This window comes from Triticum aestivum, chromosome 2B, assembly GCF_018294505.1.
Source record: "Triticum aestivum cultivar Chinese Spring chromosome 2B, IWGSC CS RefSeq v2.1, whole genome shotgun sequence".
Lineage (NCBI taxonomy): Eukaryota > Viridiplantae > Streptophyta > Magnoliopsida > Poales > Poaceae > Triticum > Triticum aestivum.
Window position 1 is genome coordinate 639,858,252 of NC_057798.1, and position 72,089 is coordinate 639,930,340.

Sequence of the window (72,089 nt, forward strand, 5' to 3'; positions counted from 1 at the left end):
ATAATAAGACAGTAGCATGGTCATCATGATGAACTGAAACATACACAGAGCATAAGTAGCGAGTAAACAGGATAAGTAGGTTGAAGACAAGAGGACTGAAGAAATAGGATTGAGGAAATTGAGTAAGTCTTAAGTCAAAGTGTTCAAACAGTAACGATCAATTTCATCAACCCATGAGCAAGGAAATGAAAGAGTTGAGGAAATAGAACCAGTAGCTCGGTGAAGACAATGATTTGGTAGACCAGTTCTAACTGTTGTGACAGTTGTACGCCTGGTTGGAGTGGCTTGGTATTTAAACCAAAGGACACACAGTCCTTACTGTATTCTCTTTGAGCTAAGGTCACACAGACCTCACTCATTCACTCGTGGTAAGTCTTCAGGTGACTTCCAAACCGTCACAGACTTTGTCACTCGGGGATCCACAATTCCTCTTGGATGCTCTAGACCATGACGCCTAACTGTCTGGAATACGCATAGTCTTCAAAGGTAACAAGCGTCGTTTCCACACAGGAACAATCTCTTCAGTGAGGTCAATCACTTTGGGTTTTTGGTGTTGGGGTTTTGATTTTTTCCTCACTAATGATTTTCTCTCAAAGTCCTCATAGGATGGGATGCTCTAAATGACAAGTGTCAGTTTCTCTCGGAGCAGCCAACCAGCTAGTGGTTGAGGGGGCGGCTATTTAGCCAGGGAGCAGCCCGACATGATAAGACATAAATGCCCTTCAATGATATGACCGTTAGGTGGATAAGATATTTGGGACAACTGGCTCATAGCACAACAACGTTCGGAAATTTGAGCTCTCAAATTCCTCAGGGCTATCATGTTCCTCACTTGTAGACAATCCCACTGGTGACTTCCTAACTCCTCAGTCAGAACAAATTCCTCAAAGAACAGAAGATCTTTGTCTCTGTGGCCGAAGAAATTGATTGGACTGTATGAGATTTCCAAAGGCTTCACTCTAAGGATTGGGTATGTGTAGGCTTTGAGATGATCATCACTTGCAAACTTTTCCTTAGCTTTACCTCGGCCCCCTTTAACAGTACGGTGTTTCATATGACTCGAGGAAGAGAAAAAGAAACTACGAAAATAACGGTCTTCACGCTTCATAATCCTCGCATCAATATCAATGTCTTTAAGGTCACACCAATTTCCTCATTTTCAAAGTCTTCAAGAAAATCAAAGTCTTCAACTGAAGTCGTTCATTTTTAGGGGTCGACTTTCTTCGGAAATATCAAACTCCTCATAAACTTATAGAACATGTGTACACTTACAAATACATTAGTCCCTTAATCTATAAGTCTTCAATACACCAAAATCACTAAGGGGCACTAGATGCACTTATAGTGGCGCATCAATGTCAGCTTGTGGCCTTGGTGCTTTGTCGTTTTACCTTTGTATGGTACTCCCTTTGTTTCATAATATAGTGCCCATAGATTTAGGAAAAAAAATCAAATATTAATATTTGACCAAGTTTATAGAAAAAATTATAAATATCTACAATATCAAACACATCAGTATAAAAATATGTCTCACGATGTATATAATGATATGTATTTGTTATTCTATATGTTAATATTTTTCTCTAAAAACTTAGTCAAAGTTGCAAAGCTTGGTTTTTAGGAAAAAACTATATTTGTTACATTGTGGGACGAAGGGAGTATGATATGATATCACAAGCGCACCTATGAAATGCAAATTGGACCATATGATAATGTGTCTGCATATGATAATGTGTCTGCATATCATATGGCCTCCAAAAGGTATTGAAATAGGATCTAGTCCATATGATAATGTGTCTGCATACAGATGGACCCCCTTCTCCATGTGATCTTCCGGTCAGTAAATCTATGCGGGTTGGAGAGTGCAAGTTTACAACACATGAAAGGGATGTAATAAAATTGACTCAACGCAGAGCATCCAAATTATACAAAGGGTTGAATGTTGTTTTGAAGAGAAACAAAATAGTGTGACAAAAACATAAATTTCTAACATTTTATGGTGTTTAAATAAGGAAGTACCAACCTTAGGAATATTGAACTTGATATATACATTTGGTATGATCCTAAAAGTTTTGATCTCTCGATTCAAATTTCGCGGAGCTAATGTGTTACTTATGTCAAGTGATTAACCTCTATTGTCTTAGAAATAATCACAGACTAATCAAGATCTTATAACTCGTTTTGGACTTTGATGGATCTTATATTTAGACTGGGTGGTTTTACTGGCAAATAGAAAAAAACATTACTTGATAATGCAGGCTCCTGAACCTTTGCCATACCATGAGTGCTGGAAAACTCACCAATTAATCATGTTACTTTTGACCAAGCGGTGAACCTAGTAAGTTGTCAAAAATATCAAATGCTGCTTTCATATAAGTTTGTCGCGGTTGCTATTAATGTGGGCCAGATAGTGACATTTATGTTGATCCAGGAAAAAATGGACATGAACAAGTGGCCTAGGACATTTTGCATTATGGTGTGGATCTTTTACATTTTACTTAGCATATTTGGGTTGTCTGTCTAAAAAAAAGTCCTTATGTTCCATCTTCTAGTTCTGTCAAATATAAACAAAAGATGACACCATCAAACTATTCTCTAACGATTAGGTTAAATATGAAATGCTTCAATATCAGGTTCGTATGTGTGATCTAGTGCAAAATGGGTAACTAAAATCAAATGCAATATGCTATTTTAAGAGCTAGTGTTTGTTGGATGAAAAGCAAAGCAAGAAAAAGTCGACGTGGCTCACTATCTATAGCACTTTTGCATCTTTCATCTATCTCCATCCAAAAGTGGTCCCGGTCCAACATATCTTATGTGTATTTATTGTCAAATGTCAGCACAAACCAAGTTCAACCAACATTAGTTGTACCATTACGTAATTATGTAGATTGAAATGTTATGTACCGTATTGATGTAGAACATTCTAGTGACTTGTCCAGATTCCTGGGCAACTCGTTGTACCCTTAACATTTTTTCACCTATTTTAGTAAACAAAGATGTATAGTTCGCAACCAAATGATATGTTGGTGGAAAAAAAGATTAGCAAGTGGTTGAGGAGTAACGAGTTTCTTTTGGATAAGCTAGGTTGTTGCATTTTTATAGGTGTCCATGGATAAAAAGACTACTTGTTTTTATTGTCTCGGTTTTTTTGGTGGGTTAATTTTCATTTGATGAAAATTCCCAAGTTCCTTGTGGAAGGATATAGCAATATTTCCCCACTAAATTAAAAAGTGATAGCGACATCACAACAATTATGGACTTCAAGATGACTAGTCGTACAAAGAAGAAAATATCGTGCATAAATGTTGTTGCATGCTTGTCTTTAATGTTGATGGTATGGTGGAATGGTTGGTCATCAATCAAAAAGATAATGTAGGCAAAGAGGTAACCAGATTCTTTTGAAACAAACTGCAAACATTAGGACATTTCCAATAGGTAACAATAAAAACTTGTCATGCAATGTATAATATAATGCACAGTGGCGAGAACAACAATCTAGCAGAAGTAAAAGATCATCCATTATTCGTAGTATTCCTCTGAACTCAAGAAAAATCCTACTCTTGACATCATAGAGGGAAAACAACCAATGGCACACCATTATTGTAGATGCACTTAGTTTTTATAAGACATTAAGATGGGTGCAATTGGTGCATAATACACCAGCTGTAAACCATCAACATCCCATGAACCTAGGTTGCAACAAGGATATGCATGCAATTGGTGCATGGCACACTAACTATAAATCATCAACATCCCATGAACCCAGGGTTGCACCACTATTGTATCCATATCAAAGCGCCTCCCCCCTTCTCGCTTCACCCAAAAAGACCAAAAAGAGAACGGCATGTATGTTGCCGAGCTTTAGCTGCAGCCAACCATTCCCGACTTAAAACCACATGGTAGGCACAATACATCACCACACGATGACAACCTTCTCTGAATCAATCCAGACAGTCCAACCAAAACCAAACTCAGTCTGCTATTTTATGGGCTAATTAGCATAGTGATCTGCTCGGCTAGGTTTCATATTATTTTCTCTTCAACCAAACATTTCCCCATGATAACCTACATTATAGCAAAGATATACATCAAGTGAGAACATATTTCATAGTGACCCGCACATTTGTACGGCTAGATTTTATAAGTATTACTGTATTTCAAATAAAATAGTGTATTATTTTAAGGCATCTCGAAAAGTAGATGATGCATCCTCTTGTGATATTAATAGCATAAAAAGAAGTTATTTGTTTGTGTGAAAGAAAAGCATCTTGCACATAGAGAAATTGCCCAATCTTGGCTGTATTTTTAATTATTATTTAAATTGTGTAAGTCGGGTCTTAATGACTCAATTTCTTGGTTCATATACCACGTAGAAGTAAATGCACCGGTTATGTTAAGTCATCGAAGAGAGGTAGACAATGCATTCATACTTCAAGAATAAGAGATCATCAAATCATCATACTCTTTTTTTCGATGAAAAAGGAGTTGTATTCCAAATTGATAGAGTTACGGTCGAGAGGCAAAGGATCCTCGAAAGATGATGGTCCTAGATGCATCCACACAGTCGTGGTACACTCTATGCGACTATAATTTGTCAAGCGGTCAGCAACTCTATTTTGATCCCTATTTAATTCTGAAATAAACTCCCTATCCCTCATCAATGCCTTAATTTTCAGCTACGAGATGTCCAATGGCAGAACAAATCAATCCATCTCATGTCAAACTCGATAACGCCACACTAGAATCAGATTGAACAATCACAGGAAAATTGGAAGCTTCACCAGCTAGTAGTACAAAAGAAAAACACCTTGCACAATAGAGAAACGGAAATGTTAAAAATCCAACTACATATTTTAAGCGCAGAAGAAAATTGGCATGCTTGCGACAACATAATTTGCCATATCGAGCATCAGATTTGTCATATTTAAAAATCTGATGCCAGATTTATAGCGAAATCATAGAGAAATTCCCATCCTCAGAGTACCTACTAGAAATCCTAGCAACGTTCGCCGCAAACGCCGCACGAATCCCAACCATGTCGGTGCAAACGCCATGGATTGACGTATAGCACGACGACAGTAGGTACAAGCATCGGCATGCATGCCACATGCGCGCATCAACGAAGGGTGCGCCGGCCGGGCGAAACGGCGAAGAGAGGACGACATGTCTGCCGCCAGACTTGAAGCGCAAGCGGCCATTACCACCTGAAACCGCTGGGTACGGCCACGCAAAACGTTCGCAGCCTCTTTTAACCGGTCCAGTCGGGCCAGCCGGCCAGCGGCGCACACGTACGGTCCGGTTGTGCTGGGTATCGGCTCGGCCGCGGCCCTCATCATGGCCACCCGAGGCCCGAAGGCGATCGGGGACGTGCAGCTTCCCTGTAGCCAGACAGCGGCCGGACGCTGCCGCGGCATGGCACCCACATCTCCCCCTTCGTCGCCGACCGGCCGCGCACGGCGCCGGCACCTCCTCCACGGAAACGATGCAGGTAGACTTGTCGTGATGCTCTGCTTCGTACGTGCATGAGAGAGGAGAGATAGAGCCAAGGATTCTTGTGCTAGCTAGCTGCTCAGCGTGTGTGCGTTTGAAATTAAGGATGACTTGTTTTTCAAAAAAGGAATTAAGAGCGACTGAGCGGCCGGGCAGTGGAAGTAGGAGTATATGATACTCTACACGGGACCAGAGAGAGGGGGAGAGTAGTGAAGTTTTCTGTCCATGGCCGCCCGGAGGCACGTGTACGTAGGTACGGGCATGGGAGAGGAGACGAGGGCGGTGGAGGGCAAGCCGTACGCCACAGCAAGCCGTACGCCACAGTCAGGCCAACTTCACCGCGCGACCCATCCCATCCGGCTCCGTTCGTTTGAGGTAAAATGGATAAACCGGGCGGCCCAGCGCGCGACGGCCCGAACCCATCTTATCCGTTTTGTGTCCGGGCCGATCCATTTCGAGCGTAAACATGCGTTGGATTTGGGTCGCGGCGGACAACAAACAGACGCGCGCTCGTCCGCGTGGCAGGCGGCCACGTACCTCCCACCGCCCGACATAAATGCGTACGGGTGGTCGACCCCACCTGTCATCCGGACAGCTAATGGTCGCTTTCCCTCTTAAATGGGAAAGCCGTGGACCGGCCGTCGTCCACACTCCTCAGTCGGGCCCTTCCTGCCTCCTTGAGACCAACACCCCAAACCCTAGCCCTCTTCCCATCCTCGATCTCGCCGACCGACCACCTCGCAGCCGCCATGGGCTTCTGGAACCACGGCCGCAAGGGGAAGCACGACCGCGAGGCGGCGTCGTTGTCGTCGGGCCCCGCTGCAGCTCCGTGAAGGAGGAGCCCGCATCACCGCCACCGCATCAGACCCCCGCGCCTGCCCCGTTCACCATCGGCCCTACGGCCGGCGGCGTGCACGACCGGCAGCACATCGCGGTGGATGTATGCCGCCGTTATTGGGAGACGAGGACGCCGCTCCCGTGGAGCGACGTGCACCTCCCCAATAACTGGCACCTCTCCGCCGACCGGGTGCCGATCCCGTCGGTGCCGCAGAGCGGCCGTGCGCGCCGCGAGGAGATCCAGCGCCGCCGCCGCCTCCTCCTCCCCGATGACTTGTACAACGACGACGGGTACGCCCCCGACTCACCGCTCTGGGACACGTGGCTCCAGGACGAGCACGACGTGTGGCGCTCGTCGTTCTTCGCCGGCACGTCGACGGGGTTGCGGCGGCCACGTCCAGAGCGTGCAGCGCGTGCTCCCTAGGAGCGCGGGCGTACGCGGGTGCGCGGCCTCATGCCCACGCCGTCGCCTTCACCCTCTCCGTCGCCACCACCACCTCCTCGCATGTCAATGGAGGAGGAGGCCCGTCTCATGGCGCGTGTCATGGAGGACTCCATGCACACGCACGGCGAGCGCCAATGGGAGGGCCTCGAGGAGATGATGGCCCTCTCTGCGGGCGGCGACGTCGCCATCCCCGAGCTGGACATGGTGGCCACGGAAGAGGCGAGGGAGGAGGAGCCGGTGGCCGCGTTCCACCCCGGCCTGGTGGGCCAGCAGTGGAGCTAGTCGTACACCGCGCCGCAGATGGCCGACGCCGTGGGGGTGTGAACTGGTGCCCCACGCAGCCGCGGTCACCAGAGGGGGACGCGTCGCCACGGGAGGAGGTGGTGCAGGCCCCCGCCTTCCAGCCCGCCCCCGCGTACCACGGACCACCGGCCCACTTCTGGACGCCGCCGGAGTACGTGGACCTCGTCAGCGACGACGACGACATCGGCGGCCACTGAAGACGGCGACGGCGACGGCCGCGCCAGGAGCACGCGCGGCCTTTTTTTATTTTTTTTATGTTAATTATGACACTGGGCCGTTAAGTGAACCGTGAAACTGGGCCGTTTTGTGGCCGTGACCCATAACTAATGTTTTGTGTTTTTTAACTGCTTTTATTTACTTAATGTTTTATGTGTTTTAACTGCTTTTATTTACTTTTTTTAGTCATTTTATTTAAGTTTTTCTATTTTTTTAATCACGTCCAACACAGACATGATTTGGGTGCGGCCGTGCGATGGGCGCACGCACGACCCAACGAACAGAAACGGACATGAGCGAATCCATTACCGCTCCAAAGAAACAAAACCCGGCCAAACCGAACATCCATTTGAGGTTGTGCGGTGGAGTTGGCCTCAGCTGCACCTGCCTGCCTCCTCCGTGTTGGTTTGACGCCCCCAACCCCGTGAAAGGGCATCACGCAACAGTACTCCCATCCTCTTCGGGAGGCCGGCCGTCCGACGCCGGGGCCAGGACCCATCTCCTCCAATCGAGGCGTCCGATCGGGAGCGAGCGAACGGGATTGGCTGCCCGGAATCCGCGACCTATAGCTAGTAGTAGTAGTGAGTGTCCACCGAATCCTCTTTTCTTTTTTCCTCCTGAGGGAGTACGTGCACTGTACTTGGAAATATTGGTGGCTGCATGTATGGGCGTGCCGGAAGAAAGACAGCCTCGTGGGGGACCGGGTAATTCGACGTTTACACAACAGTAATAATGCCACGTGGGATTCCAAGCGTCTTTGGATACATGTTGCATTGCTTTTCTCGTCAACTTTTTTTTCATTCCAATCAAAATAATTTATATGTTCACTTTCTTGGTTGCCTCTCCAAGATCCGCTTCCGCGGCGGCGGCATTCCCGCTCTCCTACCTCCGTCTTCCCGAACCCCTTAACCTAATGCAAATTTCCTAACTTATCGCCTCTCTCAGGGAAAAAAAAGAGAGAGGAGGAGGTATCCTAGAGTCATTTTGGCAGTGTCATGTGGATAGTACTTTGGCTTCACCGCATGTGTAGGCTTTCAAATGGCATCTATTCCTTGCCTTTATCATCCATCTTTTTCTCACCTTTTATCCTTTCTCCTACAGAAAGTACACTTGGGCTTGGGGATCTTGTGGAATATAGCATCACGTGGGTCTAGATGCGCATAGTTTATTTACTCAACCAAAACTTACTTTTATTCGACTCTGTCTCTTGAGACAGCTAGGTTACTAGTGGAAGGTTTCAGCTAATCCCAGTCCTACTTCCCAAATTAATTAGACGGATGCCCATCAGCAAAAGAAAAATGGTGATTAGTACGTAGTGGTACAGCTCCTGAATCATGTCCTTCAGTACCATGCTAGAGCCATTCATCCATCTATTGATTGGCGCATTGAAAGGCAGGCCTAAGATTCGGAGAGGAGACTGTTCCAAAGCAGAGCAGGTTCAGTAGTGCTATAATAATTACTGTGCTGTCTCACCCGTACTGTCCTCACCTACTGTTCTCGCCCCTACATGATAGAAGCTAATGGGCTTTACTGAGACACTAATGGCCCAGCTGACCACTGTTTCTGAAGGCTTTTCAGCCAGTTAATTGTCACTGGCCAGCGTGTGGACGCCAATCCCTTAACAGCTCTCCGTACACCGGTGCTGGGGTCTCTGAAACCATCTCTTGAAACCATAGCACCAGCATTTCCAGCACCAACTGAAAAAGTGGATATTCAAATCGACTGGGCTCACATGAGCATGTGCTTTCCTGGGTGAAGCAAATACTGTTGAAAATCATTTTTTGTGAAAAAAAAGGCAATAGTTTGGGCTAGTGTCCAAGTAAAGAAAATTTAAAAGGGGTCGCCGCACATGTGGGGCCAGCGGCACTCGCGCCTTCGGCCTACCCAAGGCCGGCGTGAAGCGTGCGTGGGTTTGGGCGGCGTTTATCCAACCGTCGCCAGATGCACCCAAAAGAACTTGTCCAGTAGTATCAACTCGACATGTAAAGCATGCTGCTGTGACACCATCACTGTCGCTTGTGGCCCGGGCGCTTTCGCCCCTGTGAGGCTAAATTTCGTGTTTTGACCCTTTTTCCAAACAAATTCAGGATCTGACCCCACTTTGAAATATTTTCGGGATTTGACCCTTTCGCTACCGCCAGCGCTCCTGGCGGTAGGGTTACATAGCCTACCGCCAGAGTATCTGGCGGTAGGGTGTGACGGAGGGGGACGGCGGCCGTCACGGCGCGCTGACGTGGATAAGTACCTTACCGCCAGGAAACATGGCGGTGAAGGAAATATGCCCTAGAGGCAATAATAAAGTTATTATTTATTTCCTTATTTCATGATAAATGTTTATTATTCATGCTAGAATTGTATTAACCGGAAACATAATACATGTGTGAATACATAGACAAACATAGTGTCACTAATATGCCTCTACTTGACTAGCTCATTAATCAAAGATGGTTATGTTTCCTAACCATAGACATGTGTTGTCATTTGATTAATGGGATCACATCATTAGGAGAATGATGTGATTGACATGACCCATTTCGTTAGCCTAGCACTTGATCGTTTAGTATGTTGCTATTGCTTTCTTCATGACTTATACATGTTCCTGTAACTATGAGATTATGCAACTCCCGTTTACCGGAGGAACACTTTTGGTGCTACCAAACGTCACAACGTAACTGGGTGATTATAAAGGAGTACTACAGGTGTCTCCAAAGGTACATGTTGGGTTGGCGTATTTCGAGATTAGGTTTTGTCACTCCGATTGTCAGAGAGGTATCTCTGGGCCCTCTCGGTAATGCACATCACTATAAGCCTTGCAAGCAATGTGACTAATGAGTTAGTTACGGAATGATGCATTACGTAACGAGTAAAGAGACTTGCAGGTAATGAGATTGAACTAGGTATTGGATACCGACGATCGAATCTCGCGCAAGTAACATACCGATGACAAAGGGAACAACGTATGTTGTTATGCGGTTTGACTGATAAAGATCTTCGTAGAATATGTAGGAGCCAACATGAGCATCCAGGTTCCGCTATTGGTTATTGACCGGAGACGTGTCTCGGTCATGTCTACATAGTTCTCGAACCCGTAGGGTCCGCACGCTTAAGGTTTCGATGACAGTTTTATTATGAGTTTATGAGTTTTGGTGTACCGAAGGAGTTCGGAGTCCCGGATGAGATCGGGGACATGACGAGGAGTCTCGAAATGGTCGAGACGTAAAGATCGATATATTGGACGACTATATTCGGAGTTCGGAAAGGTTCCGAGTGATTCGGGTATTTTCGGGGGTACCGGGGAGTTACGGGAATACGAGGAAGAAGCAATGGGCCTCATGGGCCAAGTGGTGGAAGAGAGGAGGCAGGGCGCGCGGCCCCCCTAGCCCAAACCGAATTGGACTAGGGGTCCGGCCCCCCTTTCCTCCTTTTCCTCCCTCTCCTTCCTTCTCCTTCTCCTTCCCTTCCTTCCCCTCTCCTAGTTGGACTAGGAAGGGAGGGAGTCCTACTCCCGGTGGGAGTAGGACTCCTCCCTGGCGCGCCCTCCCTTGGCCGGCCGCCCCCTCCCCCTCGCTCCTTTATATACGGGGGCAGGGGGGCATCCCATGAGACACAAGTTGATTTACGGATCATTCCTTAGCCGTGTGCGGTGCCCCCCTCCACCATATTCCACCTCGGTCATATCGTCGCAGAGTTTAGGCGAAGCCCTGCGCCGGTAGAACATCATCATCGTCACCACGCCGTCGTGCTGACGGAACTCATCCCCGAAGCTTTGCTGGATCGGAGCCCGGGGATCGTCATCGAGCTGAACGTGTGCTGAACTCGGAGGTGCCATACGTTCGGTACTTGGATCGGTCGGATCGTGAAGACGTACAACTACATCAACCGCGTTGTTATAACGCTTCCGCTTACGGTCTACGAGGGTACGTGGACGACACTCTCCCCTCTCGTTGCTATTCCATCACCATGATCTTGCGTGTGCGTAGGAAATTTTTTGAAATTACTACGTTCCCCAACAGTGGCATCCGAGCCTAGGTTTTATGCGTTGATGTTATATGCACGAGTAGAACACAAGTGAGTTGTGGGCGATACAAGTCATACTGCTTACCAGCATGTCATACTTTGGTTCAGCGGTATTGTGAGATGAAGCGGCCCGGACCGACATTACGCGTACGCTTACGCAAGACTGGTTTCACCGTTACGAGCACTCGTGCTTAAAGGTGGCTGGCGGGTGTCTGTCTCTCTCACTTTAGCTGAATCGAGTGTGGCTACGCCCGGTCCTTGCGAAGGTTAAAACAGCACTAACTTGACGAACTATCATTGTGGTTTTTGATGCGTAGGTAAGAACGGTTCTTGCTAAAGCCCGTAGCAGCCACGTAAAATTTGCAACAACAAAGTAGAGGACGTCTAACTTGTTTTTGCAGGGCATGTTGTGATGTGATATGGTCAAGACGTGATGCTATATTTTATTGTATGAGATGATCATGTTTTGTAACCGAAGTTATCGGCAACTGGCAGGAGCCATATGGTTGTCGCTTTATCGTATAAAATGCAAACGCCCTGTAATTGCTTTACTTTATCACTAAGCGGTAGCGATAGTCGTAGAAGCAATAGATGGCGTAACGACAACGATGCTACGATGGAGATCAAGGTGTCGCGCCGGTGACGATGGTGATCACGACGGTGCTTCGAAGATGGAGATCACAAGCACAAGATGATGATGGCCATATCATATCACTTATATTGATTGCATGTGATGTTTATCCTTTATGCATCTTATCTTGCTTTAATTGACGGTAGCATTTTAAGATGATCTCTCACTAATAATCAAGAAGTGTTCTCCCTGAGTATGCACCGTTGCGAAAGTTCTTCGTGCTGAGACATCACGTGATGACCGGGTGTGATAGGCTCTACGTTCAAATACAACGGGTGCAAAACAGTTGCACACGAGGAATACTCAGGTTAAACTTGACGAGCCTAGCATATACAGATATGGCCTCGGAACACGGAGACCGAAAGGTCGAACGTGAATCATATAGTAGATATGATCAACATAGTGATGTTCACCATTTAAACTACTCCATCTCACGTGATGATCAGACATGGTTTAGTTGATTTGGATCACGTAATCACTTAGAGGATTAGAGGGATGTCTATCTAAGTGGGAGTTCTTTAGTAATATGATTAATTGAACTTAAATTTATCATGAACTTAGTCCTGGTAGTATTTTGCAAATTATGTTGTAGATCAATAGCTTGCATTGTTGCTTTCATATATTTGTTTTTGATATGTTCCTAGAGAAAATTGTGTTGAAAAATGTTAGTAGCAATGATGCGGATTGGATCCGTGATCGGAGGTTTATCCTCATTGCTGCACAGAAGAATTATGTCCTTAAGGCACCGCTAGGTGACAGACCTATTGCAGGAGCAGATGCAGATGTTATGAACGTTTGGCTAGCTCAATATGATGACTACTTGATAGTTTAGTGCACCATGCTTAATGGCAGAGAATCGGGACTTCAAAGACGTTTTGAACGTCATGGACCATATGAGATGTTCCAGGAGTTGAAGTTAATATTTTAAGAAAATACCCGAGTTGAGAGATATGAAGTCTTCAACAAGTTCTATAGCTAAAATATGGAGGAGAATCGCTCAACTAGTGAGCATGTGCTCAGATTGTCTGGGTACTTCAATCGCTTGAATCAAGTGGGAGTTAATCTTCCAGATAAGATAGTGATTGACAGAGTTCTCTAGTCACCATCACCAAGTTAGTAGAACTTTGTGATGAACTATAGTATGCAAGGGATGACAAAAACGATTCCCGAGCTCTTCATGATGTTGAAATCGACGAAGGTAGAAATCAAGAAAGAGCCCGGGGATCATCCCCGAAGCTTTGTTGGATCGGAGCCCGGGGATCGTCATCGAGCTGAACGTGTGCTGAACTCGGAGGTGCCGTACGTTCGGTACTTGGATCGGTCGGATCGTGAAGACGTACGACTACATCAACCGCGTTGTTATAACGCTTCCGCTTACGGTCTACGAGGGTACATGGACGACACTCTCCCCTCTCGTTGCTATTCCATCACCATGATCTTGCATGTGCGTAGGAAATTTTTGAAATTACTACGTTCCCCAACAGGCGGTAGGCTGTCTAACCCTACCGCCAGCGACCCTGGCGGTAAGGTGTGGCAGGGTTATTGCCAACCAGGCATTCTGTAACGAAATATGCTACTGCCCTGGCGGTAGGTCCACCCTACCGCCAAGACACATGGCGGTAGGTTGTGTAACCCTACCGCCAAGTTGCCTGGCGGTAGGGTCCTCTGTTTTGTTTTTCCAAGTTCATTTGGTCGCTTGTTTTCAAATTCAATATCACAGCAAGTTTCACAAATATGACAGCAATATCATAGACTTTAAACAATTAAATTTGGGCATCACGTAGATCCATATTAAGATAACTTGAAGTGCATAGAACATTTCAAACACATAGATCCACAAATAGCAAACACATACTTCCATATAGTTTCGCAACCACTAGACAAGTTCAACCAAACTAAAAGAGCCAAGTATCAAAGAGCATAATCACTTGCTCCTTCCCCTCTTGGAGGTACGGTCCTCGTTACTCTTTGAACGAGTCTCTTCGGTCTTCTTCTTGGGCCGGCGAGGAACCGGTCTCTGGAAAGGGTCCGGACTCAGCAAATCCTTCTTCTTCGGATTCCTCTTCGGCAGCTGAGATGCCTGAGATGTTTGAGCTGGTGGAGGTCCATAATCTTCATCGTACTCCTCCTCCCCGTTGCTCTCATCCTCCTCCTCCTCCTCCTCCTCCTCTTCTTCATGTGTGGCCTCCTCATCCTCATCCTCTTCCTCCTCCTCCCCCCCAACCAACCTGGACGACGAGGGAGCATGGCTCGATGAGGCGATGAGACCCTGTGTGGCTACAAGCCGATAAGCTTCAACTGACCCAACTCTAGCACACCCAAGCAGCCCTACGAGCTTGCGACAACGCTGCACGAACTTTTGCACTCACAGTGAAGCAAGGTCATAATAAGTATCAGATCGACTGACTGCAAGTGAACAAGATGCATCTGTTCCGAGGAGGCTGAAATTGTACCTTCATCGTCCCCCTGACTCTGGTCTCCGATTTTACGCTCCTGGGAAGATCACCTAGTGCATCTGAGGCTTCAACGATGCATCTGTTCAGCTCACCGGACTGCAACGGCATAAGTCAGTCACGATGACGAATAAAATATTTTAAATACGACCGTCGGTTCAAACTTACCACTCTGTTGATGAGGGGTGCAAACTCCCTAAATCCACTGTGCATGTCTCTGATGCCGGTCTGGTATGCCTGTTCATCGGGGTCAGCCCACTCCAGCTCCGCGATGTCTTCCGCCGTCCATCAAGGCCTGAGACGAAGACGGTGCTTCTGGCCATCATCGTACCACCTCATGTGTCGGCCCAGGTACGCAATTAGACACTCTCTTACCGAACGGTATAGGTAGGCGAGAGATGTCATCCCCCAACTGTACCCTGCATCCCAGTCGGCTAGGAAGAATAGATACGACCAGTTGGCAGAGTTTCCGGAGCTGTCTGGAAACACGACCTCCGTGAGAAGATACCACAGGTAGGCCCGCGCGTACCACTCCACAGTCGCCTCGTCTGCGCCTTCGGGGCATGTCTTCCGGTGCTCCGAGAGCCAGATCAACGGCACACCGGATGTACGATTACTCTTGGCACCGGGGCAGTCGCCGATGAGGGTGGTGACCCTCTCCTGCCAGTTGGTCCTCTCCACTCGACCGGTGAGTGCATGACCCTTGATCGGCATGGCAGTAATCATCTCCCAGTCCTCGAGGGTCACCGTCATCTCCCCGCATGGCAGATGAAAAGAATGGGTCTCCGGTGGCCACCGGTCAATCAACGCTGTCAGAGCCGCGTGGACAAGCGTCGGCGGCTGACGCTTGAACTGCAACACGAAACCCAACAGCCGGGCTCTCTTGAAGAACGGCGCGTAGCGCTCGTCGTAGTCCATATGCCCATGAACCCCGTGACCCCTCATGCGCAGTGGCTGGAGCATCTGTCTAAAATTGAACGCCAAAAGTTAGGAAATTATTTTCGTCAATCCGAAAACTTGGATCAAAATTTCATTCATATAACTTACCTCTCCGTTCTCTATGAAACGGGCACGATGACCCTTGTCGAATGCCCAGTCCAGCATGCAGTACCGTGGGCCGATGTTGTCCGCAAGAGGTGGCCGCCTTAATAAAATTTCATAAACAAAAGCACCATAAGCATGAAGCATACATAAGCAAAAGATGAACTCAAATCATATCGACATGCATCATATCAAAATAAAATTTTAAGCATATTTCTCCAACAACATCTACTACACATGATGGATCAAATCATATCAACATGCATCATATCAAAAAAAATCCTCCAACATACATCATATCATCATATTTTTAAATATTTTTTCCAAACAACATCTTCATATCATCATATCAATATGAATCATCAAACTAGGGTTCAGCTTCACACTAGATCATATCATCATATCAACATGCATCATCAAACTAGGGTTCATCCTCATATCAACATTACATCATAATTTTTTTAACAAAATAAATTATGAACTAGGGTTCATCTTCACACTAATATATGAACTATTGATTAGAGTTCATATCCAATACCACTAGTTACTAAAGAACTAAGAACTACAATTACAATCAATCTTAGGAGAAAAAAATCCAATCTAAGCTAAAAAACATGAGGGATTTCAAGCAAATAATTCGTCGAATCGGAAGCAAGTTTGCAAAAACTAATTAGAGGGATCGGAGGAGCTTACGTTTCTCTCTTCGGGGCCATCTCGGTCCGCCAAAACGGTGAAGAAACGGTGAAGATCAGAGGGGGAGAGTGGAGGAGATGAGAGAGGGAGAGAGGGGCGCGACTTGGGGGGAGAAAATGGATGAACTGCCGACTTGGGGGAGGGGAGGGGTGGGGAGAAGGGAAGGGGCGCGGGGGTCTCGGGCGAAATAACTGCCCGGACCCTACCGCCAGTGGATCCGGCGGTAGGGTTACACAGTCTACCGCCCGGGCCCCTGGCGGTAGGGTGCGACGGAGGGGGGACGGAGCCGTCTCCGCGCGCTGACGTGGATAAGTTTCCTACCGCCAGGGTCCCTGGCGGTAGGCTGTGTAACCCTACCGCCAGAAGCTCTGGCGGTAGGAAAAAGGGTCAAATCTCGAAAATATTTTAAACGGGGGTCAGATCCTGAATTTGTTTGGAAAAAGGGTCAAAACACGAAATTTTGCCCCCCCCTGTGATATGATGAGTGCACCTGCGGAATGCAAAGAAATGTGACCAGATTCATTTGCCCGTATCATATGGCCTCCAAATGGCAGTGAAGCAGAATCTGCAAATACATCAGCCTGGATGCGGTTTAGAGTGAACAGCATTGCAAGTATGTTGCCGACCATCTGATCTTGGAGAAATGAGACAACTCTTGCCAACCAGCAACCCAGATGTATATATAGAGAGAGAGTTCAAAAACACTGGAGTGATTGTACAACATATGACACAGCTTACACTCGACCATATGAACAAATTAATATTTCTGACGGACTTCCTTTTTACAGAGGGAGAGATGTAGATACAAGCTCACTGACACCAAAAACCAAATTGCATGCATATGGCCTTATGCATGCCAAGGGTAGGAAACTAGGAATGAACAAAAATCAAATTCCTACCCCCCTTAACCCAAAAAGAAACTATAGGGAGAACTCGCCAATAAGAAGCTTCCGGATTTCTGACTTCTCCCTGAAAGCCATCAGTCCGTTCAATTGCAATCCACCAAACCGAGCAAGCTATGTTTTGTTCAGCTAGAGTAGTAGTTTAGGTTCATGGGAAGCAACAGTTTTTAGCTGTTAACAATGGGATTCTCCCATCGGGCACCAGCAGGAACTTCACAAGATCGGCACTAGTATCTCCTTCCGAGGAACACGCCGATGACCACTGACAGCAGGGCGACGCCCAGGATGAACTTGACGGCCATGATGCCGGAGGGCTCCCGCAGTTGTTGCTGCGCCGGGTTCGGGGAGGCCGTGCTAGGAGCCTGAGATATGTCGTGCTGTTTGTTTTGCGGTGCTAACGAGTCCAGGCTGAATTCTCGGGATCTCGTTGACACCACTGCATCCTTTGCCTGCAAAAAAGATGATGTTGTTAATTGCTGATAACTACTGATCAGGGTACTCAGGATATTTCATAGCATCTTTTTTCTTCTTTGCTTGCCTGTACTTCAGATTTGGAATGAGCAAGCTGCAACTTCTGCTCAAGGTCCTGTACCTTCTTCTCCATTTCAGCGCTCTTGCTCACATCTTGGGTTAGCTTGTTGAGCTGTGTATTGACAAGAGCGAGTTTCTCACTCTCCTTTGCAACCTGAAAAAAGAAACAGCATAAATCAGTACATGAGAAAAATATTGTAGACATATATACTTATAAACTGTCTATAAAGTGTCAAAGCAACATGAGGACTAGAAATTCCAATGTCGAAGCAAGTTTTTGTGAAGTATGGGGGTATTGTGTGAATCTATCAGCTTTTTATCGTCAAGAATCTGCAAGTATGACTACTACAACAGATTGAAAAGGCTAGTTGTGCTAATTTAAACATGTTCCTGTAATCGTGTGAGGCAATGCATTTTCTATTCATGTTCCCTCATTCCATTGTCATGCAAGCCTTTGATCATGATGCTTCTGTTCTCAATGAGAGAAAGCCGAGCAATAAGCCAGATGCCTCAGAACAAAGCAGGCTTCCAAATTTAAGGATTTGAAGGAAAATAACAGATGGATTTTATCGGGCTGCCTTAATCTTGGATCCATAACACCCATCAGATGTAACAGGTGAACTAGTATTATAACCTCAAATGGATACTCGGATAGAATCCAACCTTTTTCTCGTAATGGATCTCAGCTTCTTGCAGCTGCTGATTTAGAGCTGATACTTGTACTTCCAGCTCTGCAGCGTGTTTTTGTGCAGCTTCTAGTTGATCCGCTGAATACGTCTTAAACGCATCCCACTTTATCTCCCTCACTGAAGCTTGCTCTTCCTGCCAAAACAAAAGTTTTTCATGTCAAGATCAGTTCAAACAACAACCAAATTTTGAAAAACCGAAGTGTTAAATTATCTGGAATCATTCAAGTCAACAACTTCATACATGTCAACAACATAGCCATACAAAGAGGCAACTTTCTATCTGCCATCATTTTCTGATGGTACCAGTTCAGCAGATAGGGTTGACAGTAAGAAAATGATGGATCCGGCCATCCCTTTGTATTTAGCAGAAATGCTTGACAGTAAAAAATTGTTTTATTAGAAAAATAGTTACAACGCCAATTTACCTGGTTAGCTATGGTACGGTAAGCAGCCTCCAGTTCTTTCCTAACTTCCAGCAATTGTTGCTCCAACTGATCTTTTTCATGGACTAAGTTTGCATGCTCCTGCATCTTGCATGGTACAGGGGCTCTTCCTCAACCGGTGGAGGCCGAGGATATGCTCGGGTGGACAAGGGACAGAGTAACAATGGTTTCCAAGGACCGACCGGGAACTTTGTCGAGGGAGCTCCCAGTCCCAACCGTGCTTTTCGCGGGCGCTTCCGTGGAGGTCGGGGCGGTAACCGCAGGTTTAATCAGACTCGGTATGCTAGGACGGCTACAGTGACGGAGGTCGCGGAGGGTGCATCAGAGTTACCCCAGGTGGCAGTGGAGACGGTGCAGGCTTTGGCTTCAGTCTCGCTGCCTGAGCCTATGCAGACTGAGGATACTGTTTCCGAGCACGGTTCTGACAAGGTCGAGAGTGACAAATTGTCTAAGTGGGCGGCTAAGAAGAAAAAGCTCACTTGTTTCCGGTGTGGGGAACCGGGGCACTTTTTGGTCCAGTGTACGGCGGAGCTTTGTGATCTTTGCCGGAAGCCTAATCACACAGCGGCTGACTGTCCTCTGATGTTGGGGCCAAAACCATCCGTCCAGATATACGGGGTGTGTTGCTCCGAGTTGATGTTTTTTGAATCTCCGTCTGCGGAACCTTCCGCGCCCATAGTGGAAACCTCCTTCCCCGGTGTTGTGAAGGTGGTCCACGGGCCTTTGACCGAAGCACAGATTATTCAGCAGTTGAGAGAGCTAGCTCCGGGTAATTTTCAGTGGTCATTACTTAAGCTCTCTGATAATTCGTATAAAGTGGACTTCCCTTCTAAGGAGGATCAGGTGAGGATTCTCAAGTTTGGTATGAGCAGGGTCACAGGCACTAGCTTTGTGCTGGCGTTCGATGAGTGGAAAAAGAAAGAACCACAGGGCACACCTTTAACTCAGATTTGGGTTCGTTTCTCTGGTGCCCCGTCTGATCCTTTGGACAGCTTTCTGGTGACATGGAGTCTGGGGTCGCTGATAGGTAAGACCGAGCAGGTGGATATGCAGTTCACTCGGGCTCATGGGGTCGCACGGCTGCTAGTTAGTGTCGCCAATATTCAGTACTTGCCAGACGTGGTGCCTTGGACTTACGCAGGCGTTCTGTATCAGTTGGACGTGCACTATGAGGATCCTGATCTTTTCAATGAGTTTGAGGATGACAATCCCATGGACACTTCTGAGGGAGGTGGGGGTTCAGGTACCAGGGATGACAATGCTAAGAGTAATGAGGATAAGGCTTTGGGACCGTCGGGGCAGTCGGAGAATGCCGACTCCACTCCTGTTGGGCCGTCCTCCACGGTACCAACTACCACGCTTCAGCTGGGTTCTCTTGGGGCCTTCTCGGCGCCGCCGAGATTGTCGAGTGTTAGGGCTGGTCCTCCGAGTCCAAGACTTAGATTATGTGTGGGGAGGTCGGTCGACCACACTGATGAGGTGGGGCAGCAGGCCCCGTCGTCTGTCCCTCGCTCGCCTTCGGCCATGGCGATCGTGGCGGAGCCGGTCGCTGCGGGACGAGCGGACTTGCAGGAGGCTAGACCTTCTGGGTCCTTGATGTGGCTGGAGACTGGGGGCGGCGCGGCCCCACTGGAGAGGTCCCCGGATGGCAGGGAAACGGGTGCGCAGGAGGCCGCCCTTTCTCCTGCGGTGGCACTGGAAGGCAGCCTGGTGGGTGCGCTTCCTGCGGAACCGGCAGCGCCTTTTTCTTTGGGCACGAGCATCGGCGAGGTGGATACTTCGTCATCTCGGGTGGCTGCTCCGGCGGCTCCGGTGATGGTCTTAGCGGCTGGGGGACGGGCAGGAGGCTCTTCCCCTAGCGCTACTTCGCGCGAGGAGGTCCGCGAGTTGGAGGATTCGGCATCTCTGGTGGCTGCTCCGGTGGCCTCGGTGATGGCCACTGCGGCTGTGGGACGGGCAGGAGGCTCTTCCCCTACCGCTACTTCGCGCGACGAGGTCATCGCGTTCGGTGGGATCCCGGACCCGGTCTCTGTAGGGAGACGGGTCAGCGGGAGACTACAGGAGCACTCCGATGTTGATGACATGCAGCTGAGGTGCGCGTTGAGAGCGGCCAAGCTGCGGGACGTCGAGACTACAACTGGTATGTCAGTTAATAAGTCTAATTCTATTATGCATTTTACCAATGAAGAGATTGTTCATAATGCAAACCAAATAGGAGTGTCTCTTGGTAACGATGATCTAGAGATCTCTAAATCGGTTAATGAGATGCTAGACTTGGAAGCTGAACGTGCGTTAGAATTGATTCGTAACATAGCTGCAGTAAAACCGATGAATGAGTCGGAGATTGACAAGCTAGGGGTTAGGGTTCTTGATAGCTTGTGTGCTGATCTTGATCCTGCGGTCCAGGTGACGGAGGAGGAGGATGAGTATACCTCTCCGGTAACCACAAACCTAGAGGTGGTGCCTGTGGCCGTAGAGCCTCTTTCCGAGTGTGTTGAATCTATTGATGGTGGGGTTAAGCCTAAGAGGACCTGGAAACGTAAGGTTTATCCGGTGTCGGCTGTGCGTAGAAGTGCTAGGATCCGTACCTCCAAAAAATTTCATGATGAATTATGAAAGGCATTTTTTGGAACAGCAGAGGTCTTAAAGACTTGGCTAAAAGACGTTTTCTAGCAGAAGCTTCTATTGAACATCACTTAGACTTTATTGCTTTGTCCGAAACTGGACGAGGTAATTTTTCAGCACAGTTTCTTAGCACCTTAGCAGGGGGGGTAGACTTTGATTGGCATTGTCTCCCACCTCGAGGAAGATCCGGTGGGGTTCTACTCGGGGTTAAGTGCGATACGTTGGAGGTTCGGAGTGTAGTGATGGGTGAATTTGCGGTTAAGTTTAGGGTAAGAACGAAAGCTGATGGTTTTGATTGGGCTTTGGTGGCAGTCTATGGGGCTGCGCAACCCGAACTTAAACCAGATTTCCTGGCGGACTTAGTCCGAGTTTGCGGGAATGAGCAACTACCTGTCTTAGTGGGAGGTGACTTTAACATTATTCGAAGAAAGGAAGAAAAGAATAATGACAACTTTGACGGCAGATGGTCCTTTATGTTCAATACTATCATAGAGAGCTTGGACCTCAGAGAGATAGAGCTTTCGGGTAGGAAATTCACTTGGGCAAACTCATTACCGGTTCCGACGTTTGAGAAGTTGGACCGTGTTCTGGCAAGTGTTGAGTGGGAACAGAAGTTTCCTCTGGTAACGGTGCAGGCGTTGACACGAGGTATCTCGGATCACACACCGCTATTAGTGGACTCAGGGGCCCCAACTCATTTGGGTAATAAGAATATTTTCTCTTTCGAACTTGCTTGGTTTGAAAGAGAAGGATTTATCGATCTGTTGGCTAGAGAGTGGGCTAAAGACTCGGGGGGAAGGTCACCCATGGAGCGGTGGCAATGCAAGATTCGTCATCTGCGAAGGTTCCTTCGTGGATGGGCTAAGCATACGAACGGAATTTATAAGGCGGAGAAGGAAAGGCTCCTTATGATGATTCACACCCTAGAGTTAAAAGCTGAAACCTCTCTTTTAGATACCAGAGAGTTGGAGTCTAAATTGGAGGCCGAGCTAAGGCTGAAAGCGCTTCTCCGTGAGGAGGAATTGAAGTGGGCTCTCAGAGCTAAGGTTCGCAAGGTTGTCCAAGGTGAGGATAATACCCAATTCTTTCATATGATTGCTAACGGAAAGCATCGTAAGAAGAGAATTTTTCAATTAGAACAAGATGAAGGAACGATAGTTGGTCAGGAAAACCTGAAAGTTTACATTACCAACTACTATAAGCAGTTATTTGGACCTCCGGAACGGAGTTTTGTGTCTTTGGATGAGTCAAGAGTTGAGGATGTTCCCCAACTTCAGACGGAAGAGAATGAGATTTTGACTGCCCCTTTCACGGAGAAGGAGGTGTATGAGGCCATTGCACAAATGAATAATAATAAAGCGCCAGGACCAGATGGGTTTCCGGCGGAGTTCTACAAAAAGTGCTGGCATTTCATTAAACATGACCTGTTGCTCATGTTTCATGAATTGTTTAATGGTCAGCTTCATTTATTCAAGCTTAATTTTGGAACAATAACTCTTCTTCCTAAGAAGACAGAGGCTATTCGCATTGAGCAGTTCAGACCCATTTGTTTGCTTAATGTAAGTTTCAAAATTTTCACTAAGGTTGGGACGAACCGACTCACGCAGATAGCGCATACGGTGGTGCAACCGTCCCAGACTGCTTTCATGCCGGATAGAAATATCCTTGAAGGGGTGGTCGTCTTGCATGAAACGCTCCACGAAATTCACTCAAAAAAACTTGATGGGGTGGTTTTTAAAGTGGATTTCGAAAAAGCATACGATAAAGTCAAATGGCCTTTCCTTCATCAGGCGTTGCGTATGAAAGGATTCGACAAGGCATGGCGCGACCAAATTGATTCCTTTACGCAAAAAGGGAGTGTAGGGATTAAAGTGAATGACGATATAGGTCACTATTTCCAGACACATAAAGGCCTAAGACAGGGGGATCCAATGTCACCGATCTTATTTAACATAGTAGCTGATATGCTATCTATTTTAATAGGCCGGGCCAAGGAGGCGGGGCAGGTTTCGGGCTTGGTTCCGCACCTAGTTGATGGAGGTATATCCATTTTGCAGTATGCTGATGATACGATCATCTTTATGGAGCATGACTTGGTGAAAGCTAGGAATATGAAGCTTGTGCTGTGCTTATTTGAACAATTGTCTGGACTCAAGATTAACTTCCACAAGAGCGAATTGTTTTGCTTTGGAAGAGCTACTGAGGACCAGGTGGCGTATAAGCAATTGTTCGGATGCGAGTTGGGTTCACTACCGTTTACTTACTTGGGCATTCCCATTCATCATCGTAAGCTTACGAACAAGGAGTGGAAGTGTATTGAGGATCGTTTTGAAAAGAAACTAAGCTGTTGGAAAGGGAAGCTCATGTCATATGGAGGTCGATTAATTTTGATTAATTCGGTTCTCACAAGTATGCCTATGTTTCTTCTATCCTTCTTTGAGATCCCGGTGGGGGTTAGGAAGAGATTAGACTTTTATCGATCCCGGTTTTTTTGGCAAAACGATGAGTTGAAACGTAAGTATAGGCTTGCCAAATGGGACATCATCTGTAGGCCCAAGGACCAAGGCGGTCTAGGCATTGAAAATCTAGAGATCAAGAATAGATGTCTCCTTAGCAAGTGGCTTTTTAAACTTTCATCCGAGACAGAGGCTACTTGGGCACAAATTCTGCGTAATAAGTATCTTCAGTCAAAAACTTTAGCTCAGGTGACGGTGCGCCCAACTGATTCACCGTTTTGGAAAGGGTTGATGAGAGTCAAGCCCCTCTTCTTTAACAGGACAAAAATCTTAGTTGGTGATGGAGCTACTACGAGGTTCTGGGAGGATACGTGGCTAGGAGAAACACCTCTGGCACGTCAATATCCCACACTGTATAACATTGTTCAACGTCGAGAAGTATACGTTGCAAATGTCTTACAGTCAACGCCTCTCAATATTAGCTTCCGGAGGACACTAGTGGGTGAACGATGGGAGGCATGGCTTCATCTTGTACGACGGCTGATGGATGTCCAACTGTCTCAGGATCCAGATAGGTTGTTTTGGAAATTGACAAAGGACGGTAGGTTCTCGGTTAAATCCATGTATCTGGATGTCATTAATACTAGTGTCATTCCTTGCTCCAGACATGTCTGGAAAGTTAAGGTACCTTTGCGAATTAAAGTGTTTATGTGGTTTGTGCATAAAAAAGTAATTTTGACAAAGGATAATCTGGCAAAACGCAATTGGGTGGGTTCTGCTAGATGTAGTTTCTGCGATTGTAATGAAACTATCAGACACCTCTTTCTGGATTGTCCACTGGCTAAGCTTCTTTGGCGTTCGATTCATATTGCCTTCAATATTATTCCACCTACTTCTATCAATATGTTGTTTGGAACATGGCTTGATGGGGTAGACTTGGTTTTAGCAAGACTCATTCGTGTTGGCGCGTGTGCCTTGTTATGGGCAGTATGGAACTGCAGAAATGATTTGGTTTTTAACAGAGCAACGAACTTTCATTTTTTGCAGGTTATCTTCAGGGCCACAGCGTTGATCCGTATGTGGTCGCCACTCACTCCGATGGAGGACAGGGGGCATTTGGCTACTGCTTCTACCCGATGGGAGATGGTAGCTCGGGTTATTTTCAACCGGTTTGGATGGCGGTCATGTAATAGGATAGGCATGTAGTGCTCCTATTTTTTGCCAGCCGGTTGTGGCTTTATGTTTACGCTCGTCTGAGCGGCTTGTCGTCTTTTTTATTTTAAACCTGCTGAAGACTTTGTGACACTCTCTATTTTAATATTATGAGCCGTATGCATCTTATTGATGCAGAGGCTGGGGTTGCACCCCTTTTCAAAAAAAAAAAAGTGCTTCATTCTTTTCAGTTGTTTCAACTTGCATGGTCTGGATCTGTGAATATTTGAGAAATTATACAGATAGTGCTTCGAAAGTAGGACCAATTGCCCTACTGTACAGCTCGTAGTGGTACAGCTCCTGAATCATGTCCTTCAGTAGTACCATGCTAGAGCCATTCATCCATCTATTGATTGGCGCATTGAAAGGCAGGCCTAAGATTCAGAGAGGAGACTGTTCCAAAGCAGAGCAGGTTCAGTAGTGCTATACTAATTACTGTGCTGTCTCACCCGTACTGTCCTCACCTACTGTTCTCGCCCCTACATGATAGAAGCTAATGGGCTTTACTGAGACACTAATGGCCCAGCTGACCACTGTTTCCGAAGGCTTTTCAGCCAGTTAATTGTCACTAGCTAAGCTTGTGGTTGTGGACGCCAATCCCTTAACAGCTCTCCGTACACCGGTGCTGGGGTCTCTGAAACCATCTCTTGAAACCAGCATTTGCAGCACCAACTGAAAAAGTGGACATTCAAATCGGCTCACATGAGCATTTGCTTTCCTGGGTGACACCAATGCTGTGTTTTTTCAAAGTATACACATGTAGTACGCGTCAGCAAAACTCGATGTTGCCACTTGGCCTCCGGCGCAGCAAAGCTCATGTCGGAGTAATCTTGAAAGAACCAAGGCACTTATATAAGCAGCGGCCGAAAAGTCGTCGACGTATATCAGAAAAAAGCCGGCGACCACGATCTCGAGAGATCACCTTTCCAGGGAAGCTAGTTTTTTTTAGAAAAGGAGGATGACCCCCGGCCTCTGCATCTGGGAGATGCATATGGCCACTTTACTGATTATTCTCGAGGACCTTACAAAGTATTACAACAATGTGCTTGAATCCACCGTCTTGGCAACACATGCCGCTACTCCTATCCAAAATGATGAAGGGGTGCTAGCTGGGCCACTACCCAAACCACTCACCTAAGCCTAACATCAAAAGCCGGAAGCCGAAACATATCCGGAAGCTTCAGCCGAGCCACATACCGGGTCTGGGGCACAATCCAGTCAGACGCACTCGTGTGTCGTCGCCGCCATCTTTCACGGGTCCGTCTTCAAATCATATTGAGGCTTCTACCTTGTCTGGCCACTCTGCCATCGACGCCCCCATGACGCCAGACAGCATCCTCCTCCTGCACGAGTCCATCTCCGCGCATCAGGCACCGAGTCTCCACAGCACCATGCCGTCGAGATCCGCCACCATCAATGTGTAAGATGAAGCACCGCTCCACCAAAGTCGCCGTCCTCTAGTCCCTCGAGTCCGTGTGCACCTCCAAGAATGACGCCCCCAGGGGGGAAACGACACCAGAGAGCCGCCGTCATCTGATCTACTGATCTAGGGTTTTCCCCGGAGGTAGCAGAGAGTGGCCTTGAACATCTCCACGGCGATGCCTTTAGGAAGGGAACGACGCAGACAGCGTCGCCATCGCCGGCCTTGGCAATAGCCAATAGCAGGTTTTCACCCAGATCTGATCGAAGACCTCCATCTCTCGTGCACGGGTCGCCGCCGTCCTTGCCGGGATCTGGATGATCCCGCTTGCCAGATCTCAGCACGGAGAAGCCCCCCCACCGAGACCCGCCGACCGAGCAGGGGAGGCCGAGGCCACGCCCACAGGATCAGATCCGCGATGGATCCAAGCCCGCGCCGCCGCCCCGGAGTCTGCCCCACGCGCAGCCGCCACCGCCTGCCGAGGCTCGCCGCCGCGTGCCCCGCGCCCCGCCACCGCTCGCCGAGGCCTGCCGTCGCAGGACACCGCCGCCTGCCGCCTAGATCCGGCGCCCGCGAAAGAAGGGGAGTCGGGAGAGGGAATCCCCCCGCTGCCACCGTCTGCCACGCGGGTTTCACCCGGCAGCGTCACCCGGCGGCGGCGCGAGGAGGGGAGAAGGAGGGGCGGCGGCGGTACCTAGGGTTGGAGGCCCCCGAGTCGCCCAGGGCGGGGGCGACGCGAGGGACGGGACGGGCAAGCTCAAGGTTTTCTTATTAGTACATCGACAAGGGCCGAGAGATAATCCTCCGGGCAGACGGAGATGGGAGACACCAAACTCGCAAGTTCCCCATGTAGTTTTGAATATTTTCTTTTCTGAAAAAGGCAATAGATTCCGCTAGTCTCCACGTAAATAAAATAAAACCAACTAAAAACGTAATAAAATAAAAAAGGTTATTTTAGACATAATAATAAAATAAAAAAAGGTGTCACTGAACATGTGGGACCAGCACCCACGCGCGCTATCCAAGGCCGTGTGAAGCGTGCGTGGTTTTGGGTGGCGTTTATCCAACCATAGCTGGATGCACCGAAAACACCACGCGCGCTATCCAAGGCCGTGTGAAGCGTGCATGGTTTTGGGTGGCGTTTATCCAACCGTCGTCGGATGCACCGAAAACACCACGCGCGCTATCCAAGGCCGTGTGAAGCGTGCGTGGTTTTGGGTGGCCTTTATCCAACCGTCGCTGGATGCACCGAAAACAACTTGTCAAGTATCAGCTCCAGCATGGAAAAAGCATGCCGTGACACCATCACTGTCGCTTGTGGCCTGGGCGCTTTCACCTGTATGTGATATGATGAGTGCACCTGCGAAAATCGAAATGCGAAGAAATATGACCAGATTCATGCGCTCGTATCATATGGCCTCCAAATGCCAGTGAAGCAGAATCTGCAAATACATCTGCCTGGCCTGGATGCGGTTTACAGTTAAAAAACAAAGCATTTACAGAGGAAGGTCTTAATTCTGCGAGTAATATAATAATGGAAGAGAGGAATGAATGGATGGTAGGGGCCGAAACCCATCTGATCTTGAATAAACACTGGATATACATGGATCAAAAGCACCGGAGTGATTGTCACAGCATCCATATGACACAGCCTACAATCCATAAGCAAATCTCTGACTCTGGTTTTGACTGAATATATATAGATGAGAAAAACGCTGGAATTAATATCTCTGACGGATTTTTTTTGGGGGGGGGGGGTTAGAAACACTGAAAACAACCGCGAATGCAGCACAATCTCTCAAGCAATCCTTCTTATTGCATGGCCAACAACAAAAGGAAATAAATGGTCTCTGCATGCATTTCCAGTCCCAGTGCTTCGCCTCTCAACACCATGCTGAAACTGGAGGTCTGAAACTAGCGTTGTTCGCACCGAAACATTTCTTCTGTCCGAATCATCCTCTGTTACAGAAAACCGAGATGATGAAAATGCGTCGGTCAGACACATTCGATGTTGGCAATATGCTGAACAGATCCCTTGCGGCCTCCTTCCAGCTGCGCGGCGAAGTCCCTCGGCATGTTCCGCGCATACAGGTGCTGAAGCGACCTAAGGTACCCGAGGCCTTCAGGCACGGCTTCCAGTCTCCAGAGCTCACGAAGTTCTAGGTATGTCAAGTTGGTCATGGAGCCATCGCTTATCTCAACTGAACTCAGATTGTCCAGCTTCCCTAGGAACAGCCGCTTTAGCTTGGGAAACCATCCAGAACAGAACGCCAGGGACTCCCCGTCATACGCACAATAGAGGTTGAGGTAAACTAGGTTCCCCATTTCAGACAAGGATTTGAGCGGGTCCTGCGCCAGCCCGGACCAGCGCATTGTCAGGACCTTGAGCCTGTCAAACCCCTCGGACTCCGGAAAAAGCACCCCTTTCTCCAGCTTGCCCGTCAGGTAAAACTTCTCCAGGTTTCTGAGCGGCTTGAACTTGTCCAAACTGTGGACTTCGTCGTTTTCGCCGCGAGTTCCGACCGCCAGTTTCGTCAGGACGGTCATCTTCCCTATCGAAGTCCACAGGTCCCCGCCGTAGCTTGGAAGGACTGCCGTGATGCCCAGGCTTCTTAGCTGCGTGAGGCACCCCAGATTCTGAACCAAATCTTTGTTGGCCTTCACCTCTCGGAGAGTTTGCAAGTGCTTGAGCTTGCAGATGCTACCAGTGACTGATGTGCCGTACAAATCGTTGCTCACAGACAAGTGCCGGAGGCTTGAGAGCATCGCTATTTCACGTGGCAGCTCCATCACACGAGCAAACCGGAGGTGCAACGACTGCAGTTTCTTGAGCCTCGCTATTGATCTTGGTATCGTCTTCACTTTCGTACGCGAGAAATCAAGGTAGTGCAGATTGAACAGACCAGTTGTAATGGCATCTGGGATGTGCTCGAGGAGGGAGTATCTGAGGCACAACACCCTTAGCAGCCTGAAATTCGATGAAGCAGCGCAGATCCATGGAACCGGCACATGCCTGTCGAACAACAAAAACGAGCGCAGATGTTGTGAAGCTGGGCCTGGCTGAAAGACCTGGCCTCCGCAATGCACTGATACACGGCTTGCTTCGTCGCCGCCGTCTGTCACGTCTGGGTTATTCCAGATAAGAGCGAACCTCTCTTTTCTTGATATGGTCAGCGTCATTTCTCTCACAAGATCATGCACCTGAAATCTTTTTGGCCTTCCGTACTCATTCCTTTCCGTCACTTGAATCAGTGAGCGCTGAGCAAGTTCTTTGAGGTAATCCTCGGCGACTTCCTCCAGAGTCGTCTCTGTTCCGCGATCCTCGACGAAACCTTCAGCTACCCACAATCTGATTATCCATTTCCGTCGTATTGGGTAATTTTCGGGGAATAACCCACAGTACAAGAAACAGTTCCTCAAGTGGCTTGGAAGATCATCCAAGCTTAGCTTCAGGAAACTTGAAACCCAGTTCAGCTCTGGATTATTTGTTAGTTGCCAGTTAAGTTGATTGTAGAATAGCTTCCACTCATGTTCCTCCATTTCTCTGTAAGATAGGAGACTCCCTATAGCTACTATAGCGAGGGGCAAGCCTTGGCATCTCTCCAGAATTTTTTCTGCCCAGGGAACAAGACCTTGAGGGCATCCCGATGTTGCCCTGTTTTGCCTTGAGAATGCTTTTCTGCTGAAGAGGTCCCATGATTCTCTTTGTGGAAGAAGACCAATTCTGATAGTCTGGTTATCCTCTGCAAATGAGGCAACAGCTTCCGTGCGAGTAGTAATGATGACTCTACTTCTGCACTTATTCTTGACAAATGCTCGTTCAAGGAATAACCAAGAATCTCTATTCCACATGTCATCCAAGACAACAAGGTATCTCTTGTTCCCGAGGTAACTGTGGATTTTATCCACCAAATCTGTTGGATCAGTTGTACCAGCTAGCTCATCAGGGATACAAAGTTGGTTGATCAGTTTACTTAGAAGATCTTCAACGGGATAATTTGGTGATACCGTGATCCAAGCATAGCAATCGAAGTTCTTTCTGATTTTTTGTTTCCTATAGATGCTGCTTACAAGAGTTGTTTTGCCGGAACCACCCATTCCACAGACGGAGATAATTGTACGATCCAAACCATCATCATCTATGCATTGTGTCAACTTTTTTGCTTCATCTTCATTTCCTATGATTTCTTCATTGTCATTATCATTTAAGTAGGAAGAATCAGACATGTACATCTTACGAGTAACATTGTGGCGTGAAGATCCACCCCCAAGTCCAGCAGCTACTGTTATGCCGTATCTTTCTTTCACAGTTGATAGATTTTGAAGTCTTTCTTGTACTTGTTTGAGCTGAGCAGAAATATCTTTCCATGCCTTCACCCTCCTTGATCGATGGAGTGCCTTATTCAGAAGACCTTCTGCATTGTCCATTTTTCCAAGGAGAAATGAATATTCGTCGATGATATCCTCAACTTCAGAGGCAATCTTCCTTATGTGCTTCAGCCATGCTTTGAGAATTTGGTTATTTTCACTATATGGATCTACTTGACTTATGAAGGCCTGCATGATCTCAAATTCAATCTCAATTTGTTTCATCCTGTTTTCTGTTTCAAGTAAAATGTTGCCTTCCTTCCCCAATTTCAACCTAATTGCATTCAGTGCAACTCCTCCAAAGGTAGCTCCGATTTTCGAAAGCACGACAAGTATCAGACCTTCTGCCATGATTCCTGACTTCACTACTTCAGCTGCTTGACCCCTCCCGTCGGTGATTTTATAACTGGCAGGAAATGAGGAAAATCACTTTGTAAGACACCACAAATTCATAATAAGATACTTAATAAAAAAAGGATACTGTTTTCAAAGCCATTGACGTCCCTTTTACATCATCAGATTATTTCCTTGTTCAGTGGCTATGAGGTAATGCTATTATTGGAAAGCATACACAATGTGATAATTCTATTATTGGGAGGCATCACGAACGCAGTCCCCTAGGTCCTGTGATTGCCAATCTCCTTGCTGCTTAGGACCCGTTTGGTTCACATAAATATAAACACATAGGAATATGATATGAATGCATGTGCAAAATAGATAACCGGAAAACACATGAACTTTGTAAACTTGAGTGTTTGATTCACAAGAATAGAGAAAACATAGAAATCCTAATAAACATGGTGAAATCAAAGTCAAACTACGTAAAAAGTATAATTAGAATGCTATTATGTCACTAAGGGTCCCAATCTCGTTCTTCGTGCATAGAAATTTTTAAAAATCAGTTCAAGTGGATGGTAGAATTTCCGCGTTTTTCTTTTGAAATGAGTTCAAAGGATTCTCTCCTTTTTATTTGCTCCATTGAGCCAAACGTATAAATAGTGCTACCATAGGAAGTAATTATTGTTTCTATATTTTTTCCCTCCACTTTTGAGCCAAAGAGGCCCTGAGCCACTAGGGTGGCGTTTGGTTCGAGGGCAAAGATGGATTGGGTGAGGGTATCCCGTATCCCCAACCACCTCGTCAGGGATAGCCATTTGTTGTTGTTTCGTTGGGTTGGATAACCACGTCTTTGTTGTTTGGTTGGAAGGATGAGAATTGGATAGGTTGTTGTGATGACCTCTTTGCTAGAAGAAGGTGGTATCACCCCTACAATATGCAATTTGAGAGCAACCTTTTGAAATCAACTCGCTATACCATATTCTCATTCTCATACTCTGTTTTTTTGGCACATATAACTAATCTTTGGCTGAATTGAGTTGTCAAAGATTATGTGTGATTAGGATAAACATTACTAATAGTTATTGGTCAGAATCAATTTGGAAAGTCAAATCATCTGAGTTGCAATTTGACAATGATCCCCACATAAAAAGAAGCAAGCTCTTGCCTCTCTTAAAAAAACTGGTACAATCCACACTACTTCTACATTATTTTTTATTGAGTACAGAAGCAGGCATGGCAACCACTAGCAAGTAGATTAAGGGCCAGTTCTCTCCCCAGCTTAAAAAAAATCTAGACATTTTCATACACCAACTAGCCAGCAGCAGAAAAACGAGGAAGATATAAGAGGGTGCTTGGATCCAAGGGACTTATTTTAGTCTGACTAAAAATAGTCACTTTAAGAGGCTATTGTTTCAAGCACCCCTGACTAAAGAGGGGCTAAAACTAGTCTTGAGACTAAATTTTTTTAGTCAGGGGTACCCCTACTAAAATATGGAATAATCCTCTCTCTCCTCATTTAACTCCTCTCCTTTAACACATGCGAGTTCTAGATTGAAGTGTTTGGAGGATAATAAATGCTCATTAACTTGATTTTAGTCTTTTTAGTATTTGAATCCAAGCATGGATGAGTTGTCAAAGATTAGGTGTGATTGGGATAAACATTACTAATAGTTATTGGTCAGAATCAATTTGGAAAGTCAAATCATCTGAGTTGCAATTTGACAATGATCCCCACATAAAAAGAAGCAAGCTCTTGCCTCTCTTAAAAAAACTGTTACAATCCACACTATTTCTACATTATTTTTTATTGAGTACAGAAGCAGGCATGGCAACCACGGCAGAAAAACGAGGAAGATATAAGAGGGTGCTTGGATTCAAGGGACTTATTTTAGTCTGACTAAAAATAGTCTCTTTAAGAGGCTAAAGTTTCAAGCACCCCTGACTAAAGATGGGCTAAAACTAGTCTTGAGACTAAATTTTTTTAGTCAGGGATACCCCTACTAAAATGTGGAATAATCCTCTCTCTCCTCATTTAACTCCTCTCCTTTAACACATGCAAGTTCTAAGTTTGAAGTGTTTGGAGGATAATAAATGCCCATTAACTTGATTTTAGTCTCTTTAGTATTTGGATCCAAGCATGTGCGAGGCTAGCCAGTTTTAGTCCCACTACTTTTAGTCATGGTCAATCGTAGCACAAAATAGCAGTAGCATTGTGCTTTTCCGTGCTTGTCGCAGAGAAAGGGAGAGGTCAGATCGGAGCACAGAAGAGGGCAGGGGAGACATGCTTGGCTATTCCCGCCGCCTGCTCTCGCCAAACCGCGCCGCTCGCGCTGATCGTTCCCCATCGGCTGCGCTGGCCAAGTCCATCCGCCACCGCTGCCCGTTCCCCACCGCCGCCTAGTTGCCGGTTCCCCGTCGCCCAGATCCCCCGTTTCCCGCCGGCACCGCTCACTATGCCATAAGAGAGAGATAGAGAGATGCGGCACCTCGACGCACCGCCAGCGCCCGATCCAAAACTGCCGATGCGCCGCCACTCTTGTTGTTTCTAGAAGAGTCGCCGCTCTTTTCCTGTCGTGACTCGTGAGTGAGAGGTGTGAGAGGGGCGGCGGTCTCTGTTCGTGCGGTGAACTGAAGCGGAGCGAGCATGGCTGCCCTACTCGGCCAATTTTTCACGGCAGCAAAAAGGATCAAACATTCGTTAAATCGGGTTATCCCCAGCCATCTCATCATATGAAAACACTAAAATTCTAACGTCAGATTTTTAGGTATGGTAAATCTGATGTTTTCTATGACAATTTAAGCATTAGTTTGTAAGCACGGTAATTTTCTGATAAAAGAAAATAAATTGAGTGGGATTTGCCATGCTCGCCAACTAAATTTTACCATCCTCGGCCAACATAATTTATCATGAAAGATGTTCAATTTGCCATGATAAAAAATCCGACATCAAATTTATAGTCGAGTCCTTCCAAATGTAAGGCATCCCCAAAAATCTGGCTATCCCTGTCGCATGGAAGGATAGCTGAGAATCGAACGCCCTCTAAATTCATCCATGAGCATGAAAGAACACAAGCGCTAAATACTTCCATCCTTCATACTCCCTCCGTTCGGAATTACTTGTCACGAAAGTGGATGTATCTAGATGTATTTTAATTCTAGATACATCAATTTCCGAGACAAGTAATTCCGAACGGAGGGAGTACTATTGATTGACAAGATATGACGATTTGACCCGGTAAGGTCTTCATCAAATCCAATCACCCATATGAGAAGGCCAGTGATAGGCGCCGGTCGACCGGCCAAAATTTCGGTTGGCCGCACCGCGCTCGTTCAATCCAACCTTTAATTACACGTACGATGGATTGATTTTATCCTAAAAAGTCAACTCGTCTTTTTTTTTGAATTCTCACGGGGGGGGGGGGGGGGGAGTTTTCCCCACCTGAATATTTTGTATAGATATGTGGACCAAAGGCCCAGATGAGGCATCGTACATTCACAAGGTCAAGAGGGGGGGGGGGTTCAAACCCAGCAGCAGGGGCTTAAACAGGATTGGAAAAACAGGGCAGCCAGGCATCCACCGCATGTTTTAGGGGGCGAGGCAGTCGAACACGCCAGAGCACCGCGTCGTCCCTGCACCCGCTGAGGAGCCCAGGGAGCGACGGAGGGGCCCTCTGGAAGACCACCGCATTCTGGTGCTTCCAAAGTTGCCAGCAGCAGAGTAGCAGGAAGATGGGCCCCGTCCCCGCCGGCACCCGGGGCGGCAGGGTGAGGAGGTGAAGCGAACGGACGGAGGTAGTCTCAAGGGAGCTCTTCCCGACCACAGTCCAGAAGCGTCGGGCGAACGCGCACCCGAAGATGAGGTGATCAGCTGTCTCGAGGGGAGCGGAGCAAAGGGGGCACCCTGCCCCGGCAGCGTTGACGATGTGCTTGCGAAGGAGGACGTCCCTAGTGTGGACCCTGGCCTGCACCAGAAGCCAAGCGAAGAAACGGACCCGGCTGGGGGCGAAGTTGCCCCAGACAAAAGTCTCGAAAGGCACCCCAAGCCCACCGAAGTGACACAACTGGTAGACGCCGGCCGACGAGAGGAGTGAGCCCTTGGCGCAGCAAGGGCGCAGAGACCGCTCGTCGGGCGACTCAGAGAGGGTCACGCCACCAACGATCCGAATCAACTCGGCACGCTCGCGCCCCCCAGCATGTTCAGGCGCGGGACCAGCATCGCGTCAATGCCGAGACGCAAGACCTGGGCCACGGAGGCTTCCGGCGCAGTGGTGTGGGAAAACAACGAAGGCAGCCGCCACATCGCGTCAACTCGTCTTTAACCTTAAAACAAGCAAGGGCAGGAAAAGGAAACACATGAACTCATCGGACGCCTTTGCTCATCTTCGACCGGCCAGCTTGCCAGCCACCCGTGTCATCCATGCTTGCTGACCGCCCCGTGCCATCGCACTGGCCTCGGCTTGGCTGTCTGCGCTCACCGGACACCCGTGCTCGTCTTTAGACTCATCATGCTTGTCTTCGGTCGCTCGTGCTTATTATTCGGCCTATGATTAGGGATGCAAAATCTCGTCCGGTGAGTGGCTGCTTCCCCGACGGCTCATCACAACAACACCATGCATTTTCTACCTCGCTTGCACCACCGCCGGCTCGCTGGCCCTATTGAAGCTACAGTCGCCCCCCGCGTCGCCCCCGCTCGGGCGACTCAGGCGGGATCTGAAACCGTAGCCGCCGGGGGTCCCCATCCTTCCTCCCCTCCCTCTGCCGCCGCCGAAGAACGCAGCCGGCGATAGACCGGGGCTGACAGCGGTGGCGGGGATCTTCCCTCTTGCCTGCGTCGTGGGGCAGGGCGGAGCCACGCGGCATGGGTGGCACGACCGATCTAGCCTGGCGGCGCGGCGGGCCTGCCTTTCGACGGCGGCGCGGCGGCTGCCTCGGCCAAGGGCCGATCTGGCCTGGCGGCGCGACGGGCCTGCCTTCCGGCGGCAGCGCGGTGGCTGCCTTAGTCAAGGGCGGCGATGGTGGGGGTGCGGCAGCCGGCTCTGCCTCGGGCAGCGTGGCGGCGTTCGGCGGCGGCGGCCGGGTTTGCGGCGACACACCATCTGACCTCGAATCGGCAGTGGCGGGATGGAGGGCCTGGTGGTTGGGTCGGCACCATGTGGGTTGTGCCCTCCGGACAGATCTGATCTGGCCGGTGCGGCCTGCTCGATGTGCGACGGCTCAGATCGGCGGCGACCCATGCACACAATATGTGATGGAGGTTCTTCGAGCGGATCCGGGTGAAAACCTTGTGCTTGGCTTGATGCCAAGACCGGCGTTAGTGGCACCCTTTTGTGTCATTACCTTCTTGAAGGCATCGCCGTGGAGAAGCTCTAGACCTCTATCTGCTACCTCCGGGGGAAACCCTAGATCAGTTGATCGGATGACGGCGGCGCGTTGGTGTCGTTTCCTCCTTGGGGGCGTCATTCTTGAAGGCGTACACGGGATCGAGGGACCAGTGGGCGCCTTTTTTGGTGGAGCGGTGCTTCATCCTTCACATTGATGACGGCAGATCTCGGCGGCGTGGTGCAGTGGAGACTCGGCGCCCGATGCGCGGTGATGGACTCGCGCAGGTGGAGGTAGTTGTCTGGCGTCAAGGTGGCGTCGATTACGGAGTGACCTGACAAGGTATAAGCCTCAATATCTGCTCTGGAGACGGACCTGTGGAAGATGACGGCTACGACACATGTGAGTGCGTGAGATCAGTTTATGCCCCAGACCCGGTATGTGGCTCGGCTGGGGCTTCTGGCTTTTGATGATAGGCTTAGGTGAGTAGTCTGGGTATGTGGCCCAGGTAGCACCCCTGCATCATTTGGATAGGAGTAGTGGCATATCACTACTAGGGAAAGCCTAGCAGCAGCGCGGGTTTTGGGCCTATTAGTAGCGCGGGGACCGGCGCTACTAATAAGGCGCTACAGCTAACTTATAGCAGTAGCGCGTGTGCCACCCGCGCTACTACTACGTCCTTTAGTAGTAGCGTGGGTAAAAACCCCCGCTACTACTACCAGCGCGGGGTTTTTTTGAAATTTTTCGAAAAAATATTTCGATTTTCCCCCTAATTTTCAAATTTCTAAATTATTTTAACCTCAAATCTCTAATCTCCCATCATCGCTGCTCAATTTAATCTCTAATCACCCCTCATCATTCCAAATCATCTAACTTCCCGGACGGTCACTCATCCTCTCACTACTCCAGCCTGAGCACGCTTAACTTCCGGGTTCTATTCTCCCTCGTTTCCAAGTCAGCACTTGTTGTTTTCCTGACAATAGTAAGATGTCAATCCTATTAACCTCAGGAATTTAGCTTGAACATGAAGTCACACATTTCACTATTTGAGTTTGAAACTATTGTTCTAAAAAATTAGTAACACTAATATTTCTTGAATAATTAGTTTGACCACAGTTTGGCCATAGTTTGACCAGATTTGACCAAAATTCAAAAAAACCAAAATAATTATTTAGTAACACTAATACTCTAGAATAATTAGTTTGACCATTGTTTGACCACAGTTTGACCACACAGTTTGAATTTTTTTCGATTTTTTCCACTCTAGATCTTAAAAGCCCCGTAACTTTTTTTCTGTTTGGTTTTTGAGGATTTTGAAAATGTTTAACGGGGTTCCCCCGATTAAATTCGGATGTAACTTTTCGAGTAGATGATTTTTCATATAAAAAACTTTTTCATCCGATTTAGTATGCAAAAGTTATGCCCATTTTTACAAATTCTTGGGAGATTTTGCAAATAAAGTCAAAATTCATATTTGCAAATTTTCCCAAGAACTAGACCACATATCACATGGGAAACTTATTTTCTTTTAATTTTTTGACATTTTCATCATTTTCTTTTTTTTAAAAACTGAAAAGGCGATCCAGGGGGGGTAGAGTTTGAAAATGGGACCTTTAGTAGCAGCACGGTTTTTTACCCCCTCACTACTACTATGGCACCACTTAGTAGTAGCGAGGGCTAAAAACCAACGCTACTGCTAGCAAACTTAGTAGTAGCGAGGTTTTAAAAACCCGCGCTACTAGTGTATAAGCTTTTCCCTAGTGTATAGGCTTTTCTGTGTATAGGCTTTTCTGTGTATAGGCTTTTCCCTAGTAGTAGCGAGGGTTAAAAACCCGCGCTACTGCTATAAACTTTAGTAACTTTCTGTGTATAGGCTTTTCCCTAGTAGTGTATGTTGCCAAGATGGCGGATTCAGGCATATTGTTGTAATACTTTGTAAGGTCCTCGAGAATAATCAATAAAGTGGCCATATGCATCTCCCAGATGCAGAGGCCGGGGGTCATCCTCCTTTTCTAAAAAAATTGAAGCTTTTTACCACCGATTGCAGCCTTTGCCATTGCCGGTTGCAGCTTTCCACTGTCGATATTAGCTTTCGTCGTCTTTAGTTGAAGCTTTTTTTGTTATTGGTTGAAGCTTCTTTTATTGCCGGTTGAACTTTTGCAGGTTGCACGGGGCTTGGTCCCAACCGGTTGTAGCTTTCTCGGTGCTAGTTGCAACTTTCTCAGGCACCGCCTGCAACACATCGCCTTGCCGGTTCCAACACCACGCCTCCACTGTGCATGTTGGTTGTAGCACGCCGCTGTCGTCGGTTTTAACATATTCACCCAGTTGAAGCTTTTCCCCCGCCAATTGAAGCTTTTTCGTACGCTGGTTGAAGCTTTTGCAAGCATCCAGACGTGGCAGTTGCAACATCCCCCCGACCATGTGGTATCCACCATTGCATCAACCATGGTGGCTCCGGTGATCGTCGGTTGCAGCACTGGGTGGGCACGGTTGTAGCACGGGGGAAGGTGGGGGTAGGGATTGGCCGCGCAGCCACACTGCAGAAGGAAAGGGAGAAAAAAAGGAGCAGTGGGGCAAAGCTAAACAAAAAGATGAGCAGACAGGAGGGGGGAAGGGAGAAAAGGAGAGGTGTACAGTCGCCGGGTGGGGAAAAATGTATGGCCAGAAGCAACTCTAAAGGGATAACATAACGGGCCCGCAAACTGCACGACGTGAGCATGAGAGACCGATCGAGTCGTTAGCCGGTCGCCTGCCCGCAAACATTTCCCATATGAGAAACACACATGTTTATGGCAAACAAAAGATAACCTTCTAGCACCTATGGTCACATCGCTCTCTGATGATGGTCTAATCGCCCATGTGTAAAGGTCAGACCCACCAAACTACACCTTGGCCTTGAAACTGCCATGGCGATCTGACTACTTGGTTCCTTGCCAAATGTTTGGGGTTTCATGACTACCATAGTTCTCTTAGATGGGAGGACTTTCCCCTTTCATTTGTCTCTACTCCTATTCCCGCTGAGAGTAGTATGTGAACGCCGGGCTAATTCCCCTTCCTTCCTAACGGCGACCGCAGTAGGTATGGCCATATGGGAGAAGAGTGTGTGGAGCCCATGTGCATAGTAGTTTAGGTTTTGGATGTTTCGTTATGTCAGATCCAAAGGATGTAAGAAGGCTCATCACTGACCAATCCATGAGTAAGACGGAAAATGAGTGTGGACGACAAAGCCCTATCCCCCCTTGGTGGACGAGGAGGTGTGCAGATGTTGCTCCCCTTCCTGGAAGCGACGTCTATGGTACACGGGGTTGAGAACGACATTCTATTGCTTCGATGGGGGATGTTGTGGCGACTTCTTGTTCAACGGTAACATCGACCCATGGTATAGTGCGCAAGTTTGAGTTTTTGGTTCTCGCATGCTTGTTGTGTGTTCATGCTCTGCTGGCAAATCGATGCCCTCGATCCTGGGCTACATGGAATAGAGATCCCCTCTACGGTCGCAATGGTACGACATTGTTGACTACTATTTGGTGTCTGATCGAGTCCTGCTCTAAGTCATTTATTATGTAATCATATTTCTGAAGGTCTTGTCTTGCAGTGGCATTCATCTGATTGGTTGGGTCATGGGCGGTGATGAGCCCGTGGAGGGTGTGCAGTGGTGGTTAACCCTCTCATTTCTTCTTTCGAGGTAGCTAATCCGGCATACTTCATCCATACTCTAGGCCGAGCACTCTGCTTTCCAACAATACATCACCCTTTGAGGCAGGGCAAGAGGACAAGGGGCCTATTCGAAGGAAGAATTGAACGAATTGTTGACCTAGGCCTGACCTTTTGAGGAGTAGGCGAGGATGTGTTGTCTACCGATGTTGGTGGCTTCTTCTTTGGTTTTCACCTCCCTAGTACTGTGGTTGTTGTTTCCACATTTGGCCTTGGTGTTTTAGGTCGGGTTTCTCCTCTTTCTTTTGTTTGCCTATAACACCGCTAGGTTCTAAGCTATCTTTTGTCATTTCTTGTTTTCCTTGTAAGTTGATTCGGTGTATTCCTAGTTGGTTGATGGCTTTGTTAATTCAAACCAGGCTCATGTTGAGCCTACATTCTAATATATATATTTTCTAGTTTTACCTCATATTTTGACATTTTTTTACTTTCATTACACTCTTTAGTAGTTTATCATTAGAATTGCCATATTTATTGAAAGTTTTCCTAGTTTCGATCCCTTCAAATTATCTTGAGAGCGATCTGCAAGGCGGGTCCCAACCATGGGGCTCACGTTGTGTGTCACATCCTGGTGTTTCTTTTGCCTGAATTGTTCAAATGGCTTGTCATACCCACCTTGTCAAGGTCTTTAGATGTATGCACACACCATTTTTCTTAGTTAAATAAGAGGCTTCGAGCTCGAATTAAATGGTTTTTTTTAACTGTACCGCATCATTTCTCCAAGGTATGTATGTAACCCTTCATTTGAACTATGACCAATGCACACATGTAGGAGAAGCTAGCAATCACACATAACAGGTAAGATTTTGTCAGTTTCGAGGAAGCATGACTTGTGATAGATGTAATAAAATTCCTGAAAAATTATTAATATTGGCAAAATAAACCTAGTCAAAACAAACAAAAAAAACCTAGCCAGCATAAAAAAACAGAACACCAGAGTGGAAAAGGTTTTCGTGCCAGTTGCCGCCTTCATATCTAATGATCACCTCAATGAGTCCCATGTCGCTGATCTTTTATTACATTGTTATACACACTTCCAATGAATGAAGGATGTAGTGGTTTAGACAAGAGATGGAAATGGAGCCAATTGAGTGAAGGTGTGTGTGGCTTAACCAACTAGGTGATTCGTTGCATATGTATACATGGCAACCGTGACCAAACTGGGTCTAGCTAAATCATCCACCGGTTCGGACGACGATATGTCCTAGACGTATCCATAATCTGCATAGCTTTCATGCTATAATTTTGCAAAATTATGTATTTTGTATATTTATTTGGACAAGTCTACTAATGGCTGTAAGAAATGTACATGTTCTTGCTTTCCTTTTTGTGTATAGGAGTGTCATGGAAAATGGGTGAACTATTAAAAAACTTCAAGGTCTGACAAAATTCAAAGATATTGCAAATATGTCCATGCATGGCCAGTTCTTAGAGTTCATCAATTTAAACTCTGAATATGGCGTCAAACGAAGAAGGTCATGAAATAAAAGTTGTTCCTTGTTTCTGTATGAGTTCAACATATATTTAAACATCCAAATCAAAGTTTGCATGAGCCATGCAGGTCCAAAACAATATTCACTTCGAGGAATGCTGACAAGATTGACTCTAACTCCTTCCATAATTGAGAAATTTGAACGTGGTTTGATTCTATAGACCCATGAGAATATAAGGAAGGATTTGGAGATGCCCAAGGGCCCTTATGTTAAAGGGATATGGGTTGGATGGTTAAGATTGGACGAATTGATAGCCTACTTTTTGGAGGGAACCACCCTTTGGTGTAAAATTTCCATCATCATAACCACCATCTACATAGGAGAAGGTAAATGAATACGGAGGAGGAGGGGCCCTTCGCCTTCCCTTCCAGCAGTGTCGGAAGGCCACTGGGTGAACCACCATCATCACCATTGGCCTCATTGACTTCACCACCATATAATATCTTTGACAATGGATTTATCCTTATAAAACCTCTGCAGCCCTCTACTAATACATGTATTTGATACAATACATTATTTCCCTATGACTTGTTGAATCGTATTTATGTCTGAGAAGTTTAGATTTATTCTCCTACATTATTTCCCTATGAATTGTAAGTTTTGATATGATGACACCCTCTTGTGCTAGTACAGGAGTGCACACTTATATTAGGTCACCTTTGAGGGTTAGCATTGTGGTATGAGTGTGCTAATATAAGTAAACACTAAGCGCGTAGAAAGTTGTAGCAATGGCAGATAGAGCTTGAGAGAATATGAAATCAACACTCGAGACTTCACATTCATATTAAAAAGTTCTACAACTATTCTGTGCACTTGGGGGTTATCATGTGCCCACATTGGACCCAGTGCACAGGTAATTTGGACTATAGTAGGGCAAGAATATTAAATGGTTATGTAGACGGGGAGGGAAAATACATTTGTAACAAAAGCCATGATTTGACATGCCACTGTGTACCTAAAGACATAGGCCCACCTAGCAGATCTCTCTCGTTTTTTTTAAAAGGAATAGAAACAAAAACAAACTCTGAATGGTGTAATCTTTATAAAATGCGCTCAAATGGTTAATTAACATAAAAATTTATCAAAGCAAAGGGTAACCTGAAAAATTATCAAAGCAAAGGGTGAAATCTAGAGTTCGCTCTATAAATGAAGTAGCAAGGTTGTAGCCAGTTCTCTGATTTCTTTCTCGAGTTAACAAATGACAATGCCATGCCTTACGTCCAAAAAGAGATAAGGAAGGAGATAACGATTCTAATGTCAATAATAGAAACTGTCATAGTGCCTCTCGGATTGGAGTATGAATGCTTTGTTCTCTAGAGATGATACACCGGGTGTTGCCACGCGAACTGGTTTATTTTAATGAGATTTAGTTATATGAAATATTAACAGTTAGGGTTTTTGCGGGCATATTAGTTAGTTAACAATATGAAATCAAAACTAGAACGCATATATGTTATTGTACAACCTTGATTATTGTATTGTCGCAGAATATTTATTAAATATGAGTAGCATGCATGTTGTATGTTAAATATGTTTTTTTTTCATGCATGTGACATTTTGAGTTTATATATGTAAAGTCAATAGAGATAGACTATTTAGGTATACTGGACGAGACACACAAAAATGAATAAGAGAGTTGAAAATCATACGGCCTATCCGGTTGACCGGCCGGTGGAGATGGCGCCGGTCCTCGTTACTCCTGAGTTTTCACGCAAAATACTTCTGGCTCGTCGTCACCAGCGAAGCTCCGGGTGAACTCCGGCCGGGACGTTTTCCTCTCTATGGCACTCTCATCTATTTATATTTTAGATAAAAGCCTTTCAACCCTCCTTTATAGAAGCAAAAGCACCGGGGATACCAGTTTTGCATAACGAGGCTGGCACTCCATATATAACCTCGGGAGGAAATGATACGTAAGTGCGTACGTGACCTCATTTGAGATGGAGACAAGACAGGCTGAGAACGCGAGGCTGGCACTCCATATATAACCTCGGCAGGAAATGATACGTAAGTACGTGACCTCATTTTGGATGAATTGACGATGACGACGACGGCGACGACATTAACAACAGAAACAACAACGTACGATTGTCTTATCACAGGCGCCACGCTCATCAAAACTAGGTTCAATTGGTCGAGGCCTCGAGGGTGATAATTTGCTTGGTCTTAGTATGTTCTGTCCTATGTTGAGACGAGGCTTGTTTTTTACAAGATGCATATACAAGAAAATGTTGGGACGAGGATGCTTCCTGCTCACGTTAAAATTAGGATAGAGTTAGATCTCGACAACAATTAAGAGAAGTAGCTTACATTTTATTTTTATTTCCTACCGATATGTTGCAGTTGCATTGTTGTTGTAAACAATTCCCGTTGTTCTCTGTGCCAAAATAAGCAAATAAATTCAATGGGCGCATCCACTGATCCAGGAAGAGACAAAATTGCATTTGTGTACCCACCGCTATTTTTTAATGATCTTCTACTGGTTTAGTTTCCGCCGCCATACAACAAAGCCATGCCCTAGTTTTTCTTCCCGCTGCCGTATTATTTTCTATCTGTCACCACCTAAAATCTGTTGGTAGAAGGCAAAATGTTTTGGTCGGCACTACTTCATTTTTGAGTTTCCCAATATATATATTGCGAAAGGAGTCTCCCAATTCTTTTGATATACGAATTATGGTCTATCATATATACATTTGATATACAAGTTTAGGACAATTCTTAACGTCACTTTATTATTTGATGTTATATTTCTAAGTTACATTCATATATTCCTTAGTTCCTTTTGAAGTAATGTTCCTTGCTTTATCCCGGCGACAAGCTACCAACGACCTTCTGCCTGTGCTAGTGCTAACCGTACAGAGAGCTACAGTTGTTGTCATATGAGAGGTGAGGTTTATTGATCTTTGTACATACATATTCCTATTTCCTGCTTCTTTTTTTGTAAATGCATAATCATATTTCGTGCTGCACTACATATAGTGATAATGGTGCCTTTTCTAGGATAAGGTAGCCTGTATTATGATGCACCATTATATTGGTAAGAAATGTTGCTGGGGGTTCCTTTCTCCTTAGAGATAATCATCCTGGCCTCATTGGCTATTTGGAACACTCGAAACGATTTTATTTTCAAAGGCATTGTTCCCAATCTCTATAATTGAGAAAATTCAAAGAGGAGCTCAAATGGATCATTTACAGGGCTCACAGAAAAGAATACTCCAACTTAGAAGATTGAGTCGCCTCTTTTAGATAGTTGGCCTCTCTTTGAGTTGTTGTAGTATTATGTATAGTGCTTTTTCCTGGTTTTTATGAACAATTTCTTGCATATTTTTAAAAAAATCAATAAAAAATACACGCAGCAAAGTCTTGTTTCCCCTCAAAAAAGTGCATCAAGCACTAAAGTTTACTTGCAGCTTCTGTACCAAGCACAAATAGCTCAAATAGGGTTTGGATGCTTGAAATTTCGTTTTTGCTCACATTTCCTTCGTTAAGCACTACTCCCTCCGTCCGGGTTTATTGGGCCCGTAAGTGACAACACCAAGACCAAGGAAGCGCACGCATGTAGAGATTTAGGAAATAAATGTGCTTAATTTGCTCTCTAACTGCCCTATTAAACAACCATATTAACTAGAGCAACGCATGCAGCGGAAAAAAATTATATGAGACCAGGTCTCATATAAATCAGGTGAGACCCGCCCTGATGGATGACATGTGGCATTCACAAATCACAAAGCATCTAATCTCTCCCCCCCTGATTTCAGGTGGGGGTGGGGTGGATGCTTTGTGATTTGTGAATGCCACGTGGCATCCATTAGGATGGGTCTCACCTGCTAATCCGTGAGACCTGGTCTCATAGAATTTTTTTCCGCATGCAGCCTGCATCCATGCCCAATCGGCGAGGTTCGTGCGCCAGCTTCGATGCAACGGTGCATGCACAGGAGCAATTTCAGGTAATAAAGTAAGGTAATTAATGTACGGGCCTAATAAACAGGTACAACCATATGTGGCTTACGGGGCCCAATAAACCCGGACGGAGGGAGTATATGTCAATCGGCAACACATGTTGAATTGTTTTTCTAGCATTAAGTCATTCTTTGTAACAATGAGGGCCATGTGCACAATTCGGTATACGGACCAAATTTGGGCGCACTTCCACAGTACAAAAAAGTGATTCCCAAAACCCAATATCAAAATCGCAATGTGTATTGCCGGGTGCCTATATATAACTTACAAATACGATGAAAAAAGTGATAAAAAGAGGAATTTTATGAAAGCTTTTTGGACCCCCCCACTTCCCTCTCTGAGATGAGTCCCCTAGCTTTTTACAGCATGCAATTAAACCTTCATAGTGGGAGCCACATTTACGCGACCGGTCGTCCGAGCCACGGGATAAGACCAAATTAGAATCCTTTCCTAGACCTCACCTGATGAGGGAGCTTCTAACAATGTGTGTGTGTGTGTGTGTGTGTGTGTGTGTTTTACGGCTGGCATTAGCCAGCCTGAATCTTATGGAAGTGATATGGAAAGGTGAGGCCGCTGTGTCCAAGAAATTTATTTTGTCTCTCCGGTCTTCTTGTTCAAACTCTTGTTGAGAGAATCATTATCGGTCACGCGTGATATACGCGTTGTGCATGGATTTGTCCGACAGCTAGGCCGAGCTTACTTGCCTTACTGGCATGTAAGTAGAATTCTGCTTGGCCGACGTCAAACACTTATAAAACCACCTCTACGTCAGTACAATTTTTATGAGCAAAACGAATGAATTAAAGCAGATGCGTGGGGGCAGTTCACCATCTCCCGCATCTCCCTTCCTTCAGCAACCCCTGTTGCCCCATGACAACGAGCACTTTGCAGTTGCATGTGCCGGCCATACTCGCCTTCTCACTGCTGGTACTTTCATGCGGGCGTTGTGCTGCCCGGGAAGTACCAGGAGAAGGCCACCTTCGGACATGGGACTGGCACTTCATCGAGGGCTTCGTCGTCTGCCTCATCGTTTCCCTACTGGCAGTCCTGCTCTTCTGCGTATGCCGTAGAGGAAAAGGCGGCGCCGTGGCGGCCGTCGAAGGCAGCCGAGAATGGTCACGGGCAACCGCCGGGCCACCCAAGTCCGACCACTACATGTCAATCAACGCAAGCATGGTGCGCAGTGCGCAGACGACCCCCGACGCGCGGCCCCGATCCTCCGACGTCTCTCCCGATTCCAGGCGCCTCCCGCCGTCGCCAGAGAAGCTGCTTTGGATGCTCCTCGCCTTGCCCGTGCCCGCCGACGAGCGTGCTCCTGCAGCCACCCAAAACGGCTGGCCGCCCGTGCAGCGGCCGGAGAAGGATGCCGTGATTATGGATCCCTTCTCGCCCTGCTCACGGGCATCCTGGGTGAGACCTAAGGAGATTGACTACGAACGGCTTCAAGTAGCAACCAACGACTTCCACATGAAATCTCGGATGCGCAAGCCGGGTTGCCAGTCCGGGTTGCCAGTGGGTGGTGTACAAAGGTACCAAATTTGTGGCCGACGACGGCTTGCCCGCTGTTGTGGTCATCAAGAGGTTCCACGAGATCATTAGCACGGAGCAGAGGGAGCGTATGGTGGACGATCTCAGCCGCATGACCACCCTACAACACAAGAACGTCGTAAGCCTACTCGGTATGTGACCAAGATGCAGTTCATTTACCTATATTTTTTTGTCAGATATAGAATCACACTTATGGCAAATGTTAACATGCTCCCTCTTACCCCCTCTTTTTACATGTGAGGTAAGAAGATAAGAGTTAATTAAACCACTAATTAATAAGATCAATGACTAAGATCTATTATACACTCTTATCTCTTGTGTGAAAAGAGTATGTTTTTTATCAACAAATTATGCACCGATAGAGTAACGGTTAAATCGTACAGAAATTTTATCTGGATGACGTTGGCTCCAAGAGGGTGGCATTTCAAATGTTATTGTTGTAGTTTTAGTTGTGTTGACTATGGCAGTTCCTTCAGAGAGCGACATAACATTTTCGGGGAGGATGACAATTTTGAGCCTTGAACCCAGAAAATGCAAAGCTGTTCTAAAGAAACGGCCACCCTCCACAATAAAATGCCATCGAAACGTTTGCAAATGCCATCCCTCCCAGCGAATGTTTGCCAGCGAAGGGGATTCTAAACGTACTATAGGAACATTGACGGTTGATTCTCTGCAGGATACAGCTTCGGAAATGGTTATTTTCATCTGGTGTACAGCTACATGCCCAACCGCAGCTTGGACAAACGCCTCTTCCGCGAGCCCCGCGGGACAGGCTTGACCTGGCCGCTCCGCTACAGCATGGTCAACGACGTCGCCCGGGCGCTCTACCACCTGCACGTCACCAACGTTCCCCACGGGTCGATCAAGGCGTCGAACATCTTGCTCGAGCAAGACTTCGCCGCCAGGCTCCACGGGCACTTTGGCTACCAACCCGACCAGAGCAACACGCCCCGCGGTTCACTGGAGGCGGACATGCTGCAATTCGGTGTGCTGATATTGCAGGTCGTATGTGGGCCCCAGGGGCGGAGCCAGGCTAACACGGCGCCCTGGGCCTGCTTCATCGCTACAGTGTTCAACTGGGTTCAACAGTCCAAAATCGCTATAGTCAACGAAGAAATAAATCTTCACGGCGGCCTGGGTCCTGCCTCCCACGGCCGGGGATCACCGACTGAACTGGTGGACTGGGTTTGGACACTTCACGGGGAAAGTCGCTTCCTCGAGGCGGTCGACCCAGCTGCGCGGGGGGACGACTTCAACTCTGCTCAGGCGACCAAGCTTCTTCTCATCGCCCTCTCGTGCACATACCCGGACCCAGCGGCACGGCCGACTATCTATGAGGTGCGCAGGATCTTATCAGACGAAGATCCACTGCCAGATGTTCCTCCATCAAAACCCACCTGAGACACCATTCATACTCCCTCCATTCCAAACACAGCCGTAGGTCTGTACTTATAGTTTTACGTTGGTTCTAAGGCTGTTGTTTGGTTGAGTTGTAGATTCTGAAAAAGTTGTTGTGAGCTGTGAGAAAGGTGTTGTGAACTTTCAGGTGTCGAAAAGTTGCAAGCTGTTTGACTTAAACAAACTATGATACTAAATTTAGCTGTCAATTATGTAATGCCCATGGTGCCTGAGTCTGAGTGAATATGTTTATATGCTAATTGTAAGTGCATCTAGTGCCATCCATAGTTGGTTTTGGAGTATTGACGACAAACGTGGTTGTGAGACTAATGTGTTTGTGAGAATTGCAGGATAACATAGGTAGTAGTCCCTTATTGATTCGGTTTACCTATCAGAGATGACCCCTAAAAATGTGTGAAGACATTGAAGACAATGGTGGTTCGTGAAGACATTCATGATGAAGATTATGACATGTGAAGATATTCACTTGAACACTATGGAGTGCAAAATATAGTTGTTTCGTAGTTTCCTTTCTTCTTTATTGAGTCATGGGAACCACCGTACTGTTAAGTGGGGTCCAAGTGAACAAAGTCAGAGTGACTGATATGATGCTCAACCAAATCCTATGTCTTCGAGCGAAGACAATGAGAGCAAACCTTATCCAGGGTTGGATTAGTCAGCTTTGCTTGTAGCCCAAGTCAAGCTGCCGCGTGTGTTTGAAATCCGACCGTTGGACACATGTCGGTTCCTTAGTGACCGAGGGTCATTTCGGACATATCAGGTCGGGTTGCCACTTGGCTATAAATAGCCTACCCCATACACCATAAATTGGTGGCTGCTCAGAGTTAGTGCACGACTTTTGTCGTTTGAGAGCAACCCACCTCCGAAGCATTTGAGAGAGAGATCCTTGCGAGGACTAAGCCCAAAACACCCAGAGCCAAAGAGTGTTAGACATCACTAAAGTCTTTCTGTCCGCGTGATCTGAAGACTTGTTACACTTGAGGACTGTGAATCCTCCAGCCGGTTAGGCGTCGCGTTTTGAGCATCCAAGAGTCATTGTGGATTGCCGGTGAACGAAGTCTGTGAAGGTTTGGAAGTCTACCTTGAAGACTTACTAGAGTGATTGGGCGAGGACTGGGTGTCCTTAGCTCAAGGGGAATAAGGTGAAGACACGGTCTTCTGAGTTCAATCTCAGCCTCCCTAACTAGACATACAGTTGTCATAGCAATTGGAATAGTCTACCAAATCCTTGTCTTCGCCAAGCAACTGGTTCTATCCCCTACTCTCATTACTCTTCAGTTTGTCTTCGTGAAGTCATTGCTTGCCTGCCTGATTCATTTGACTTCACTATGTGAAGACTTATATCTGTTTGGCTTCGTACTGTCTTCCATCCTGATCCTGTCTACCTAGCTGCAGTTAGTCTTTGTGCTTTCACTGTATTGTATGCTTGACTAATGCTTGCCTAGTGTAGTTTTCATTCTGTTGCTAACTATATAGGTTCAGTTTGCTTGTTTGTCTTCAAAGCAACCGTGTTTTGAAGACTCTCATAAAAATCGCCTATTCACCCCCCTCTAGTCGACAACTAGCACTTTTAATTGGTATCAGAGCAAGGTACTTCCTTGTTCTGTGTGATTCGATTTAACCACCTGGAGTTTTAGCTATGTCGACTGCATGGATAATCAAGGTATCTGCTACGTGTCCTATTTTTGATGGTCATGATTATCCCAAATGGAAGGCCATGATGAGGAAGCGCCTCCTTGCAATGAATAGTGGGTTGTGGACTGTCACGGAGATTGGTCTCACCGATCTGTGCAAGATGGCGCAAGCTGACAACATTCACAAGTACACTTAGCTGGATATCATGGCTAAGGATATCATATGCTCCTGCCTGTCCAATGACGAGTTCAGGCGCATCATGCATCTCTGCAATGCAAAGCTTATATGGGACCGTATTTCTGATGTCTATGAAGGTCATCGAACTCGTCAAGGTCCCTGGTTCCGCGAATTCAAGGAGGCTCTTAAAACGATGACATTCGAACCTGAGTCTTCTGCTCGAACCTACTGCTTCATGGCACGTGGTGCCAAGGTAACCTCGCGCGATAACTCTGAATGTGTATCCAAAACTAGCTATAAGACACTTGCTAAAATTGCAATTGAGCAACAAACTGCTATGGAACATATTCAAAAGCTACTATAAAAAGCGATGACCTGTTGGACACAGAAATGAATCGAACTCAATCCTTAGTCGAAGATATTAAAAGTCTTCGCATTAAGTATGAAGAACTTGAAAGTCGTCATGAAACTCTCTTAGCCTCTCATAAGAAGCTTTCCTATGATTATCTTCAAAGGAAGCAAGACCTTGAGAAACTGAGAGTGTCTCATGAAGATCTTCAAAAAGAGAATCATTCACTACTCGCCCAACAGATCAGTTCCGCTTAGGTAGAATTTGTTCCACCATGCTTAAAGTGTCTTGAGCGTGATAATGTTGTCTCTGTTGCTGGATGTTCTGATGTTGCAATATCTTCAACTACTGATGTGGTAACTAACCCCTCTACTGAGGATGCCACTACTATTGCTGATGAGAATGCTAGGTTGAAGACATTGCTTGAGACAGACATGTACAAAAGCCTCAAAGGGCATCAGACTTTGTGCAATGTCCTCAGGAAACAGATTCTAAACCGAAACCCTAGAAAAGAGGGTGTTGGGTTCGAGAGGAAAATGAACGTTGATTGTTCATACTGGACGCCTGAGCAGTACCCCAAAACCACCTGGGTTGCTGCTAAGGATCATTCAGTGGACCCATCCACTTTATCTGGCTTCACTTGTGCTAACCCAATTGTCATTGATGAATCCTTTGATGCCAATTATAAACTCTTTAAGAATCAGAATGGTGAAGTGTTTGCCAGGTACATTGGTACTAACTGCAGGAACGGGTCACCCTAGAAGAAGATCTGGGTGCCCAATAGTTGTCTTGAGAAGCTTCCCGTGAATGTCGTCATGACACCACCTGGGAAGAAGACAAACCCTAGACTAAAGGCGTCATATGGCCCAAAGGCTTCATACAGACAAAGGACCACTCATGGTCACCCTAACACCAATGTTTTGCAGGAGAACCATTATGAGGCTCATGAATATGAGCGTGTTTCGTCTAACCGCTATGTTCACAAAAGTAAGAACTTTTCTGCTTATTCGTATGAGTACTATGAAGGAAATATGCCCTAGAGGCAATAATAAAGTTATTATTTATTTCCTCATATCATGATAAATGTTTATTATTCATGCTAGAATTGTATTAACCGGAAACATAATACATGTGTGAATACATAGACAAACATAGTGTCACTAGTATGCCTCTACTTGACTAGCTCGTTAATCAAAGATGGTTAAGTTTCCTAACCATAGACATGAGTTGTCATTTGATTAATGGGATCACATCATTAGGAGAATGATGTGATTGACATGACCCATTCCGTTAGCTTAGCACTTGATCGTTTAGTATGTTGCTATTGCTTTCTTCATGACTTATACATGTTCCTATGACTATGAGATTATGCAACTCCCGTTTACCGGAGGAACACTTTGTGTGCTACCAAACATCACAATGTAACTAGGTGATTATAAAGGTGCTCTACAGGTGTCTCCGAAGGTACTTGTTGAGTTGGCGTATTTCGAAATTAGGATTTGTCACTCCGATTCTCAGAGAGGTATCTCTGGGCCCTCTCGGTAATGCACACCACTATAAGCCTTGCAAGCAATGTGACTAATGAGTTAGTTGTGGGATGATGCATTACATAACGAGTAAAGAGACTTGCCGGTAACGAGATTGAACTAGGTATTGAGATACCGACGATCAAATCTCGGGCAAGTAACATACCGATGACAAAGGGAACAACATATGTAGTTATGCGGTTTGACCGATAAAGATCTTTGTAGAATATGTGGGAACCAATATGAGCATCCAGGTTCCGCTATTGGTTATTGACCGGAGACTTGTCCCGGTCATGTCTACATAGTTCTCGAACCCGTAGGGTCCGCACGCTTAAAGTTCAGTGACGATCGGTATTATGAATTTTTGTGTTTTGATGTACCAAAGGTAGTTCGGAGTCTCGGATATGATCACAGACATGACGAGGAGTCTTGAAATGGTTGAGACGGAAAGATCGATATATTGGACGACTTTGTCCGGACACAGGAACTATTTCGGAAGGTTTCAGACATTTACCGGAGTACCGGGGGGGTTACCGGAACCCCCCGGGGAGTATATTGGGCCTAATGGGCCTTAGCGGGAGAAGAGGAGGGGCGGCCAGGGCAGCCACTCGCCCCCTCCCCCTCTAGTCCTAATTGGGCAAGGAGGGAGGGGGGCGCCCCCCTTTTCCCTTCCCCTTCTCTCTCCCTTCCTTCCCTTCTCCTACTCCTACAAGGAAAAGAGGAGTCCTACTCCCGGTGGGAGTAGGACTCCCCCTTGGCGCGCCCTCCTCCTGGTCGGGCTGCCCCCTTGCTCCTTTATATACCGGGGCAGGGGGCACCTCTAGACACACAAGTTGATCTGTTGATCTCTCCCAGCCGTGTGCGGTGCCCCCCTCCACCATATTCTACCTCGGTCATATCATAGCGGTGCTTAGGCGAAGCCCTGCGTCGGTAGCAACATCATCACCATCATCACGCCGTCATGCTGACGAAACCCTCCTGTGAAACTCTGCTGGATCGGAGTTCGCGGGACATCATCGAGCTGAATGTGTGCTGAACTCGGAGGTGCCGTACATTCGGTACTTGGATCGTTCGGATCGTGAAGACGCACGACTACATCAACCGCATTGTGCTAATGCTTCCGCTTTTGGTCTACGAGGGTACGTGGACTCACTCTCCCCGCTCGTTGCGTGTGCGTAGTATTTTTTTTTGAAATTACTACGTTCCCCAACAGTGGCATCCCGGCCAGGTTTATGCGTAGATGTTATATGCACGAGTAGAACACAAGTGAGTTGTGGGCGATACAAGTCATACTGCTTACCAGCATGTCATACTTTGGTTCGGAGGTATTGTTGGATGAAGCGTCCCGGACCGACATTACGCGTACGCTTACGCGAGACTGGTTCTACCGTTGTGCTTTGCACATAGGTGGCTGGCGGGTGTCAGTTTCTCCAACTTTAGTTGAATCGAGTGTGTCTATGCCCAGTCCTTGAGAAGGTTAAAACAACACTAACTTGGCGAAATATCGTTGTGGTTTTGATGCGTAGGTAAGAACGGTTCTTGCTCAGCCCATAGCAGTCACGTAAAACTTGCAACAACAAAGTAGAGGACGTCTAACTTGTTTTTGCAGGGCATGTTGTGATGTGATATGGTCAAGACATGATGCTAAATTTTATTGTATGAGATGATAATGTTTTGTAACAGAGTTATCGACAATTGGCAGGAGCCATGTGGTTATCGCTTTATTGTATGCAATGCAATCGCCCTGTAATTGCTTTACTTAATCACTAAGTGGTAGCGATAGTCGTAGAAGCAATAGTTGGTGAGACGATAACGATGCTACGATGGAGATCAAGGTGTAGCGCCGGTGACGATGGTGATCATGACGGTGCTTTCGAGATGGAGATCAAAGGCACAAGATGATGATGGCCATATCATATCACTTATATTGATTGCATGTGATGTTTATCTTTTATGTATCTTATTTTGCTTTGATTGACGGTAGCATTATAAGATGATCTCTCACTAAATTTCAAGGTATAAGTGTTCTCCCTGAGTATGCACTGTTGCGAAAGTTCTTCGTGCCGAGACACCACGTGATGATCGGGTGTGATAAGCTCTATGTTCAAATACAATGGCTATAAGACAGTTTTGCACACGCAGAATACTCAGGTTAAACTTGACGAGCCTAGCATTTGCAGATATGGCCTCGGAACATTGAGACTGAAATGTCGAGAGTGAATCATATAGTAGATATGATCAACATAGTGATGTTCACCATTGAAAACTACTCCATCTCACGTGATGATCGGACATGGTTTAGTTGATTTGGATCACGTGATCACTTAGATGATTAGAGGGATGTCTATCTAAGTGGGAGTTCTTAAGTAATATGATTAATTGAACTTTAATTTATCATGAACTTAGTACCTGTTAGTATTTTTGCTTGTCTATGTTATTGTAGATAGATGGCCCGTGCTGTTGTTCCGTTGAATTTTAATGCGTTCCTTGAGAAAGCTAAGTTGAAAGATGATGGTAGCAATTACACAGACTGGGTCCGTAAGTTGAGGATTATCCTCATTGCTGCACAAAAGAATTACGTCCTGGAAGCACCGCTGGGTGCCAGGCCTGCTGCAGATGCAACTGACAATGTTAAAAACGTCTGGCAGAGCAAAGCTGATGGCTACTCGATAGTTTAGTGTGCCATGCTTTACGGCTTAGAACTAGGACTTCAACGGTGTTTTGAACATCATGGAGCATATGAGATGTTCCAGGAGTTGAAGTTAATATTTCAAGCAAATGCTCGGATTGAGATATATGAAGTCTCCAATAAGTTCTATAGCTGCAAGATAGAGGAGAATAGTTCTGTCAGTGAACATATACTCAAAATGTATGGGTATAATAATCACTTGATTCAACTGGGAGTTAATCTTCCTGATGATAGTGTCATTGACAGAATTCTTCAATCACTGCCACCAAGCTACAAGAGCTTTGTGATGAACTATAATGTGCAACGGATGAACAAGACTATTCCCGAGCTCTTTGCAATGCTAAAGGCTGCGGAGGTAGAAATCAAGAAGGAGCATCAAGTGTTGATGGTCAACAAGACCACCAGTTTCAAGAAAAAGGGAAAAGGGAAGAAGAAGGGGAACTTCAAGAAGAACGACAATCAAGTTGCTTCTCAGGAGAAGAAACCCAAGTCTGGACCTACGCCTGAGACTGAGTGCTTCTACTGCAAAGGGACTGGTCACTGGAAGCGAAACTGCCCCAAGTATTTGGCGGATAAGAAGGATGGCAAGCTGAACAAAGGTATATGTGATATACATGTTATTGATGCGTACCTTACTAATGCTCGCAGTAGCACCTGGGTATTTGATACTGGTTCTGTTGCTAATATTTGCAACTCGAAACAGGGACTACGGATTAAGCGAGGATTGGCTAAGGACGAGGTGACTATGCACGTGGGAAATGGTTCCAAAGTCGATGTGATCGCGGTCGGCACGCTACCTCTACATCTACCTTCGGGATTAGTTTTAGACCTGAATAATTGTTATTTGGTGCCAGCGTTGAGCATGAACATTATATCTGGATCTTGTTTGATGTGAGACGGTTATTCATTTAAATCAGAGAATAATGGTTGTTCTATTTATATGAGTAATATCTTTTATGGTCATGCACCCTTGAAGAGTGGTCTATTTATCTTGAATCTCGATAGTAGTGCTACACATATTCATAATGTTGAAGCCAAAAGATGCAGAGTTGATAATGATAGTGCAACTTATTTGTGGCATTGCCGTTTAGGTCATATTGGTGTAAAGCGCATGAAGAAACTCCATACTGATGGACTTCTGGAATCACTTGATTATGAACCACTTGGTACTTGCGAACCATGCCTTATGGGCAAGATGACTAAAATGCCATTCTCCGGAACAATGGAGCGAGCAACAGATTTGTTGGAGATCATACATACTGATGTATGTGGTCCGATGAATGTTGAGGCTCGCGACGGGTATCGTTATTTTCTCACCTTCACAGATGATTTGAGCAGATATGGGTATATCTACTTAATGAAACATAAATCTGAAACATTTGAAAAGTTCAACGAATATCAGAGTGAAGTAGAAAATAATCATAACAAGAAAATAAAGTTTCTACGATCTGATCATGGAGGAGAATATTTGAGTTACGAGTTTGGTCTTCATGTGAAACAATGCAGAATAGTTTTGCAACTCACGCCACCCGGAACACCATAGCGTAATGGTGTGTCCGAATATCGTAATCGTACTTTACTAGATATGGTGCGATCTATGATGTCTCTTACTGATTTACCGCTATCATTTTGGGGTTATGCTTTAGAGACGGCTGCATTCACGTTAAATAGGGCACCATCGAAATCCATTGAGACGACGCCTTATGAACTGTGGTTTGGCAAGAAACCAAAGTTTTCGTTAAAGTTTGGGGCTGCGATGCTTATGTGAAAAAACTTCAACCTGATAAGCTCGAACCCAAATCGGAGAAATGTGTCTTCATAGGATACCCAAACGAGACTGTTGGGTACACCTTCTATCACAGATCTAAAGGCAAGACATTTGTTGCTAAATTTGGATCCTTTCTAGAGAAGGAGTTTATCTCGAAAGAAGTGAGTGCGAGGAAAGTAGAACTTGATGAGGTAACTGTACCTACTCCCTTATTGTAAAGTAGTTCATCACAGAAATCGGTTCCTGTGACGCCTACACCAATTAGTGAGGAAGCTAATGATATTGATCATGAAACTTCAGATCAAGTTACTACCGAACCTCGTAGGTCAACCAGAGTAAGATCCGCACCATAGTGGTACCGTAATCCTATTCTGGAGGTCATGTTACTTGACCATGGCGAACCTACAAACTATGAGGAAGTGATGATGAGCCCAGATTCCGCAAAATGGCTTGAGGCCATGAAATCTGAGATGGGATCCATTTATGAGAACAAAGTGTGGACTTTGGTTGACTTGCCCGATGATCGGCAAGCCGTTGAGAATAAATGGATCTTCAAGAAGAAGACTGACACTGACGGTAATGTTACTATCTACAAAGCTCGACTTGTTGCGAAAAGTTTTCAACAAGTTCAAGGGGTTGACTACGATGAGACTTTCTCACCTGTAGCGATGCTTAAGTCTGTCCGAATCATGTTAGCAATTGCTGCATTTTATGATTATGAAATTTGGCAAATGGATGTCAAAACTGCATTCCTGAAAGGATTTCTAGAAGAAGAGTTGTATATGATGCAACCAAAAGGTTTTGTCAATCAGAAAGGTGCTAACAAAGTGTGCAAACTCCAGCGATCCATTTATGGACTGCTGCAAGCCTCTCAGAGTTGGAATAAACGCTTTGATAGTGTGATCAAAGCATATGGTTTTATACAGACTTTTGGAGAAGCCTGTATTTACAAGAAAGTGAGTGGGAGCTCTGTAGCATTTCTGATATTCTATGTGGACGACATATTGTTGATTGGAAATGATATAGAATTTCTGGATAGCATAAAAGGATACTTGAGTAAAAGTTTTTCAATGAAAGACCTCGGTGAAGCTGCTTATATATTGGGCATCAAGATCTATAGAGATAGATCAAGACGCTTAATTGGACTTCCACAAAGCACATACCTTGAGTAACTGAGAGTGTCTCATGAAGATCTTCAAAAAGAGAACGATTCACTACTCGCCCAACAGATCAGTTCCGCTCAGGTAGAATTTGTTCCACCATGCTTAAAGTGTCTTGAGCGTGATAATGTTGTCTCTGTTGCTAGATGTTCTACTACTTCTGATGTTGCAATATCTTCAACTACTGATGTGGTAACTAACCCTTGATAACCCGCAAGTATACGGGATCACAACAGTTTTCGATAAGTAAGAGTGTCGAACCCAACGAGGAGCTAAAGGTAGAATAAATATTCCCTCAAGTTCTATCGACCACCGATACAACTCTACGTATGCTTGACGTTCGCTTTACCTAGAACAAGTATGAAGTACATTGTAGGTGTGATAGGATAGGTTTGCAAGATAATAAAGAGCACGTAAATAAAAGCTGGGGGCTGTTTAGAAAAAGATGCAATAAAGTAAATATTAATAGAGAGTTTTTTGTTACGAGAAAGTTATTTGTCCAAGCAATCAATAACTAGACCGATAATCACTGTTGTAATTCTATTTGAGGGAGATGCATAAGCTAACATACTTTCTCTACTTGGATCATATGCATTTATGATTGGAACTCTAGCAAGCGTCCGCAACTACTAAAGATTCATTAAGGTAAAACCCAACCATAGCATTAAAGTATCAAGTCCCCTTTTATCCCATACGCAAACAACCTACTTACTCGGGTCTGTGCTTCTATTCACTCACGCCACCCACCATAAGAAAATCATAAACATATTGCAAACCCTATAGCGGGGATCCCTCACGCTTGCGCGACACGGAGAGCACCATAGGACAGCACCAATAATAAAACATGCAACTCAAACCAATCACGATCATCAATTAACCCATAGGACAAAACGGATCTACTCAACATCATAAGATAGCCATACATCATTGGGAAATAATATATAGCGTTGAGCACCATGTTTAAGTAGAGATTATAGCGGGTAAGAGAGAGGTTACACCGCTGCATAGAGGGAGGAAGAGTTTGTGATGAAGGCGGTGAAGTTGTTGGCGAAGATCGCAGTGATGATGATGGCCCCCGGCAGCGCTCCAGCGCCACCGGAAGCAAGGGGGAGAGAGCCCCCCTTCTTCTTCTTCTTCATCCTTGACCTCCTCCCTAGATGGAAGAAGGGTTTCCCCTCTGGTCCTTGGCTCCCATGGATTGGGAGGGGCGAGAGCCCCTCCGAGATTGGATCTATCTCTCTGTTTCTGCGTTCTCAGATTCTACCCCTTCACCGTTTCCTTTATATCTGGAGATCCGTAACTCCGATTGGGGTTTCGCCCAGATCTTTCTCATAAAATTATCTTTCTTGGGCCAAAAGAAGAGCGTCAACCGCCTTACGGGTGGCCCGAGAGCCCAAGCCGCGCCCAAGGGGGGAGGGCGCGCCCCCCTGTCTCGTGGCCACCCCGGACACCGTTTTGCGTTGATTTTACTTCCCAAAATTCATAAATATTCCAAAAAAATCTCCGTCCGTTTTTATCCCGTTTGGACTCCGTTTGATATTGGGTTTCTGCGAAACAAAAAACATGCAACAGACAGGAACTAGCACTGGGCACTAGATCGATTGTTAGTCCCAAAAAATAGTATAAAAAGTTGCTAAAAGTATACAAAAGTTGAATAATATTGGTATGGAACAATCAAAAATTATAGATACGACGGAGACGTATCAGCATCCCCAAGCTTAATTCCTGCTCGTCCTCGAGTAGATAAATGATAAAAAAGATAATTTTTGATGTGGAATGCTACCTAGCATAATCTTGATCATATGTCTAATCATGGCATGAATATTAAGACACGAGTGATTCAAAGCAATAGTCTATCATTTGATATAAAAACAATAATACTTCGAGCGTACCAATAAAGCAATCATGTCTTTTCAAAACAACAAGGCAAAAGCAAGCTTATCCCTACAAAATCATACAATTTGGCCATGCTTCATTTTTGTCACACAAAATGCTCCCATCATGCACAACCCCGATGACAAGCCGAGCAATTGGTTCATACTTTTTAACACGCTTCAGCTTTTTCAACCCTCACGCAATATACGAGCGCAAGCCATGGATATAGCACTATAGGTGGAATAGAATATAACGATGGAGGTTATGTGGAGAAGACAAAAAGGGAGAAAGTCTCACATCGACGCGGCTAATCAACAGGCTATGGAGATGCCCATCAATTGATGTCAATGCGAGGAGTAGGGATTGCCATGCAACAGATGCACTAAGAGCTATAAGTGTATGAAAGCTCAACAAAAGAAACTAAGTGGGTGTGCATCCAACTTGCTTGCTCATGAAGACCTAGGGCATTTGAGGAAGCCCATCGTTGGAATATACAAGCCAAGTTTTATAATGAAAATTCCCACTAGTATATGAAAGTGACAACATAGGAGACAATCTATATGAAAGTTTATTAGCCCTCGAAGCAAAGTACTACTACGCATGTGAAGGAAATATGCCCTAGAGGCAATAATAAAGTTATTATTTATTTACTCATATCATGATAAATGTTTATTATTCATGTTAGAATTGTATTAACTGGAAACATGATACATGTGTGAATACACAGACAAACATATAGTCACTAGTATGCCTCTACTTGACTAGCTCATTAATCAAAGATGGTTATGTTTCCTAACCATAGACATGTGTTGTCATTTGATTAATGGGATCACATCATTAGGAGAATGATGTGATTGACATGACCCATTCCGTTAGCCTAGCACTTGATCGTTTAGTATATTGCTATTGCTTTCTTCATGACTTATACATGTTCCTGTAACTATGAGAATTATGCAACTCCCGTTTACCGGAGGAACACTTTGGGTACTACCAAACGTCACAACGTAACTGGGTGATTATAAATGAGTACTACAGGTGTCTCCGAAGGTACATGTTGAGTTGGCGTATTTCGAGATAAGGTTTTGTCACTCCGATTATCGGAGAGGTATCTCTGGGCCCTCTCGGTAATGCACATCATTATAAGCCTTGCAAGCAATGTGACCAAATGAGTTGGTTACGAGATGATGCATTACGGAACGAGTAAAGAGACTTACTGGTAACGAGATTGAACTAGGTATTGGATACCGACGATCAAATCTCGGGCAAGTAACATACCGATGACAAAGGGAACAACGTATGTTGTTATGCAGTTTGACCGATAAAGATCTTCATAGAATATGTAGGAACCAATATGGGCATCCAGGTTCCGCTATTGGTTATTGACCGAGAATAGTTCTAGGTCATGTCTACATAGTTCTCGAACCCGTAGGGTCCGCACGCTTAACGTTACGATGACAGTTTTATTATGAGTTTATAAGTTTTTATGTACCGAAGTTTGTTCGGACTCCCGGATGTGATCACGAACGTAACGAGGAGTCTCGAAATGGTCGAGACATAAAGATCGATATATTGGAAGCCTATATTTGGACATCGGAATCGTTCCGGGTGAAATCGGCATTTTACCGGAGTACCGGGAGGTTACCGGAACCCCCCGGGGGTTATTGGGCCTACATGGGCCTCGAGGGAGAAGAGGGAAGGAGGCAGGAGGGGGCCGCACGCCCCTCCCCTTCCTAGTCCGAATAGGACAAGGGAAAGGGGGCGGCGCCCCTCCCTTTCCTTCCCCTCTTCCTCCTCTTTCCCCTTCTCCTATTCCAACTAGGAAAGAAGGGAGTCCTACTCTCGGTGGGAGTAGGACTCCCCCCTTGGCGCGCCCTCCTTGGCCGGCCGCCTCCTCCCCCCTGGCTCCTTTATATACGGGGGCGGGGGGCACCCCATAGACACACAAGTTGATCTACGGATCGTTCCTTAGCCGTGTGCGGTGCCCCCTTCCACCATATTCCACCTCGGTCATATCGTTGCGGAGTTTAGGAGAAGCCCTGCACCGATAGAACATCATCATCGTCACCATGCCATCGTGCTGATGGAACTCATCTTCGGAGCTTTGCTGGATCGGAGCCCGGAGATCGTCATTGAGCTGAACGTGTGCTGAACTCGGAGGTGCCGTACGTTCGGTGCTTGGATCGGTCGGATCGTGAAGACGTATGACTACATCAACCGCGTTGTGCTAATGCTTCCGCTTATGGTATACGAGGATACGTGGACGAATACTCTCCCCTCTCATTGCTATTCCATCACCATGATCTTGCGTGTGCGTAGGAATTTTTTTGAAATTACTACGTTCCCCAACAGTGGCATCCGAGCCTAGGTTTTATGCGTTGATGTTATTTGCACGAGTAGAACACAAGTGAGTTGTGGGCGATACAAGTCATACTGCTTACCAGCATGTCATACTTTGGTTCGGCGGTATTGTTGGATGAAGCGGCCCGGACCGACATTACGCGTACGCTTACGCGAGACTGGTTTTACCGCCGTGCTTTGCACACAAGTGACTAGCGGGTGTCTGTTTCTCCAACTTTAGTTGAACCGAGTGTGGCTACGCCCGGTCCTTGCGAATGTTAAAATAGCACCAACTTGACGAACTATCGTTGTGGTTTTGATGCGTAGGTAAGAACGGTTCTTGCTCAGCCCGTAGCAGCCACGTAAAACTTGCAACAACAAAGTAGAGGACGTCTAACTTGTTTTTGCAGGGCATGTTGTGATGTGATATGGTCAAGAGGTGATGCTATATATTATTGTATGAGATGATCATGTTTTGTAACCAAAGTTATCGGCAACTGGCAGGAGCCATATGGTTGTCGCTTTATTGTATGAAATGCAAACGCCCTGTAATTGCTTTACTTTATCTCTAAGCGGTAGCGATAGTCGTAGAAGCAATAGATGGCGTAACGACAACGATGCTACGATGGAGATCAAGGTGTCGCGCCGGTGACGATGGTGATCACGACGGTGCTTCGAAGATGGAGATCACAAGCACAAGATGATGATGGCCATATCATATCACTTATATTGATTGCATGTGATGTTTATCCTTTATGCATCTTATCTTGCTTTGATTGACGGTAGCATTTTAAGATGATCTCTCACTAATAATCAAGAAGTGTTCTCCCTGAGTATGCACCGTTGCGAAAGTTCTTCGTGCTGAGACACCACGTGATGATCGGGTGTGATAGGCTCTACGTTCAAATACAACGGGTGCAAAACAGTTGCACACGCGGAATACTCAGGTTAAACTTGACGAGCCTAGCATATACAGATATGGCCTCGGAACACGGAGACCGAAAGGTCGAGCGTGAATCATATAGTAGATATGATCAACATATTGATGTTCACCGTTGAAACTACTCCATCTCACGTGATGATCGGATATGGTGTAGTTGATATGGATCACATAATCACTTAGAGGATTAGAGGGATGTCTTTCTAAGTGGGAGTTCTTAAGTAATATGATTAATTGAACTTTAATTTATCATGAACTTAGTCCTGGTAGTATTTTGCAAATTATGTTGTAGATCAATAGCTTGCGTTGTTGCTTTCATTTGTTTATTTTGATATGTTCCTAGAGAAAATTGTGTTGAAAGATGTTAGTAGCAATGATGCGGATTGGATCCGAGATCTGACGTTTATCCTCATTGCTGCATAGAAGAATTATGTCCTTGATGCACCGCTAGGTGACAGACCTATTGCAAGAGCAGATGCAGACATTATGAACGTTTGGATAGCCCAATATGATGACTACTTGATAGTTTTGTGCACCATGCTTTATGGCTTAGAATCGGGACTTCAAAGACGTTTTGAACGTCATGGACCATATGAGATGTTCCAGAGGTTAAAGTTAATATTTCAAGCAAATACCCGAGTTGAGAGATATGAAGTCTCCAACAAGTTCTATAGCTAAAAGATGGAGGAGAATCGCTCAACTTGTGAGCATGTGCTCAGATTGTCTGGGTACTACAATCGCTTGAATCAAGTGGGAGTTAATCTTCCAGATAAGATAGTGATTGACAGAATTCTCTAGTCACCACCACCAAGTTAGTAGAACTTCATGATGAACTATAATGCAAGGGATGACGAAAATGATTCCCGAGCTCTTCGTGATGCTGAAATCAACGAAGGTAGAAATCAAGAAAGAGCATCAAGTGTTGATGATTGACAAGACCACTAGTTTCAAGAAAAAGGGCAAAGTGAAAGAAAGGGAACTTCAACAAGAATGGCAAGCAAGTTTTCACTCCCGCGAAGAAGCCCAGAGCTGGACCAAAGCCTGAAACTGAGTGATTATACTGCAAAGGAAATGGTCACTAGAAGCGGAAATGCCTTGAATATTTGGTGGATAAGAAGGATGGCAAAGTGAACAAGGGTATATTTGATGTACATGTTATTGATGTGTACCTTACTAGTGTTTATAACCCCTGAGTATTTGATACTTGTTCGGTTGCTAAGATTAGTAACTCGAAACAGGAGTTACACAATAAACAGAAACTAGTTGAGGGTGAAGTGACGATGTGTGTTGGAAGTGGTTCCAAGATTGATATGATCATCATCGCACACTCCCTATACTTTCAAGATTAGTGTTGAACCTAAATAAATGTTATTTGGTGTTTGCGTTGAGCATGAATATGACTTGATCATGTTTATTGCAATACGGTTATTCATTTAAAATCAGAGAATAATTGTTTTTCTGTTTAAATGAATAAAACATTTGATGGTCATACACCCAATGAAAATAGTTTGTTACATCTCGATCGTAGTGATACACATATTCATAATATTGATGCCAAAAGATGCAAAGTTGATAATGATAGTGCAACTTATTTGTGGCACTGCCGTTTGGGTCATATCGGTATAAAGCGCATGAAGAAACTCCATAAAGATGGATTTTCGGAATCACTTGGTTATGAATCATTTGATGCTTGCGAACCGTGCCTTTTGGGCAAGATGACTAAAAACTCCGTTCTCCGGAACAATGGAACAAGCTACTGACTTATTGGAAATAATACATACCGATGTATGCGATCCAATGAGTGTTGATGCTCGTGGCAAGTATCGTTATTTTCTGACCTTCACAAAATGATTTGAGCAGATATGGGTATATCTACTTGATGAAACATAAGTCTGAAATAATTGAAAGGTTCAAAGAATTTCAGAGTGAAGTGGAAAAATCATCGTAACAAGAAAATAAAGTTTTTGCGATCTGATCGCGGAGACGAATATTTGAGTTACGAGTTTGGTCTTCAATTAAAACAATGTGCAATAGTTTCACAGCTCACGCCACCTAGAACACCACAACGTTATGGTGTGTCCGAACATCGTAACCGCACTTTATTGGATATGGTGCGATCTATGATGTCTCTTATCGGTTTTACCACTATCGTTTTGGGGTTGTGCATTAGAGACAACTGCATTCACATTTAAAAGGGCACCATCTAAATCCGTTGAGACGACACCGTATGAACTATGGTTTAGCAGTAAACCTAAGCTGTCGTTTCTTAAAGTTTGGAGTTGCGATGCTTATATGAAAAAGTTTCAACCTGATAAGCTCAAACCCAAATCGGAAAAGTGCATCTTCATAGAATACCCAAAGTTAATTGTTGGGTACACCTTCTATCACAAATCCGAAGGCAAGATATTCGTTGCTAAGATGGATCCTTTCTAGAGAAGAAGTTTCTGTCGAAAGAAGTGAGTGGGAGGAAAGTAGAACTTGATGAGGTAATTGTACCTTCTCCCTTATTGGAAAGTAGTTCATCACAGAAATCAGTTCCAGTGATTCCTACACCAATTAGTGAGGAAGTTAATGATGATGATCATGAAACTTCAGATCAAGTTGCTACCAAACCTCGTAGGTCTTCCAGAGTAAGATCCGCACCAGAGTGGTACGGTAATCGTGTTCTGGAAGTCATGTTACTAGACCATGATGAACCTACGAACTATGAGGAAGCGATGATGAGCCCAGATTCCGCAAAATGGTTTGAGGCCATGAAATCTGAGTTGGGATCCATGTATGAGAACAAAGTGTGGACTTTGGTGGACTTGCCCGATGATCGGCAAGCCATAGAAAATAAATGGATCTTCAAGAGGAAGACGGACGCTGATAGTAGTGTTACTATCTACGAAGCTAGACTTGTCGAAAAGGTTTTTGACAAAGTTCAAGGTGTTGAATACAATGAGATTTTCTCACTCGTATCGATACTTAAAAGTCTGTCCGAATCATGTTAGCAATTGCCACATTTTATGAAATTTGGCAAATGGATGTCAAAACTACATTCCTTATGGATTTATTAAAGAAGAGTTGTATATGATACAACCAGAAGGTTTTGTCAATCCTAAAGGTGCTAACAAAATATGCAAGCTCCAGCGATCCATCTATGGACTGGTGCAAGCATCTCAGAGTTGGAATATACGCTTTGATAAGTTGATCAAAGCATATAGTTTTATACAGACTTGCGGTGAAGCCTGTATTTACAAGAAAGTGAGTGGGAGAACTACAACATTTCTCATAAGTATATGTGAATGACATATTGTTGATCGGAAATAATGTAGAATTATTCTGCAAAGCATAAAGGAGTGTTTGAAAGGAGTTCTTTAAAAGAAAGACCTCGGTAAAGCTGCTTACACATTGAGCATCAAGATCTATATAGATAGATCAAGACGCTTGATAAGATTTTTCAATGAATACATACCTTGATAAATTTTTGAAATAGTTCAAAATGGAATAGTCAAAGAAGGAGTTCTTGCCTGTGTTGCAAGGTGTGAGGTTGAGTAAGACTCAAGACCCGACCATGGCAGAAAATAGAAAGAGAATGAAAAGTCATTCCCTATGCCTCAGTCATAGGTTCTATAAAGTATGCTATGCTGTGAACCAGACCTATTGTATACCTTGCTCTGAGTTTGACAAAGGAATACAATTTTGATCTAATAGTAGATCACTGGATAGCGGTCAAGAATATCCTTAGTGAGGACTAAGGAGATGTTTCTCGATTATGGAGGTGATAAAAGAGTTTGTTGTAAAAGTTACATCGGTGCAAACTTTTACACTGATCCAGATGACTCTAAGTCTCAAACTGGATACATATTGAAAGTGGGAGCAATTAAGCTAGAGTAGCTCCATGCAGAGCATTGAAGACATAGAATGTTTGCAAAATACATACGGCTCTGAATGTGACAGACCCGTTGACTAAGCTTCTCTCACGAGCAAAACATGATCACACCTTAGTACACTTTGGGTGTTAATCACATAGCGATGTGAACTAGATTATTGACTCTAGTAACCCCTTTGAGTATTGGTCACATAACAATGTGAACTATGTTAATCATATACAGATATGAATATTGGTGTTAAATCACATGGCGATGTGAACTAGATTATTGACTCTAGTGCAAGTGGGAGACTGAAGGAAATATGCCCTAGAGGCAATAATAAAGTTATTATTTATTTCCTCATATCATGATAAATGTTTATTATTCATGCTAGAATTGTATTAACCGGAAACATGATACATGTGTGAATACATAGACAAACATATAGTCACTAGTATGCCTCTACTTGACTAGCTCATTAATCAAAGATGGTTATGTTTCCTAACCATATACATGTGTTGTCATTTGATTAATGGGATAACATCATTAGGAGAATGATGTGATTGACATGACCCATTCCGTTAGCCTAGCACTTGATCATTTAGTATATTGCTATTGCTTTCTTCATGACTGATACATGTTCCTGTAACTATGAGAATTATGCAACTCCCGTTTACCGGAGGAACACTTTGGGTACTACCAAACGTCACAACGTAACTGGGTGATTATAAAGGAGTACTACAGGTGTCTCCGAAGGTACATGTTGAGTTGGCGTATTTCGAGATTAGGTTTTGTCACTCCGATTATCGGAGAGGTATCTCTGGGCCCTCTCGGTAATGCACATCATTATAAGCCTTGCAAGCAATGTGACCAAATGAGTTGGTTACGAGATGATGCATTATGGAACGAGTAAAGAGACTTACCAGTAACGAGATTGAACTAGGTATTGGATACCGACAATCAAATCTCGGGCAAGTAACATACCGATGACAAAGGGAACAATGTCACATCCCTAGCTTCTGGCGTTGCTCTAGCCTAGCTTCATGTGTGCATCATGTCTATATTTTGAAACTTGAATTGAGGAATTATTGGAAGCCTCAAAACCCTAAATAAAAGAGGGGCAAAAACCCTAGAAATCTTATTCATTGCCCCAAAAGGCTCTTCTTAAATGTTTGATAATTTTTGGTAAGGGTTCTGGTCCCAACCAAAATATTGAACATTTTTAAGGATTTATTTTTGGGACTTTGAATTTAAATCATTAGCTATTTGAACTTGAATTATATTCATATAATTAGAATATAATTTCAAATATCCCTGAATTATTTTATGAGCTTTTGGAAAAGTCCATCTAGCAAAATAAAAATATTCAGAGGAGTTTTGGCATTGTTTGAATTATTTTTAAATTCAAACAATGGCAAAAGATATTAAAATAAAACAGAACAAAATAGAAAACAGAAATATAAAACAAAACAGAAGAGAGAAGCCCAGCTTACCTGGCGCCACGAGCCGGCCCAGCTCCCCCCCCCCCTGGCCGGCCCAGCCCACCAGCGCCTCCCCTGTCGCCTTCCTCCTCTGCCAGGAGGACGGGCACGCGCCCGGCGCGCGCGGCCACGCGCCCCGGCCACCTCCTCCCTGCTTCGGCCACCTCCTGCCTCCCTGCTTGCCTCCACTACTCCCTGGAGACGCCACGCGGCCCCACGAACTCCCTCACTCTCTCCCGAGCTCTCCCCCCTCCTCTGTTTCTCTCTCCCTCTCGTGCCGAGCGCAGCCGTCGCCACCGACGCTGTTCGCCGCGGCCACCGGCCACCCCTCGCCTCGCCGATGCCTCTAGAAGAACCGCCGCGCCTTCTTCTTCGTCTCCACCAACCCATGTGACGCCGGAAGCCTCGGAGCGCCGTCCCCGACGTCTTCTTCCTCCTCGGGCCACCGAGATCGCCGGTGACCTCCCGTCGTCACCAGCCCCTCCCCGAGCTCGCTGACCTCCTCTACGGCACCGCTGTGAGCTCCTACGCCTCCCCTCCCTCTTTCCCCCTTCGATTGCGCCCTGTAGCCCCGATCCCACCGGAGCCGCGAGCTCGGCTCCGCCGGCGGTGTCGCCGCCGTCACTGCAGACAGCAAGGCTCGAAACCGAGCACGGCACCGTGCTCCTAGCATCCTCAGGAGCTCGGCGAGCCCCTTAACCATCCCTCCCGTCCTCTGTGGCCTCGCCCCGCTTGAACCCGAAGCTCCGGTCGCCGCCGCGGGTCCCGTTCCGGTGAGCTCGGGCCACCTCAGCCCCTGCCGCTTGCACAAATGGATGCGGGCGACTCCCAGCTACGCGTAGAGCCCCTCAGTCGCCGTTTTGGTCGCCGAAGGAGCGTTTCCGACGCCCTCCGCCGTTGCTGGCGTCGCCGGCGACAAGCCGCGGGTCAACTCCGGCGGGTTTGACCCGGGGTTTGACCCCCTGACGTGTGGGCCCAGGCGCCTGCTTAATTAGTATTAGGTTAATTAGTGTTAATTAATTTAGTTAATTAGGTGAGCCACTGACATGCGGGCCCCGCCCGGCTAACTAAGTTAGTTAGGGCTAACTAACCCGGTTAGTTGACTGGGTCACTGACCAGTGGACCCCACTGGTCAGGTTTGACCTGGAGGCGCCCTGTTGACCTGCTGACGTCATCATGACGTCAGGCTGATGCAGTAATTGTTTTCTGGAGTTTTAAATAAATCAGAAATGATTTATTAAATTCAGAAAATGCCCTAAACTTCAATAAATCATAGAAAATTAACCGTAACTCCAAATTTAATAAATTATATATGAAAAATTATCAGAAAAATTCAAGGAATCCATCTGTACCATTTTCATGCATGTTAGAACAACTTATAGGTGCTGTTTAGCACAAATCATATAAAGGGCATTTAAATAATCACATATGGAGTTTGAATTTGAATCTTGTATTCAAACCAACTTCATTTAATCTGTTGCTAGTTGCATTAGCTCAAAACACATTCATCTTGCCATGTCATGATCATGCATCATATTGTGCATTGCATTGATTGTGTTCCTTCTGTGTTGCCGGTATCTGTCCCCTCTCGATAGACGTGATACCGATGATGTGATCGTTGACACTGATGAAGACTCAATGTTATCTTCAGAAGTGCCAGGCAAGCAAAACCCCCTTGTTCATTCCGATACAATCCCACTCTCTCGCTCCTGCTCTCTTTTACTGCATTAGGACAACAACGACATATTTGTTACTTGCTGCGGTAGTTGAACCCCTTTATCCTTTGCATGACCTGTCATTGCCACAGTAAATAGATGAAACCCACTAGCATGAGTAGGAGTTGTTTGAGCCCTAATGTGCCTACTCATACATGCTTGTTTGTCATGCCTGCTACTGCTTAGAGTTGAGTCAGGTCTGATTCATCGGGGATGAATCAGAGGCGTGTGAACATGTCCCCATGTGTGTAAGCTAAGTGTGTGAACACGTTTTGGTAAAGGTAGCGGTGAGAGGCCATGTAGGAGTACATGGTGGGTTGTCTCATTGCAGCCGTCCTTAGGAACTGAGTTCTGTGTTTGTGATCCATGACCAGCTACTACCACACATTGGAATGCTTAAGTGCCCCTCTCGACTTATTAATCAACATGATCTCTGTCCAGGAGTTGCAACTAGTTTCTGGTGTTTGTAGGTAGTGTTAGTAGTCTACCAAGTGGCACCCGGTACAGGTGGGCTTGGGACAGACTAGGCACCGTGGCACGGTGTACCAAGTGGCACCCGGTTGGTGGGCTTGGGAACCCTGCACACATCGTTTGGGGCCGTGAGCGACACCCCGGCCGGATCTCCTTGCGGATGGAACCCGAATAGGCGATAAACCTGGACTAGAGACTTGTTCGGTTAGTCAGGTCGTGGCCGACTCCCTCGCCCGGCTTCCGCTTGAAGGTTGCCGAGGTACATGACGTGTACAGGGCGGTAAGTGGCGAAAGCGTGTGTGAAGAAGTACACCCCTGCAGGGTTAACATCATCTATTCGAATAGCCGGATTCCTCGGATATGGAAACGTGGACCCCTTATATCAGTTCATAGACAAGTGAAAGTGGATACTCTAAAATACGCAAGATAAGCGTGAGTGCTATGGATGGCGTTCTCGTAGGGAGACGGGAGCGGATCCATAGTGGTGTATTGGTTGGTGAATATGTGGACTCGTGTGCGCCACCTCAAAAGAGTCGCTTGCAGTCGTAGTTCAGGATAGCCACCGAGTCAAAGCTGGCTTGCTGCAGTCAAACCCTACCATCCCCTTTGTTGATAATGATGCATATGTAGATAGTTCTGATGTAAGTCTTGCTGGGTACATTTGTACTCACGTTTGCCTATTTTATGTTTTTGCAGAGAGACTTCAGTCTCACTAGTAGTTCCGCTTGGACTTCGACGTTTAGCTTGATACCTCAGCTACGATCTTGTGCCCTCGGCAGGATCTGATAGATAGTCAGGCTTCTCAGCCTTTTTCATTTATAGATGTCTGTACTCAGACATGATAGCTTCCGCTTGTGCTTTGACTTGTATGCTCTGATTGTTGGGTCATGAGACCCATGTTTGTAATATCTCGCTCCTCGGAGCCTATTGAATAAACTACTTGAGTCGTAGAGTCATTTTGTGATGCCATGTTGTATTGCACATATCGAGCATATTGTGTGTATGTTATTGAAATGCTTGGTATGTGTGGGATCTGACCATCTAGTTGTTTATCTTTAGTAGCCTCTCTTACCGGGAAATGTCTCCTAGTGTTTCACCGAGCCATGGTAGCTTGCTACTGCTCCGGAACACTTAGGCTGGCCGGCATGTGTCCTTCTTCGTTCCTGTGTCTGTCCCTTCGGGGAAATGTCACGCTTTGAGTACCGGAGTCCTGTTAGCCCGCTACAGCCCGGTTTACCGGAGTCCTGCTAGCCCAGTGCTACAGCCCGGACCCACTTGCTGATGACCGACACGTTCGAAGCTGGGTCATGGATGCCTGTCCCTGTAAGTCTGTGCCACTTTGGGTTTACGACTAGTCATGTCAGCCCGGGCTCCTTATCATATGGATGCTAGCGACACTATCATATACGTGAGCCAAAAGGCGCAAACGGTCCCGGGCAAAGGTAAGGCGACACCCGTGGGGATACCGTGCGTGAGGCCGCAAAGTGATATGAGGTGTTACCGGCTAGATCGATGTGACATCGAGTCGGGGTCCTGACAGCG

The 72,089-nt window shown here is 45.9% G+C and overlaps 3 protein-coding genes across 3 annotated transcripts; 1 reads left to right on the forward strand and 2 right to left on the reverse strand.

The window, feature by feature from the left end:
* Nucleotides 1-8,821: 8,821 nt before the first annotated feature.
* LOC123039348 (disease resistance protein RPM1-like) lies at nucleotides 8,822-31,126 on the reverse strand. Its single transcript, XM_044462552.1, has 3 exons — nucleotides 28,411-31,126; nucleotides 27,778-27,870; nucleotides 8,822-8,994 (listed from the first exon to the last, which is right to left on the reverse strand). The coding sequence occupies exons 1-3, from the start codon at nucleotides 31,124-31,126 to the stop codon at nucleotides 8,822-8,824; spliced, it is 2,982 nt and encodes a 993-aa protein (XP_044318487.1).
* On the reverse strand, nucleotides 16,791-18,967 carry LOC123046440 (tropomyosin-1-like). Its single transcript, XM_044469809.1, has 4 exons — nucleotides 18,677-18,967; nucleotides 18,226-18,384; nucleotides 17,570-17,716; nucleotides 16,791-17,480 (listed from the first exon to the last, which is right to left on the reverse strand). The coding sequence occupies exons 1-4, from the start codon at nucleotides 18,779-18,781 to the stop codon at nucleotides 17,259-17,261; spliced, it is 633 nt and encodes a 210-aa protein (XP_044325744.1). The 5' UTR covers nucleotides 18,782-18,967; the 3' UTR covers nucleotides 16,791-17,258.
* A 15,951-nt stretch (nucleotides 31,127-47,077) lies between the features above and the next one.
* Nucleotides 47,078-48,562, forward strand: LOC123041854 (L-type lectin-domain containing receptor kinase VIII.2). The gene is made up of 2 exons (XM_044464408.1): nucleotides 47,078-47,282; nucleotides 47,828-48,562. Exons 1-2 carry the CDS (start codon nucleotides 47,222-47,224, stop codon nucleotides 48,550-48,552), a joined length of 786 nt encoding a protein of 261 aa, XP_044320343.1. The 5' UTR covers nucleotides 47,078-47,221; the 3' UTR covers nucleotides 48,553-48,562.
* The last annotated feature ends 23,527 nt before the right edge of the window (nucleotides 48,563-72,089 follow it).

Coding starts and splice junctions, on each gene's coding strand:
- LOC123046440 (XM_044469809.1), bottom strand. CDS start 18,781: ATGCAGGAGCATGCAAACTTAGTCCATGAAAAAGATCAGTTGGAGCAA. Junction 18,385..18,676: donor ACCGTACCATAGCTAACCAG/GTAAATTGGCGT, acceptor TTGTTTTGGCAG/GAAGAGCAAGCTTCAGTGAG. Junction 17,717..18,225: donor AGATCCATTACGAGAAAAAG/GTTGGATTCTAT, acceptor TTCTTTTTTCAG/GTTGCAAAGGAGAGTGAGAA.
- LOC123039348 (XM_044462552.1), bottom strand. CDS start 31,126: ATGGCAGAAGGTCTGATACTTGTCGTGCTTTCGAAAATCGGAGCTACC. Junction 27,871..28,410: donor GCATATTGCCAACATCGAAT/GTGTCTGACCGA, acceptor AACCGCATCCAG/GCCAGGCAGATGTATTTGCA. Junction 8,995..27,777: donor TCATATTTCTTCGCATTTCG/ATTTTCGCAGGT, acceptor TATCCACTTTTT/CAGTTGGTGCTGGAAATGCT.
- LOC123041854 (XM_044464408.1), top strand. CDS start 47,222: ATGGTGGACGATCTCAGCCGCATGACCACCCTACAACACAAGAACGTC. Junction 47,283..47,827: donor GAACGTCGTAAGCCTACTCG/GTATGTGACCAA, acceptor GATTCTCTGCAG/GATACAGCTTCGGAAATGGT.